The sequence below is a fragment of the Paroedura picta genome, chromosome 6 (genome assembly GCF_049243985.1).
Source record: "Paroedura picta isolate Pp20150507F chromosome 6, Ppicta_v3.0, whole genome shotgun sequence".
Classification (NCBI taxonomy): Eukaryota; Metazoa; Chordata; class Lepidosauria; order Squamata; family Gekkonidae; genus Paroedura; species Paroedura picta.
This window is the reverse complement of record NC_135374.1, coordinates 90900435-90972523: the sequence shown is the minus strand read 5'-3', so window position 1 is coordinate 90972523 and position 72089 is coordinate 90900435. Positions and strand designations below refer to the sequence as shown.

Below are 72089 nucleotides of genomic sequence, written 5' to 3'. Positions count from 1 at the left end.
GATGAATGTAGGAAAGTCTGTTTTTTGTCTGTATGAATAATGAAGAGTACTGCTTGAGTCTGTGTCCTACCAGACCTATCAGTCATGATCAAGGAAATCTTCTAACATGCTGTCAGGCACGCTCATCCAGAAGAATGTCAAACCAAATAACACAGGACAATGTTACCTGCTGCCATGCATGGTAAAATAGTACCTTGGCCAAGCAAACATAGTGATGTACTGTGTAAAACTGTGGATACTAGCCAGATCCATGTTCCTCAATAGTGAACAAACTTTCCATAGCACAAAGAGGATATTTCTATGGTGCCACAATATAAAATCAGGCCATTCAAAATGTAAACCATTGGACATAAGCAGCATAAAAACTGCCCACAAAACAAACTTACCAAAACATCTACTTAAAAACCTGAATACAAAGATATGTTACAGCCTGGCATCGAGAAGAAAGAAAAGTAAGCACCAGGTGAGCTTCAAAGACGAGGATGTTCCGAAGATAAGGTGCCACCACAGGAAATAGCATGTCTTGGATGGCCACCCATGTCACCTCTGAAGGCAGGGGTACAGAAAGCAGGGCTTGAGAGGCAGATCTTAAGTGGTGGGCTAGAGAGCTAGGAAGGAGATTGTCCTTCAAGTCCCCCAGACCTAATCCTTTTGAATTGTGCCCAGAGGCCAATAACTATGAAAACAGTCACGTCCTTCCATCTCTGATGATCTCTGTAACCAACCCAACTGCAGCCTACTGCTGCATTTTGGATACGTTTCTGAACCATCTTCAAAAGCAGCCTCACATATAGAGCACATTACAGTAATCTAACTTGGTTGTAATCAGAGGAGTGGTCAGTTGGATTCCAGATTAATCTTAAGATCTTGATAACTACTTTTAAGGCCATACAGGGTTTGGGTCCAGTGTACCCGAGAGACTGCCCTACCTCCAAAAAGCTGCCGCACGATGGCTGCATTAACCATAAACCCTAGGAGAGGCTCCAGAATCCCTTGCCACACACTGAAGTGTGTTTTCAGCAGACAGAACAACACAGAATGGATTCTCTGAATGCAGAAACTTTGAAAACCACCATCCAAATGAGGGGTAGTCAAACTGCGACCCTCCAGATGTCCATGGACTACCCCTGATCCAAATAGATGTTAATATTGCTTGCAGCTGGATAATCTGCACAGCATGATGACTGGAATGTGTCGAGAAGACAAAAAAGGAGTGTACTGCCAAGCAAGGACAGAGCATTTTGCTACGTCCAACACAGACTTGAAATATGTTCTCTGGGATGGTCCGATTCCATTAGGTATTCCTCTACTTGGCGCGCTAATGTAATTAACATTGCCGGTCTCCTGGCCCTTTTTAAAGAATTAGGCATCATGACTCACTTGGGCATTATCTGAACCAACTCCCCTGACTCAGAATGATTCAATCACTATGATGGGTATCTGGCAGTATCCTGAGATATGCTGAGGACAGAAGAGCCAGCATTTAATCTCATTTAGGGTCATCCTCAATATTTGTCAGCTGGTACAAAAATATATTTGAGAGAGAGAGAGAGAGTGGTTAAAAATAAAAGCCAGACCAAACACAGCAAGCCTTGAGGGGCAGAAAAGGCATAGCTTTTACAATAATAATAATAGTAATAATAATAGCAGAATTAACATAGTGTTATTTATATAGAGACATTTAGAAGGGAAGGATCGTAAAATCACTTATTTGTTCTTTCCCACAATAATAAGAGGCAAATGTAAATATTCATATTTAGTAGATTTCTGAGAGCATCTGTATGATTTGTACCAGTGTGCCCAATGTAGGGAGCAGAGACCTGATCTCTGGCCTCTCAGTCTTAGGCAGACACTAAAACATGAGCCTAATTGCTCTAACACAGTCCTTTTAATCACTTGGAAAGGTTCTGTAGAAAACAAGGAAAACAACATTTCCTTTAAAAATAAACAGGACTGATTTTCAATAAACACTCTAAGACAGTAGTACTCAACTTTCCTAATGCCGCGATCCCCTTTGGGTCGCTGAGGCCACCACTGCGAGGCCATTGCTGAGGCCACAGCATTAGGTGGCGGCAGCAGCCTCGGCAACCCCTGGGAAAAGGGTCAATTGACCCCTAAGGGGGTTGCGACCCCCAGGTTGAGAATCACTGGTCTAAGATAATGCCTAAGAACTCTTCAATCTAGGTGAATTAGGAGAACTGGCAAATAATAGATTTCTTTGACAATATTTGACTAGGAGTCCCAGACTGGGATATTCCACTTTCGTATTCCAGACCATTTTTATCAATGAGAGCTGTGCTACCTCTTGGCCAACCTTTTGGATGTATTTCTGTTTCTCCACTGGGGACCAAAAATGTCTTAAATCAGTCTGCTCACCTCCATTTTATCCTCATAACAATCTCATGCAGTAAGGTAGACTGAGAATGTGATACTGGTCCAAATTTACCCAACAAGCTTCCACGGCAGCATGGGATTCAAACCTTAGTCTCTCCGATCCTAGTCTGAGCCTCTAACCATGACACCACACTGGGTCTCTCATTTGCAAAGTGTACCTCTGTGCAATCTTAAACAGAGCTGCATTTTTCAAAGTCCATTGAAGGCAATAAACTTAGAAGGGCGTGATCCAGGTTATGCTTACACTGTCTGTAAACTGCAACATACTGATGATGATGCCCCCATAATATACACACTTCAGAAAGACAGAAAGACACTATGAACCCGCTGTTTCCAATAGGTTTTCTCCAGTGTCTTGCATGCAGGGACAGGCTTGTGTGGTTTCCCCATCGCAGTTACAACTGCCAATAAAACACAGACGCAATGGTAGGTTTCCTTGCCATAGTCCATGCTGCAATTTCCTCGCCATAGTCCATGTCCTTGGGCTGCCAAGACTTTTCCAGTAAAGTTGCCAGTTTTAGGCTGGGAAATAACTGGATATTTGGGGTGTGGAGCTTGTGGAGACAATCGGTGTCCTGACCTGGTAGGACCAGGCTACCCTGATTTCATCAGATCTCAGAAGCTAAGCCTTGGTGATTATTTGAATGGAAGCCCACCGAGGAATACCAGGGTCACTATGCAGAGGCAGGCAACGGCAAATCCCATTGGAATGTGTCTTGCCTTGAAAACCTACGGGGTCACCATAAGGCAGCTGTGACCTAATGGCAGAACAAAAGGAAAAGACAAGAAAGGCTAAGAACACATACGGTCATCATGGAAGATTCCAATTCAAGCCTCCACCAACCTGTGATTTGCTAAACTGCCCAAGGCAGGAGACTTCCACATCCCCTCCCTATTTGCTTTGTCATGATATTTTTACAGATCTGTTGTAAAGACTTGTGAGATAATGGCCACAGAATTAAGAATTCTTAATCTCATAAAATTATGAGTATATTTTCCTGCCCAACCAAATATATTGGAGTAGGATTCTGAGTAGACACATGTGGGCTTGGGTTTTTCTTCCCTTAAGTAATCTCATATCTTTCTTGGACTGTGGCTGACTGTTGTGTATGAAATTGGTGTTCATGTCATGCTGCAATAATATTGATATCTTATGCCTCGGGCATCTCTTCATTTAGATTTCTGTAAAACACCAGTAAATGCAGAACTAAAAAAGGGTGGAATAACAAACCCATTTAACAGTAATCAGCCAAAATTAAACATCTACATTATTTAAGAGACATTTGTTTGTTTTTTAGAGTTCTATCCCGCTGCTCACAGCCCTGCTGGCTCACAACCGTTAAAAGACATAGAATTCCGATAAAAGCAAAGCAATAAAACATTCTACATTACTCTACATAAAATAGAATTGGGTGCTTATACTAATAAACACATTCCAAACTCCCCAGCATCATTGTCTGATTTTTATAATGGGGGTGCTATTTTGTAAAGGAGAGGGTCATTAGATGGGAACCACCTCCTGGCCTAAACCAAATGCCCGGTGGAAGAGCTCCATTTTACAGGCCCTGCAGAACTGAGATAGTTCAGTCTGGGCCCATACCTCTTCCTGGAGCTCATTCTACCAGGTAGGGACCAGGACCGAAAAGGCCCTGACCCTGGTTGAAGCCAGATAGGCTTCCCTTGGGCTGGACACCACCAACCTGATGGTATTTGATGAGCAAAGAGTTCTCAGGGGGGGGTACAAATAGACATACTGTCCCTCTAAAAAAATATCCAAGTACAACACATAGTTCACCAGCCAGTATAAAACAGAAGGGATGAGACTTCTGTTTATTTTAGATGTTCCCTCCTACATGTGGTTAAAAGCACAGGTGAACAGGAAGGATGGATTTCACATGGCAACTAACAGTACAGTCCTAGATTGGGTTACATCCTTCTAAATCCATAGATTTCAGTTAATTCAGAGGGGTGTTTAGGATTGTACTGTGAAAGGCTTCAAATCTCTATTTGCATTCTCAAACATTTCGATGACTTGGAGACTCCATGGCTTTTTAATTTAATTTCCCCCCCCCCCCCATGTAACTCCAGAAAAGATGACTTTGGTTTATCATACTTCGTGTTAATGAAGCAGCAAAGCATCCTTTATCTGAAAGAAGTACATTTACTTCCTAACAGGACTCCTACTAAATTGATTTATTTAATAGCATTGACTAAAGCTCTAAACATGAATCGTGATGTGAAGGGTCCAATATGTATGTGTTCGTTCCTAGTAGATTAGCAAAGAGGAAAGATAAAGCAGAAAGTTGCATCTCTGTGCAATTTAGAGTGTTCATGACATGACCAAAATCAATACAAGTAGTAGAAAATCTACCGCCTTCATGTAGTGATTTATATACATGCGATAATCAAGCTTGCTTTGCAATGGATTCTTTAAAGCGATGTAATGGGGGGAAAACTGCTATGGGCTATGGGTATAATTACAAACTTTATTCCTCTGAATGGATCTTTATGCAGCAACACACAAGAGAATCAAGCTTTTTTTTTTATCTAGTTCTTCCTACACATTAATCTTTTACATCATAGGAGTAGTTCATCCCGGAGACATCTGCATATGTTCCTAAGATTTCTCTGTACATCCTAATGTTTTAAGAGTCATATCCATACTGTGAAACATTAGGGCTGGATATCAACTTTACCACTTTTATTTACATACATACACACCCAACTTATTTTTACCTATTCCCCCCCCCCCCCTTACACTACCTGCCAATTTTTCCCGGATTAAAAAAAAAAAATTAAAAAATCCAGATCTGAAGCCAACATCCTTTATTATTCACAGAGCTTGAAAGTGAATTGGTTTGTATAGGTTAATATTACTCCACTGATTTTTACACTGCATTCTTCATTGATATTAAAGTTTTGAAAATATTTTGTACAAAGAGGATGTTTTGTGTTTAATGCAAATATGTTTTACATTTCCCCACCTGAAAATGTGTAATAGTGGCTAGAACCAGCAATCATCCTTAGTGAGACCTCAAATAACTTCTCAGCAATGCAAACTGCTTGGGGTTATTTAAGGTCTAATTCTGTGCACCTCCTTTCCCTCCCTTTCCTACTGGAACAAACCCACTACCAATCTTAAAATGTATCACTGAATCTCTCCAGAAATCTGTGACTCTCATATATGATATAAGAGAAAAGTAATGAGACTCTTGCAGCGTATTGAAAAGCTGTCACAAGCCCAGAAAAATCAAACTAAAAGATATTTCTCTTTCAATAAAAAGTGGGATTTACTGCTGAAGAGAAGCTTATGTTAAAGGCAGCAAGAGTTTTTTTCAGAGAGAAGTCCTCCCCTAAAGGATTTAATATTGGGCATCATTTGACCCGTCATGGGATGTTTATAGGTATTCACATAATCTAGTCATTACAGCCCTGACCTGGATGGCTCAGGCTAGTTCAATCTTGTCAGATCTTCTCGCAGTGAAAAACTTCTGAACTCATATCATTTGCAAAAAGATTTTCTGTTTATTGACACAGAGCACAGAAAGAAACAAATATCTACCAATATATTTGTTCCTCATGTTGCATTGACTTGGATGACCCAAACTAGCCCACTCTTGACCGGGATCTCTGAAGCAGAGGTCAACTCTGGTTAGTGTTTGGATAGGAGACCATGAAGGAATCCCAGAGTGGCTATGCAGAGGTGGACAAACTACTTCTGAATATCTTTTGCCTTGAAAAGCCTAGGAGGTCCCCATAAGTCAAGAACCAACTCCTCCTCCTCCTCCGTCTACAGATTGACTTCGATTTACACACACATTACTTCTCTCCCCAGTGGGGATCCACATGGCATACAACATTCTCCTAACAACCCTGTGAGATAGGTAAGGCTGAGAGAGAAATTGTTGGCCTAAGGTCAGCCTGCAAGCTTCATAGCAGAGTAAGGATTTGAACCTGGCACTTTAACTACTATGCTATGCTGGCTCATACATTAGAACTGGGACACTTGTGGCCTCCATAAGTTTCCCCTGTTATGATCAGTGGAGAAAAAGGTGATTTCTTTCCTTGGGTATTTCTTCTATTGGTTATGTATCTTGCTGCCAAATCGATAGCATGCAAAACCTCCAACTCAGTGGAACTTTTATGGCAGGTGATATATTTTACCTTAGATGACCTTGGCATATGTCTTAATCTGAACTTTACTTAAATTACACCACAAGCCTGTAAATTTCTAGAATAATATAGAGAAGATGTTCTGTAGAAGTACATCTAAAATAATGCTTACTTTTTAAGAGTCATATAGGCAGCTGAAATTCAGCAGCTGATCTAACTTTTTAGAAGAAGAGTTGGTTCTTATATGCCTCTTTTCTCTACCTGAAGGAGTCTCAAAATGGCTTCCAATCGCCTTCCCTTTTCTCTCCCCACAACAGACACCCTGTGAGGTAGGTGAGGCTGAGAGAGCCATAATATTACTACTTGGTCAGAACAGCTCCATCAGTGCTGTGGCGAGCCCAAGGTCACCCAGCTGGCTGCATGTGGAGGGGGAGTGGGGAATTAAACCTGGCTAGCCAGATTAGATGTCCTCACTCCTAACCACTACACTAAGCTTTCAGTTTTTGACTGAAAAGATTTATAATACTAGGGGCAAAGCCCATAGCATTAAGGAATACAATGGGTACTAGATTGGGGGTTGGGGTGGAAGAACTCTGTAGATGGCCTCTCCCTCCCCCCAGGACCTGGAAACACTGAAGGCTGGGGGCCCCAGGGAAGGGAACTCACCGACAGAGGCAGCTCTCACATGGCAGGGATCTGAAGCCTCAGAGGGAAGTGGAAGGAGGAGGAGGTGGTCAGGGGTGGGGGACGGAAGGCGATTGGCTGGCTGCTGGGCAGACAGGCAATCTGGTTGGAGGAGGAGGTACTCAGGGGCAGGACAGCCATCCTGAGTGGGTGTTAAGTGCTGAGAGGCACTTAAGCCACGAGACATGCTCCTTCTCCAAGGCCTTACCAGAAATATGTTATGGGGAAGAGATAATTGAAGCCCTTAAAAAGCTGTAGTTATCTATATACCTCCATATAAATACATATAAATACATTCAACTCAAATTCCACTTGCCAAACATCTGTCAAAGGTGCCTTTTCAGATAAAAGTTAGTGATCCCATATGGAAATTCTTGATACCACTCCTGTTCATAATCGAGCATAGAAAAACAAGAATAAAACAAAAAAGTTGGTTTCCATACCTACCTTTTCTCAACCCAGTCTCAAAGCAGTGTACAGCCTTCCCTTCTCTCTCCACAACTGGCATAATAATAGTAAGGGGGATAAGAGAATCTGAGAGAACTGTGACTGGCCCAAGGTTACCCAGCAGACTTCATGTGGAGAAGAGGGGAATCAAACCTGGTTTCCTTGATTAGAGTCCACTGCTCTTAAACTCTCCATCATGCTGGCCCAGTGCATTCTGGAACAGGCATTTTTTTATGTAATTAGCATTGTGCCAAAATAACCATAAAAGTCAAAGTTATAAATATATCTCCTTTGGAAAAAAATTATTATCTTATATCAATGGATGTCAGAAAACTGGGACCCATTAATTATCCTAGCCTATAATGCAGAAGGCAACTTGGTTCTGACATCATGTGTCTCTGGGGACCATTACCTCACTTAGTTCAGTAGCAAAAGATTTTCTATGGGGGACGACTACAGAATATCTTCAGACATCTTGGAAACAGCACAAAAAGTCCAGACATTGATACATAAGAAAACAGCCGCATCTCTGTAATATCTTGAAATCTTTCATTAGAAGAAAGCCTAAATTTGGCACATATGCTGAAACTATTATCCTCAGCAGTGACGGATAACTATTAACTCTTTGATTAAGACGCACCACCAAGGGGTCAGCTGTTGCATTCACCAACAAAGAGTTGCTTGCTACTCCAAGGGTCCTTGGAAGCCATCTTTTAAGCCAGTGGTTCTCAACCTTCCTCATGTCTCGACCCTTTAATACAGTTCTTCATGTTGTCATGACCCCCAACAATAAAATTATGCAAGTGTTCTTTTACAGAAATTAAACCAAATCTGACCAATGGTGTGAAGATCCATTGTTCATGATTGTATATAAATTGTTCCCCCCCCCCAGGATTTCTCACTCTTTTCTGCTGCTCCAGACAGACAAATGCTCTCTCTCGATCTATCCCGCAGGGCTATCGTGTGGATGCCCCCCTGGCCAAGTTGCTTGCCCTATTGCGACCCCTGTAAAAGGGTCATTTGACCCCAAAGGGGTCCTGACCCCCAGATCGAGAACCACTGTTCTAAGCAACATATGGTTGCTTGCTATCCCATTCCTTTCTTACCTTTCGAGTCTTGTGATAGATCGTAGTTCAACAGGTCTATGATTACTTGGCATGGAATTTCAGTGACGCCAATTTTGTCATTGGTTACAATTTTTCTTAAAGTTGCAGGCTCCTTGAAGCCAAGGCAGCATCTTTAATTGGCAACAAGCTCAGTTATATTTCAAAACCTTTCAATAGTCAAGAACATGCGATTAGGCATACACAAATTACTGCTGGCATTTATTTTAATTACACGAGGGAAGGGTTCCGTGTTGGCTAGGCACTAGTGACGAATTACCTGGCGCAAGTTTTATACAGAGTCAACAAGTCAACATTGTAAAGGATTTGTACTTGGGAAACAAAATGGACCAGTGAAATACGCAGTAGCATTTACCGAAGAAGCAAACACTTCTCTCTGCTCAGTAGTCAGTCCAAACACAATTTATGCAGGATGATGCAAGTAGGTTATCATGGCAGAACGTTCCAACAAAAGGACATTAAATGACTTGCTGTGTTATCGAGCAACTAAAATTTTACGGAATGTCTTAATTATATCAGGTTGTGCTCAGCTGATTTTATTAGGCTCTGAGGGAAGACCTCAGAGCGCTGTGTTTCTCTTGCTGCTGGCTTTTACGATGATGAAAGGCCCATAAATTTGTATTGATCCTGCCGCCCCCTCAACACAATACCAGTTATGGTCCAAATGGGAGTCTTCATCTCATTAGCAAAGGGCGATTTAATTTTGACACCCCCCCTCCCCAGCAGTCTGCTCTAGTTGCCCCTTGAGGAGGAAGAGCTGTTAAGGACAATAAATCTGTATGTTTTGGCTTTGAAGACACAGATGCTAGGGATGCAGAAGGAAGCGGGAATACTGGAAAATAGAGGCTTTCTGGATATGGTGCCGAACGCTCATTAGAAAAAGTGTGAATTGATCATGCTAAAGGTTTAAGGCACAACTTAAAAACACATTGGTTGGTATGTCTGACAATGGACTGGGAACCTGGGTCTTCAGCTTAATTGGGCAGAGGCATAGCACAGCCCACCTCTAATCTAATCATCTTGGGACAATTAGACACATTTCATCTTTTCTGCATAAGTGCTCCTCTGAAACAGGAGCATCTGGATAGTCTTAATTACTGTTTTGGCTCAGTGGGGAAAAGAAGATAAAAAGTTGCAGCTCACATGCTTTGGAACCTCTTTCCGTCATTAAAGCGTCTGTTTCTCATCTCATGCAGATACGTTGGGCGTATGCTACTGAAACAGCATTGCGGCAGACGTGTTCGAACCTCCTCTGAAAAGCGCTAAAATGGTATGAAAAGCCTGCGACGCCTGAGCCATGAAACTGTAAGGCAGCCCAGAACTAGGTGGCATCCATTCAAAGAATTGGGGGGGGGGACAACTCAAGAGGAATTATTTTATTCATGTGAGAAGTTGAGGGGAACCTTGGTAATCAGGCCACCATGTTTAATGTAATAAATAAATAAATAATTTAATAACAACAATAATTTAATAAATAATATTAATAATAATAATTATTATTATTATGTGAATGTAGCTAATAGGCAGAATCTGGATACTTTGATCATTTTTCTTACTGAACACTTCAAGCCATTTGAAATGGGTCAGAGAGAAATTGATCCGCAATGTGTAATGTGTGTGGGCAGTGTTCTTTTGCAGAGGCTGGACGTTGAGTTCAACGCAACGAACGTGAAGCTGTCTCGCACTGTCTCAGACCACCGGTTCGTCAAGGCTAGTATTGGCTACTCAGACTGGCAGCAGCTCTCCAGGGTCTCAGGCAGAAGTTTTTCACGACATCTAATTCGTTGTCCTTTTAACTGGAGATGGTGGGGGATTGAAACTTGGGATCTGCTGCATTCCGAGCAGATGCTCTACCACTGAGGCACAACCCCCTACAGTTCGTGAACTGCTGGAATCACTACACTTCTTGCGATTCATTACGAACTGTTAATTCTTCTTCTTCTTCTTCTTCTTCTTCTTCTTCTTCTTCTTCTTCTTCTTCTTCTTCTTCTTCTTCTTCTTCTTATTATTATTATTATTATTATTATTATTATTATTATTATTATTCAATTTATTACCTGCCACTCCCTGATGGCTCGTGGTGGGTTCAATGCAGATGCATAGAACCCCCCGTAAAAACCCCAGTTAAGAACCAGACATAAAATCACAGTCGTATCCAGTCAAAAACAAGTTATGGCGGAAAAAAACTAATTTTAATAGCCCAAGAACCAACTTATAATGGAGTGAGAGGGAGTAGGGTGCAGATGTCAGATTGCAAACCGTCACAGAATACCTGGAAGGAGCTGGAATAGATCTTCCTGGGCTGCACCAGGCTCACCCATAGACCTGGTGGAAGAGCTCCATTTTACAGGCTCTGCGGAATGCTGAAAGCTCCTGCAGGGCCCGCAGCTCCTCTGGGGAGCTCATTCCACCAGGTAGGGGCCAGGACCAAAAAGGCCCTGGCCCTGGTCGAGGCCAGTCGGACTTTCTTGGGACTGGGAATGGCCATAATGGTCCTGTAAATACTGGGAAAGATGTTCAACCAACCTGTTATGGTGGGGTCTCATGGACGCCAGCATAATTCATCATAAGAGTTTGTGGATATATGTAGGGTTATTCCTACTGCTCCTGTTCGTATTGTCACTTTGGGAGGATTTCACATATGTTTCAGTTCATTCTTCTTATTGTTTTCACATCACAGATATATAATGCTACTCAACAGAACTAGTCATGTGAATTCTATGATAGTGTGCTGTGCTAACGAGGGATGTGATGCAGATGGTGTGAGAATCAGCCCGAACGTCTACTACTAAAATCAGATAACCATACAGTACTTTTGGAGGCTGGCTCAGATGAGTTTCCAAGGGCAGGGAGTGCCACAGCTGTGGAATGGCCAATCAGAATGGCCACTGCTGTATAAAGAGATGGAATATGTAAGCTGATGACCTAACCTTAGGGGTTTTTTTCTTGATATTTAAAACTCTTTGATGAAAGACAAACTCCTTGTTAACAACACATTTCATTTTCTCCTGCTGTTTATTTCACAACATGATGAAACAATCATTTTGGTAGCAACACATTAGATGGTTTCTGTGGGAATGATTATTTCCCAGAGAAAAGCAATTAATTCCCTTCAAGTAAGTGGTTATCACCCTGCTCTCCATGCCTCCAAAATACATTATTACTTCTACCAAACAAGACAAGACATTTATTTGCGGTCATTTAGACCAGTATGTTACCTAACAAGAATAAAAAGCATTTCTCAAAATGATGCTTGTGGGCTACAGGAACAGCAAGAGAGCCGAGTTGGAGGCCGGGTTTTATGCACTCTGATAGGAGGGCTGACAGTCCCCAGGTGGGATTGAAGAGAGGCCGTAGATCCAACGAAGATGCAAGCTGAAAGGAGAGTCAACAACGGCTGTCCAATGAAGATGACTTAATCAAAAAACATTAAGACTCTCAATTTTTTTTAGTATTGTGCCAAATATTGTGCTAAAAATTCTTAATATTGTGCACATTCAAAATAATAATAGAGATCACCAAAACTGGCATGAAGGCTTCTACCACATTCCCTCAATGGCTACTTTCTTTCAGCATGCAATCCCCAGGTGGGACCTGGGGATCCCTGGGGATTATAGGTCCTCTCCAGACTGAAAGGATCAGCTTCCCTTTTAAAATGCTGCTTTGGATGGTGGACTCCATAGCATTATACAACACTGAGATCCCTTCCCTGCCCCAAACCCCACCCCAAACCCCACCTCTCAGCTCCATCCCCAAAGTCTCCAGGTCTTTCCTAACAAAGAGCTCTCAACCCTATCTGATAGTAAAGGAGGAGTGGAGGAAGAGCGGCTCAGGAAGCCTGGCCTGTCTGCCTTGTTTGCATTTCATAATTAAGAATGTCTCTTTCACCTTTCAAAGATGTTGAGAACACCACTGTAAATCTAGTCAAACAAAATTACATTGTACATCTAGGATGGTCAGAGACTCTAGCTACTGTATGGCCGATTATGCATGGGAACGGTGGGCCAGGCCAGCGCTCGCACATCAGCGGGGCAAATCCCCACAGACACATGATGTCACTGTCAGCCCAACCCCCTTCCATCCCTGGCCTGCATTAGGGCCTCAGATGCCCCATGGGAAGGGAATGCTCATTTTTTTGGCATTCTCTTCCTTAACGTGGGCACCATCAGCTCCCATGATGAGCAGGGCCCATGCATGCAGGGAAGAAACACCTCCTCCACCTACGGTGTCCCTGAAGGGTTGCAAAATGCCCTGTTCAGCTTAGTGGGTGTCATAGAGCCAAACGGGGCACTCGTTGACCCTCATGATGGTGGGATAGTGTTGCCACACTACTCCATCCTCGTGCAGGGACAGACACCGCCATCATCTGGCATGGGGGAACCTATCTGTCTTAGAGTTGTGTGTGCACATGCAGAATTATGGGGTGGACCATGTGCACCAGAATATTTTGTTCCCCTTGCGTACATGGGAAGCGGCGGTGGTTCGGTGTGCCTGCCGCCGTGCATAATTGACCTATGTGTTTTAAACATGTGAGTTTTCCTGAGCCATTAGGTATCAGTGAGATATAAATACAATAAATAGACAGGGAAGGCTAGGCCCCGGGATAGTTTATAACTGTTTCCATAGGAACCACAATTATGTAATAACCTCCTCAAAGCAAAATCCCGTTACGGAGGATTAATCTTTTTTGAAAAAGGATCACCTTTTTCAATCCCAACTATTTTCCACCTTATATATTTTGGTTCTTTGAGATGAAATGTTTCTATGATTGATTTAGGGTGAGAATGAAATCTTCCTTGCCTAAGATACCAGATAAGCCTACAGGAATGTATGAGTCCTGCCCATAATCTGATTGGCACAAGTGCAAAAAAAAAAAATAATTGCTCTTTCATCCCATTGAAGTATGACAATATAACAGGATGTGAGATCGTGTGGTAATTGATAGTTTAGACTGAGTGAAATTGTAACAGAGGGAAATCCAGGACTGGGTACAAATAGAGGCTGTTTTGAAGGTTCTTTCCATTTTCCTGATGAAGAAGAGAAGGAGGTTTGGGAGTTGAAGCATCTGTATCCTTGAGAAATGACAGGTGGATCTCTAGGACTGGGGAAGCTATGCATGAATTAGAGGAACTATGTTTGAAGATGTAAGAGGGCAGTACATTCATACAACAAATATTAGCTGGACTGTAACCTGACAGTTTGCTTTTCTCACAATGGATACTTTGCGCCACTTGTATATCTGCAGCAGTCGTTTTATTTAATATATATATGCAGTATTTATTTCACTGCATTCATATTAGTTAGTCCCCACACTTCCCCCCGGGGCTTCTGCCGGGCCCAGGAGCAGCCTTGTCACATCGCAGCCGCAGCAAGGGTATCCCTGGGCATGGCAGATGGCCCCTCTCCAGTCGGCTCCCACCTGACCTACCTTCCCTCTCGGCGGCCAGCACGGGAATGGCCGCCATGAGGCACGTGGGGGGGGCGGGTTGTGAGGCGCTTTGCGCCTCCCGATTGGGCCCTCTGCTTTTCAGTCCGGGGCCAGGGGCCAATCGTTGCCCCCCCATCCCGGAAAGCTCCCACCCCACCACCCCTTACTGTTTTATTTATACCGCTCTGCAGAGCGGTTACAGATAATTCTTATGGTAAAGGTTATTCCTTTCAAACTGCAAAGTGCTGTGAGTCTGGATCCTACAACCTATAACTTCAACTGCTCTGTTGCTCAGCAGTTCGTTTTTTCTGGAGGGACTCAGGACCAAGTCGAGTCCAAAAGTCCCAACACTTTGGCCCCATATAATTTTTTGTTGAAAGAATTCAGCCAGCCCCTGTAGACAGAAACAGGGGATAGTTACAATGTCTAATTAACAGCTCAGGATTCCCCCAGACTAACAATTATGTCACTGCACAGTAAAGGCATCAACTATTTGTATAGAACAAGAATCATAATTGTGCCTCCTAAGAAGTTAAAAAAAGGGGGGAGGGTCTTCTAAATTTTGCAGCCTTTGCCTTTGCTATATTTGTTGTGTTCTGCTACTTTTATGTAACACTGGCAAAACGCTAGAAGGATGAAGAAAGATGCGACTAAGTGAATTTCTAGAGCATGTTCATATTAACTTAGAGCTTTTCTGCTACTCTATTAGTTCCCAACCTCGGATGCCTGCTGGCAACATGCTTTTCCTCCCCCATAAGAGTTTAAAACACCTTGTGATTCCAGAAATCCTATTTTTGAAAAATAAATCCTTGGCAGGTGTGACTAATAGGTTCTCGGAATTCATACCTCTAATAATTGCCTGCCCTTTGCAAGTGCTGTGCTGTTTAATAAAATAGCAAAGCAGAATTTCAAGGTGCTTTAGAATATTCACTGGTATTTGTGAGAAGGGTCTCTGACAAGGAATTGATGGTCAGTGGAATTAAAAGCAAGAGCCCCGACTGAGAGACTTGTGTGCACATACGATAGAAATATCCCTTCTCTTGGCAGTTGAAATGCTGCCCCCTATTAGGCATCACCTTTAAGAACTATTTAAAGTTGGGATGTAACCATCCATGCTCTGGAGAAAAGCTCTATGCAAATATTATTTAATTTATATTGTTTATGTAGCAATTTCCCATTAAAATTGTCCCTATAGTGTGAAAAAAGATTTAAAAGAAAATCTTACAATAGAAAGGAGACTGCTGAATGCTTTCTTGTTTAGCTACATGGGTTGGGAACTATACTGAAGAGAAACCAAAGGCCAGGTCTACTCATACAAAAAAAATATTTATTCATCTGGAGTGGGGAATTACCTATCCCCAAACCTCATTTTCCATGGCCAAGTAAATGAGGAGTGGGGGAAAGAAATGATCTAAGATATTACTCAAGTGACATCACATCTTTCACCGATTTGTACTCCTGTGTGCCACTCTCCAAATCGTATGACATTGGTTGAGGCAGTATTGGGAAGCCTAGCAAAGGGAGTTAAGCCAAGGGACAGAGAGTTAGGAAGAAAGTTACTGCTGAGAATAATATCTGAGGTGACATTTGGTTTTTGCTTTCTGTTTCAAGTATACAGGGTTGGCAAATTGTCCTGGTCACCAGCAGGGGTATTGTGGGGTGTGTGTGTGTGTGTGTGTGTAGGATTGCCTGATCCAAGTTGGGAAACTCCTGGAAATTTGGAGATGGAAACAAGAGAGGACAGGGATCTCAGTGGTCTACAATGCCACAGAATCCACCCAAATAAAAGCACTTGTTTTCTCTGTAGACTGAATATGAGCTGTAATTCTGAGGGGTCCTCAGATTCCACCTGAAGGCTGGCATCCCTAGTCTAAAGTGTGGACTTGTCCAGAAGTATGAGGTGAAGGACAAGAGATAAAGAGATTCATTCATTCATTCATTCATTCATTCATTCATTCATTCATTCACTCATTCACTCATTCACTCATTCACTCATTCACTCATTCACTCATTCACCGCCCTCCTTGAAGCTCAGGGTGGTTTACAGGAAACAGGAAAAAGATACAGATAACATATGGAACAGGTGATAACAGCAATAACATTATAACAACAATAACTTTAACATAACAATAACGTTAGAGAATGATGGAACTGCAAAAGAGCCTCAGCTCAACTCTTATTGGGACCCAGTGAGTTCTTGGCTCTTAATATGTGACTGATTGGATCCAGGATTAGCACAAGCTGTAACCATTTATTTTCTTTTGTTTTTATTTAAATAGAATTTCCCCCCTATTGCTGCAAGCCATTATGGGTCCCTTTTGAGGAAAAGTCACAGAATAAATATTTAAGTAGATAAGTAAGGGAGAAGTAGAATGTTGTTTAGCTGATGCCATTTGTGTTAGAGAAGAAGAGAGGGACAAGTAAAAGCCACAATGACTGATGGTGCATGGGGCAGAAAGGCCAGTCTGGCAGCGACAGGGCAGTGGAGCAAATCCCTGCATATGCAAGATGGCATTGCCTTCCCAGTCCCCTTCTGGTCCTGGTCTAAATCAGGACCTTGGATGGCCCATGGCAAGGGAATACAGATTCCTCCACTTTCCCTGTCTTGCTGCAGAGCCAGCAAAGGCCCAGCCGGGGCAGCCTTGTGCATAAGGGACACTTGTGGTGTCCCTGTAGGGATACAAAATGCCCCATTTGGCTCTGTGGTGCTGTGGAGCTGAATGGGGTGTTTATACACCCCCACCATCCTGTGGTGGGATCCCCATGCCCCCCCCCTCTGAGATGTGACGGACCTTCCTCAACAAACTCTGGGGCAGGCCATGTGCGCATGGGGTAATTTCTTCCCTTGTGCATACATGGGACATGGCAGGGTATGCTGCCCCGCTGTTAGAAATCAGTGACAGCCCGGTATGGCCACTGTCATGCATAAACAGTCAATGAGACACAAGGCCCTGGACAGTTTTGAATGTCAACAGAATGACCTTGTGCTGGATTTGGAAGGGTAGAAAAAAACAGCGAATGGATCAGAGGAGCTTTGTCAGATCATCTGAACAATGGTCAAAGTAAATGATATTGGCACCAGTTGTTTTTGACACAGGCATTTACTCTGTGGAGGGAACATACCTTCTTCATAAAGAGCAAATGTCAGTGATTGGAACTTTTATTGGAACACTGAAAGCAACCCATAGAAATGTGAGCTGGTACACACTGGGTTGAATCCAACCAGCTTTTCCACTAGAGAAACAGGAGGAGGGGATCCACTTTGATCAGCCCCAAAAGATCATAGGACCTGCATGGGCAAAAGTCATGTGACACAAGGGCAGTTGCAAGAAGGAGAATCTGACAAGACATAGCTAAGATGCTGGTTAGATCCAGCCCACTGAACAGCTGACAGGCGAACGACAAGGCTGACGTTTAGCTATAAGCTATGCAGCTGGGATTTCTCCAGAGGTAATTGGTTTATCTTTCATTTCTCTATAAATCCAATTTGCCTCCTTGACTTCCTGTATTGATACAAATGGAGTAAATCAGAATATGGCTTAAACAGACATGTCTAGGCTAGCATTTTTCATTCCCGTTTTATCAATTAAATGAGTTGCAATTGCATTATGGACGACTCGGCTCCTCAAGCCCATAAATATTCTTAATGCCGTCTGTCTAGCGAAACTCAGAGTGACGCAGACAAGCTGCACTCATGACCCTTTTCTTTTCATTGCTTGACATATGGCTTGAACACTTACAATTTGTTTTTGCTGCTTGAGTCAGTGATGTATCCAAGGGCCTTTCTTTGTCTTCATTTTCCTGCATACGTGGGAACATACTGCCTGAGGATTTTTTGTAAAATACGCATTGGATGGCAACAGATTTAGCTGGAAGCCAAATTTGATAAAAGCGAGGGCTTGCTTTCAGAAAACCACTTTGGAACAGCTGACATCTGACCCTTGGAATGTATTTTTAAGAGGTGATTAGATGTAAGAAAATGGGAGGGAAAGATGCATCTTTTGTTTTCATAGATATTGAAAAGTAAACTCAAAGGAAAATCTGAAGCAGGCTGGTGAAGACCAGAAGGAATGCCCCAATAATTTTAGGCTCCTTTTGCCATGACTAAGATTGGAAGGCACTGTAAGATATTAAGCCCGTGGACCTAGTTCTCTGCTCATCTTCTGTTAACATTAGCCATGGAAAGATCTTATATATTCTCTACCCCCAATCCATATTGTTGGAGAGACAGCTGGGTGTAGTGGTTAGGAGTGATGACTTCTAAACTGGCGAGCCGGGTTTGATTCTGCCCTCCCCCACATGCAGCCAGTTGGATGACCTTGGGCTTCCCACAGCACTCATAAAGCTGTTCTGACTGAGCAGTGATATCATGGCTTTCTCAGACTCACCTACCTCACAGGGTTCCTGTTGTGGGGAGAGGGAAGGGAAGGTTGCTTTGAGACGCCTTTGGGTAGAGAAAAGTGGCCTATAAGAACCAACTCTTTGGTCCATTCCATACAACTTAAATGTAGCTGAATTGTAACACTTTGTAAACGCTACATTTTTTTACATTATGCATGACAGTGTACACAAACCGCAGGACTCCAGCAACACTCCCACAACATTAACTTTTTTATAGCGCTTTGGGGGGAATCGTAAAAAGTGGATTCCCCATAAAAAAGCGCTTGACTGCTGAGAACAACCTGCAACACATCAGCAAAAGACCCGTGCGTTCTCCCAGTAGCATTAGGAGGAAGGTCCCTCCTCTGCTCCCACCCCTAAGCTTCTTGGAGACAGGAATGCCTTTTCCCCCTACAAACCATATAAAACAACAAACAAGCGAGCATGCTTTTAGTTTGACAGAAGGTTTTAAACTTTAGACTTTCAAATTGAACATCATAACGTCACAGAGTCCCTTGCTCACCGTGTGCCCGAATGTTGCCCTGCCTGCTCTAACATGTATTGTATGTTATTATTCTTTTCTTGGAGACGCATGTCAACAATTACACACATGTCCGCCAGCAGGCTGTATTAATTAGCGTGGATGGAGGAACTGTGAAAGCTCCGTCAGCGGGCTTTTTTCCATCTCCAATGAATACCTCCTCCCTGCTTTAGCCTTGTGGAAAAAGCCATTGGGGGGGGGGATTACATCGAAATACAGTTCCGTGTGAAGCAAAGAAGCAATGAATTAACACATATTCGTTGCCACGTGTGTTTTCGGATTTTTAAAATAATAATACAATGTAAAGGGAAAGGGGCTTTTCGGAGCCACGAGGATGATCCGTTTGATTGGCTCTTCAGTTTGATTGACGGGCTGAGGCAGGCAGAAGTGCCACAAATTTAGAGCACCTTGTTTGTAATTCCTGCAAGACCGGAAACATGTATGTTACCAAAAAAGTGCTACAGGTGCATGAATATTGCGCTACAATTTGCATTGTGTGAAATGTCAAAATTCCACTACAAATTGTAGCGGTTCGGGCTGCCGCAGATATCCAGCAACATTGGCAGATATGCGGAATGGACCTTCTTCATCTTAAAGTTATGACATTAAAATGAGTGCATGTTGTAATAGGCGAAAGTGGGCAAGAAACAGGAGAAGCTATGAGGCTGTCCTTTTCCACAGAAGCCTATATGTTAATCAAAAGTTCTAGTTCCAGTCAGAATTTATTTTATTTATTTTATTTATTTAAAATATTTATTAGCTTCCTTTCTTTCTAACAAAGCTCAAGGCATCTAACAATATCATATCATAGCTTTGTGCTCCTCCCTGTCATCAGTAGACTCAAAGAAAAACATGAGCACATGCTGCATGGCTGGCCAGCTCCCAGACTCAAAAACAAACTACACCCTCTCCTAGGCATTTAGGCAGAAATTTCATAATTCCTGGATTTGTATTCTCATTCACTATAACAACTCAAACTGGTAATTTCTGTGTATATCTTTAGGTGGGAATTTTCTTACACTCACTGCTAGTTAGTTCTACTAACATCAGTGGACCTTATTTCATTAATATGCTTAGAATTGAGGCACACACTTCACCTACAATGGGATAATGACTTTTGAGCTCAGGAAACCCCACCAAGGAGTTCCATAGTATGATACTGGAAATATGCTGAAAATGTATGGCCATTAACCTATACTGGTCATAGAATCATAGAATAATAGAGTTGGAAGAGACCTCATGGGTAATCTGGTCCAACTCCCTGCACTATGCAGGACACTAACAACATTGCTCATCCACTATAACCTGCCACCCCCCTGAACCTTCACAGAATCAGTCTCTCCATCAGATGGCTATCCAGCCTCTGTTTAAAAATTTGCAAAGATGGAGAACCCACCACCTCCCGAGGAGGCCTGTTCTACTGAGAAACTGCTCTAACTGTCAGGAACTTCTTCTGGATGTTTAGACGGAATTTCTTTTGAATTAATTTCATCCCATTCTGGTCCATCCTTCCGTCACAAAGAGAGAACAACTCTGCTCCCTCCTCTATATGGCACCCTTTTAAATACTTGAAGATGGCTATCAGATCCCCTCTCAGTCTCCTCTCCAGGCTAAACAAAGTGGCTTACAAAGAAATCCACACACAAGTTAGATCCTGTGTAGTGCACAAACCTTTAGATTTCTCTAATCAAGTGGAATACTCAGTCATCAACATGCATCTCTTGAGATTGCATTCTGTGAATTTACTTCGAAACTTAAAAAAAAAACCACTTTTGTTGTGGAAAAATAAAACACTTGGGCTGATGAAGCAAGCTGCTTAGCCTCTGAGTGCAAAGCACACTGCTGTGAACCAAAACATAAAAACACTTTTCCTACTCTGCCTCACTGTGAGCAAGAAATGCAGATTAGGAGTAAAACTGTCAAAATAAGCAACTCGCTTTGCTGATCAGTTATGGCCACTGCAGTTGGGGGAAAGACATACTTTATGAAGTGAGTAGAGGGTGTAGGAAGGCTCGCTTACATAGATTAGCACAAAACAGGGCCCCTTGTAGGGCAGAGATCCCTGAATAAATGTATGTGTGGATACAATTTGATATAGTCCAATGCTTATTTTGGGGAACATAATTTTTAAAGTCTCATCCGTATTGGTGGTTGGGCTTACAAATAAGGAACTAGGCAATGTGAATAAGGAACTGGGAACCAAGACTGGAGAGGGTTGGGGTGACCGAACCTGTGGAGGACATGCCCCATTTACCTCAGTGAACTAGAGGTTGGACTAGATGGATCATTGTTCTGAAATGGCATGATTCCTGTCATTTTCCTAGAATCAAATCAAGGTCCTTCTGAGCCAATGAGCCATAAATGTGATTGGTGTAAGACAGACCTACTGCCCTAATTTTGTTTCATGGCAACATCAATCTGTAAATGACAGACCGAGGAAATAAGAAAGACCCTGTTGTCTTGCCGAAGTCTGTCTAGGCTGTCATTTTTCTTCCTCTTCTTTCAGGTACTTAACCTGGGTGGGGACAGGTGCAAACTCTTGGATGAGAGCCAATGGCAAGAGCCAAAACATTCTTGGACCTTATCTTGGGCCTTACAGCCTAAAACTTGTGATGATCAGCAAAAAAAACCCCTGAAGATGGTAAACTAGTTTATGATCTACACATTACTCTTTTGTATTCAGAGGCTCAAAATGAAAAATTGAAAAACAATGAGGTGAAGGCCTTGGTTGTCAATGGGGACTCTTGCAGTTTGTCACCGGCCATACCCATGAGGCAGGCCACACCCTGGACCTCATTTTTTGTTTAGGATAATAACAATAGTCTATCAGATATCAGCTGTGAGGCATTTGTGAGCAACTTCATGGCCAAAATCTCTGCCATGACCTCCCACCAACCTTAGATACAGAAAGCGAACTAGAGGCCTCTTGGCCATCTCTGGAGAGAACACTGAGTAACCTGAGATGATTCACGATGACTGAAGTAGATAGGATGCTAGCTGGAGTGCGGCCAATCACACGCTCATTAGACCCCTGCCCATCGTGACTACTAAAAATAACATAGGATTAGGGGCCCTCCTCTGGGAAATAATCAACCTCTCCCTCTCAATGGGAGAATTCCCAGAAGTGCTAAAAAAGGCAGTGGACCCATGAGAGAATGACAGCTACTGACCAGCATCACACCTAACATTTCTGGGGGAAATGGTAGAAAGGGTAGACCAAATACCAGCATTCCTGGAAGAAGCTTCAGTTCTAGATCCATCCCAGTCAGGCTTCTGACCTGGCCATGAGGTAGAAACAGGGCTATTCATCCTGATGGATGACCTCCGCTGCCACCTGGACCAAGGCGGATCAGTGCTGCCTGTGCTATTACCCCTCTCAGCAGCATTTGACACAATCGATCAGGAGCTTTTAGCTCAATGCCTCACCAGTGTTGAGATACAGGGGACAGCCCTCAAATGGTTGATCTCCTTTCTCCAGGGTTGCGGACAGAGGGTAGCAATAGGAGCAAGACTATCATGCCAACACCAGCTCACACATGGAGTCCCACAGGGAGTGGTTCTCTCTCCAGTCTTATTCAATACCTTCATGCATCCTCTTGCTCAGCAGATGTGGAGGATATGTGGGCTGGCATATATGCAGGTGACACCCAGCTCTTCCTCCTGATGAATGGCTGCCCTGATTCTCCCCCTGAAGCTTTAGCCAGATGTCTGGAAGCATTGACAAGATGGCTCAAGTAGAGTTGTCTGAAGCTCAGCCCTTCAAAGAAGGAGGTCCTATGGCTGGACAAGATGGGGCCAAATGAGGAAGTGCATTTACCCAACCTGGACAGAATGTGGCTATCAGTGGCTGACTTTACCAGGAACCTGGGCATAATCCTTGATATCTACCTCTCTATGGAGACACAGGTCACAAGTGTAGTGCAGCTGGCTTGCTACCATCTATGCCAAGCCAAACTACTAGCACCCTACTTGGCCCTGGATCATCTAGCCACAGTGATCCATGCAACGGTTGCCTCTAGACTGGACTTCTGCAACTTGCTCTATGCAGACCTACTCTTAGCCTTGATCTGGAAACTACAACTGGTCCAGAACACAGCAGCCATGGAGGTCCCATATCCATCCAACTCTCCAACAACTGCACTGGTTGCACTGTGCATTCAAAATTCTTTGACAGTAGGCCTTTGCTTTATTTACAATACAATATTTATTTATACCCTTGGGGTGACGCCCTCTAGCGTTTTCTTGGCAGACTCAATACAGGGCGGTTTGCCATTCCCTTCCCCAGTCATTACCCTTTTACCCTCCAGCAAGGTTAGACATGACTCAGTGCTTGCACAGGAGATACCTTTACCTTTATTTATTTATACAGTCATAGACCAAATTACAGGAATATAAGGAAAAAAAGCTAGTGCTTTACTTTATTTTAATAATTACTTATTCAGTTTTAGCAAAAAGCATTGCTTCTTTGAATTATTACCCCTGTCTAATGGCACAGAGTATATCTTTTATTCTTTGCTGAGGGCAAATATAACTGATTGTTCCTCCTTTGGGAAGAGAAATGTGCTTATGACTAATAGCTAACTTGGACAGTGCTGTACGGCAAGACTGAATACAGAGTTTAGTATGAAATGGCAACTACTTTTTATTGTTCTGTTTAGAAGGCTCTCTTCTATCATTAATAGCGAGTAATTTAATGATGAATACCTTCAGCAAATGACAATAATTTAAGACGTGTGATGCAAGCATCAACTGAGATGCAATTATCCTTCCAAACAAAACCAATCAAAGTGGAATCTGGACCAAAATTTTTCAAGGCTTCTAGAAAAATGCAAATGTCCTGTAGCAACTAAGCACTTTTTCTTGTTTAACATGAAAGGGTGTTAGTCAATATCTTGCATAATGTAATTTCTTTTCGCATGAAGTCAATGGGGTCATTTCAAAATAAAACCCTTCCATTTCCCATTTAGTAGATTAGATTCAGGAAGCCACGGATTCAGCAATCAGTTGCTGGAAATGTAATGGCTGAAATCAAAACTTTAGGACTCATCACAATGAATTCGGCCTACTATCCAGATATGGTGGCCTACTAGGGGCTTGATAAGTATCCTGCTTTGCTACCTACCTAGGGCAGGGAAAATACTACACAGTTTTCAAGTACTTGGTGGGTAAAACAACATTTGGTATCCTAAAATGATATCTAGAAAACAGCCCTCAGACTAGAAGCAGAACATAGAAAGAGCTAAATAACATACAATCTTTCAGTTAAAAGGCGGGGTAAAGAAGACATGTTTTGGTTTGGCATTCAAAAAGATAATAAAGCAGGTGCTATGCTACCATCAAAGGAGGGGAGGATTCCAAAGGCAAGGCGCTACCACTGGACCAGCCATGTCTCTGGTTGTAGGCTGGGGCACAGAGAGCAGAGTTTGGGAAGATGATCTTAATGAGTAGGCTAGAAAGTGCAGGAGATGGTCCTTCAGATCTCCAGTCCCCAAGCCATTTAGGTTCTTTGATTGGGGCCCAGGAACAAATGGGGAGTCAATGCAGAATTTTCTGCAAACAATGATGATCCCTGAATTCAACCCCCAACAGCTGCCCAGTTATCACAGTACTGTAATGTTATAAGGTGATGCTACTAGAACACCTAGTCACAGTAATCTATGCAGTGGTCACCTCTACGCTAGACTACTGTAACTTGCTCTATGTAGGTCTACCCTTGCCCTGAACCAAGAAATTACAACTGGTGCAGAATGTGGCTGCTTGGGCCACCAGTTGAATTCTGGATCAGATTCAATGTGTTGATCTGAACTTTCCAGGCCTTACGCAGTTCAGGTCCTGTGTATCTGAGGAACTGCCTCTTCGAATATGTCCCCTGAAGAGAACTACAATTGGCTAATTTCAACTTGTTGGTGGTTCCTGGCCCCAAATAAAGTGTGTTTGGCCTCAACCAGAGCCAGAGCTTTCTCAGCCCTGGCTCCAGCTTGGTGGAATGAGCTCCCAACAGAGATCTGGGCCCTACCAAAGCTATCAAAGTTCAGAAGGGCCTGCAAAATGGCACTCTTTCGCCAGGCATACGGCTGAGGCCAATGCAGGCACACTGTAGCACTGAAATAGGCCTCCCTCGCCTCTTCTCTACCTCCCTCCCACCATCAGAGTCCAGATATTCAGACCCGAAACTCAGTCCTACAATTATATTTACAGGGATGGTCAGTATTTTTTTGTTTACTGGTTTACAGTTTTAAACTATGTATATAAAGATTTTTGTTACATGTTGTCAGCCTCCCCAAGACTGTTGCAAGAGAGGGATGGCCTACAAATCCAACTAATAAATAAAAATAAACTATAGTGTAAATGGCCCATCCCTAGCTTGGAACAATGGCTTATCTGCAGGCCATGTCCCTAGATGGCTTAGCAACCATAGGCCTAGAGACACATTGTTCACTACTCCCTACATCCTGACAACTTTTATCAGGTAACTGTAATGACAGTGACCCAAATGATACCATGTGCTGCTTCAGCTATGAACATCTGCAGGATGAGGGTGCTGGTCTCCTTTTCTAGGAGATGACCAGAATTTCTCATGTTTGCTGTTAAAAGCACCCATTATGTTCTCAGTGAGTTGGGCAAAAATAGTTCTGTTTATCATGTCTCTCTGAATGGGACAGCTTTTCAATAAATTTCATGTCAGTGCAGAAGACATGGCAAGTACACACATTATGTATACATCTGACTGACTTCTTTCAGTCCCTTTGGAGACATTTTGAGTCCAGAGGAAAACAGCGCACTTGGGTTATTATGATCCAAGTTTCTCTTAGAAAGCAGCACAATACTTTTTGAATGCCTGTATTAGGGTTTTATTTGTGGCTGTAGTCTCATGATGGGGTTTTATTATACCAATATTTGGGGCTTTTCCACACAAAGGAAATATAAGGAAATCCTTACCTAAACACCATATTTTTGGTGTTTTGCACGACGTCATCCTCATCCAGTGACCCAGCAGCAAACCGGCAGCTACATCCTCCATTTTAAAGCGCTAGTGGGGGAATTGCATAAACTAGATTCCCCCAACTATTTAGCACCAGCGTGAGGAGAGCAACCAGCAAGCCACACACCAAGGACATGTGGGGAGCCAAAGTAGCGCTAGCTCTGGCTCCAGCTGGCATAGCACTAATTTTTTTTATGTGCATAATTGCCCTTGGTGTTGAAAACCTGCAGGTTAGAAGGGGATGTTGACAAGAGCAGCACCCTGCTTGGAGGTGATTTGTTTATTGAAAAAGTCAAAGATTTTGATTATTTTCTATCACAAAACATGGTGAGTGATGATGGTAGTGGAGCTTACCGACAATAAATGTGCATAAAATAATTGGTCCCAATGTTTGGGACAGAAAACCCAAAGATCACTCATCAAAAGAGAATACTGTCTGCCCCGAGCACTTGTTTACATTACCCACCATGTACTCTCCAAGGACAAAATAGCGGCAAACCCAGAAATAAATCACAGAGTGTAGCAGTGGCTTGATGAGCAGTCAATAAATCATTTCTGCCCAAGAGTTTGTGATTTTCCTGTGGTGATGGTGGTGGTGGTTGCCATTTTCATCATGAAGGCTGGATCTGAAAGCAAAACAAAAGAACGTATCCCTCCACATCTTTGCAGAGATGCTCTCATGCTTAACCGAAGGGTAGCTAGACAGAGCCACATAATCAGTTTTGATTGCCTTGGATGTTCTCTAAAACTAGGGTGAGTATCAAAATATTCAGGCACAGTGATGCATGAATATTTCTAGTCTTGAGTTGAGGGCTGATTTTACTTTTGTTTTTTTCCATTGTGGATCCTGCTGAATTCAGATCGATTTGAACTTGGGTCTTCCTATATTCCCCCCCCCCCATTGAAACAGAAAGTGTTCTGCATTTAATTGGGGAATCTCAGTGTGGAAAGGGAAGCCAAGTGCAGCAGGAGTCTCTTTCTTTCTTTTCTTGAATGAGCGTGGGGGGAGAGTGGAGACAGCAGAGGAGGGGGAATAAATCCAAGAGGCAACTCTCTGCTGAGAGAAGTTAGGGCTTCTGGAGCACACTCACTTTAAGACAAGCCTTGCAATCAGGAACCAGGAAGTCTTTGAACTGATGCCCTGCCCAATCAGGTAAGACTGCTTTGCTACTAGGCATGGAGAAGGAAGTTAATTTGCAAAAAGCAGAAATCTGCACACTTACTGAGGCTGATTTTTCAAATATTGAGGGCTATATCAATTTCTGGATATTGTGGGGGAAAGGTCACTCTGGATCATTCATGCATATGCAGAGGGAAGATTTAAAGTGCCCCAAATCAAAATGGAAATCAAATTCAGTGTAGACAGGAGGGACTTATTCGAGCTGGGAGTGGGTAAAAAGCCCCATGCCCAGGTTTACATAAGCTCAAGTTCTTGCACCACTGAGATGAATTCCAGTAGCCTGATCTAGGAAAGATGAGGAAAGTGGTATTGAAATAATGGAGAATTCCTCTCAGAAATTACATGATCATAATGATCCATGGCCCCTTTCCTGCAATCCATTGTATCATTCCATTCTATTTGTGTGTATAGGATTACACTGTTGGTTGCCTAAGACAATCAAGGCTGTACAAGGTAAGAATGAAGTGACCAAGAGCTGAGGTGATGGAACGTATTGCTGGGCTGTACCACTTCAAGATGGCAGACCAAGGATTACATTTTCCAAATTTCCCTTAGCAGTAATAATTCTTTGAGAGAGGCAAACTAACACAGTACGTAAAGGGATAAACCTGATGTGGTGCAGTTAACTATGTGCAGGAAATATTTACATTGGCAGCCATTACAAATGCAGAGCCTTTTCTACCACATTCAAAAGGGATGCAGCAGGAGTCCCTAACATTTTTGAGCCTGCAGGAACCTTTGGAATTCTGACATACAGTTGTAGGCACAGCTGCAAAATGGATGTCACAAAATGTCTGCTGTAGAAGATGGAGCCAGCCACAACATGTACATTCTTAATTCAGTTCTTATTTCTGACCCAAACAGATCTTTTATGTAAATATCCTGGAGTGGATCCAGTCCATTATATTGAGGATAGGTGGGTTTACTCAGTGCCACTGGGGACACAAGAATAAAGCTGGACTCTGAGTATTTTGGACCTTGGAATCCATAAGCAATACTCAGCTAGTAACTAATTGTATTGTCTACTTCTTTTCATCTTGCTCTAAATAACTATATAGCATAATTGGTGGAAGACATTTAAAGAGAGGTTATATCTTTTGATGCACTAGGCCATATGATGTCTTATTCACACCATCATTGCTGGGTAGGATGTATGTATCTAGAGTTCGGACTGAAGAATCATAGAGAAAGAGGGAAGCCACAATTACAATTTAAAAGGAGAGAAATTGACTTTTGAAATACAGATTCCTCCAACTTCCTACTACTATGCTGTGAGGTTTTAAGGAGTAGAATAGATGGCCATGATCTGATCTGCCAGATCAAGAGCATTATATACTAACTATTCTGTAGTTTCCACTTCAATATTTAATCTGTGTTTTTGAGGTAGCATTTAGATCGGCACTCTTCTGCACAGTTTTCTAGATGTATCATTTGTGTAAGATCACATGGCTATAAATCTATAGTCGATCACCCAGAATAATGATCACTTCAAGATTCTGGTCTTGGAATGGCTAATCAGGAGAAGAATCTCCACTGTCCTAACAAAGGTGTTGAAAGAATGGAGACTTCCACCCTGGAATATGTATGGCTATAAAATCCAAAGTACCTCACAATCCTGATATTAGAGTTTTCTCGGAAATTTTATGCCCTGAGGCCAAAATTTGCCTTCTGCTTCCAGGAGATTTGCCATATCATATTCCTGTAACTTACACTGGAAGCTGGAATTCCACAAGATGGATGACACTTTACAACAGAAAACAGGAAGGTGCTGGGGGGAGAAAGCATTCTAGAAGGACTTGGCTGAGTCCCATACCCATTAGCTCTAATGAAAATGCACATTTGTTATTGGACCCTAAAAAGCCTGCCACTAGGCAGGTCAACTGCTGTGCAGTGTTTGGCAGCACAAATTGCTAATCAGTCGGTCGAACCTTTAAGACTGCAAATGAGAATTTTCAGCTAAGTAGAAGAGCATTAGGTTGTCGATTCATTATTGACCAAAAAAACAGATATTCTAGAAAATCCATATAATGTGGGTCTTTGCTGAGAATCCATATCACCAATCTTTTCATGAAGACCCTGCAATTTTTTGTTTTCCAGTTTAATCTTGCAACATGTTGTTATACTGCCTTTTTGGATTATTAATAATAACATGGTGTCTTAGATATGAACATACTGGTAGAAAGAAAGATTTTCTGGAGATTCAACTTCAGGGCATAGGTTCTAAAATGCTTACCTATCCTTTGGTATTTTGAGAAGTATCTGTCTGTCCGTCCTTATGCCTCCCAACTCTTCCTTCCCCCATGACATTCCAAATACATAACTACACTTGTATACTTGCATTGGTAAGCTGGCAAAAGGAGAAGCAACTTTGTGGGGCTCTTGCACTCAGAGATAAGGTAAGAAAACGTTCCTTGCATGCATATTTCTGCAGTGTGTCTAGGTGTGCATAAAAACACAAGTTCCTGTAGCATTGTGATGAACAGTACAATTCTGATCACACTTCCCTGGGAGGAAGTGCCACTGAGTAGGGTTTTGACTGCTTCATAAATTAACTTTTTTGTCTTTTAATAGGTGCTGTCGAGTGCACAAGGTTCACTGATTTCTAATTTCTCATTAAAGTTTGTACATCTGTTTAGGAAAGTCATGTTTCTAATGACGATGAATCTTTATTGCAGGCACCTCACTAAATTGCGTCCGAGTTCAGAACAGGGCCTCGGTCTTCTAAAAAGCAGGCGGCGACATCAGAAAATTGCTTCAGCATCTATTTAAACTACTTTGAAAGTGGAAGGTCTAACAAGGATTTGTAAATGGTTGTGCACCATGCATTTTCCCAGATGTTAAAGCCGTTCAGGGAAACCCCTGGAGCTAAAGCAGAGAACCACATAGCCAAGTCCTCCACTTCAGCAGAATCTCTGCCTCAAAGACTGTGAAAGTACCAAGCTGCCAGCATTTAGACTTCCACCCTCCTGTTCTTTGATACAGAAATCAGGAACATTAGCAAACTTTCCTATCATGCAAGCAGCATCCTGTTTACAGATAGCACGAAGCCATAACACATCCCCAAGAGTTTAACCTAATCAATATTAAGAAAAAATGAATTTTTCAGCACATTTTTAATCATCATTTTTAATCATCAACATGATACTGTTTAATAATTAAGCTCCCAATCTGGTGAACTATAAAATGTAGCATTAGAATAATCTAAAATGAGCCCTAAACAATTGAAAACAAGAACAAAGCTGGCCAGGAGCAGTCTTACTGACTCTGGGGCTCTGGGCAAGAGTGAAGGATGGGATCCCTAAATCCGGTTGATTTCTACCTTGCCCGCTCTCCACAAGACTCTAGGCAGTCTTATGATTAACACGTTCAGCCCCAGGCAACATCTCCAGCTAAAGGGCCAGTAATGGCTTCAGAACAGATAAATAGTACTTTGAAATGAATCTGGTTGGGATAACATTAATTTCTGTTTTCCTTTTCTGGTTCAATTGTCCCAATCAAGATCCCATGCCCAATAGGAGGGAGGGGTTTAAAAGTTTTATGCTGCAATCCTAAACAGATATAGATGGGTGTTACTCTGTTTAGGATTGCATACTTGGTTCATTGTCAAGTCAGAATAGTATTTTCAAGTATAAAAGATGCTGTTTTCAAAATGCAGTTATGTAGCTATGTCCAAATATGAGGGTCATTCTGCACCCGTTAAAAATAGTAAAATCCTTACTGTTTGTAAACACCATTTTGGGGGGCATTTTGCATGATGTCATGAACATCCAGCATGACATAGAATTATAGAATCATAGAATCATAGAGTTGGAAGGGGCCATACAGGCCATCTAGTCCAACCCCCTGCTCAACGCAGGATTAGCCCTAAGCATCCTAAAGCATCCAAGAAAAGTGTGTATCCAACCTTTGCTTGAAGACTTCCAGTGAGGGGGCGCTCACCACCTCCTTAGGCAGCCTATTCCACTGCTGAACGACTCTGACTGAGAAAAACTTTTTCCTGATATCTAGCCTATATCGTTGTACTTGAAGTTTAAACCCATTACTGCGTGTCCTTTCCTCTGCAGCCAGCAGAAAAAGCATCCTGCCCTCCTCCAAGTGACAACCTTTCAAATACTTAAAGAGGGCTATCATGTCCCCTCTCAACCTCCTTTTCTCCAGGCTGAACATTCCCAAGTCCCTCAACCTATCTTCATAGGGCTTGGTCCCTTGGCCCCAGATCATCTTCGTCGCTCTCCTCTGTACCCTTTCAATTTTATCGATGTCCTTCTTGAAGTGAGGCCTCCAGAACTGCACACAGTACTCCAGGTGTGGTCTGACCAGTGCCGTATACAATGGGACTATGACATCTTGTGATTTTGATGTGATGCCTCTGTTGATACAGCCCAAAATGGCATTTGCCTTTTTTACCGCTGCATCACACTGCCTGCTCATGTTTAGTTTACAATCCACAAGTACCCCAAGGTCTCGTTCACACACAGTGCTACCTAGAAGCGTATCCCCCATCCAGTAGGCATGCTTTTCATTTTTCTGACCCAGATGCAGAACTTTACACTTATCTTTATTAAATTGCATCTTGTTCTCATTTGCCCATTTTTCCATTGTGTTCAGATCTCGTTGAACTCTGTCTCTATCTTCCGGAGTATTTGCCAGTCCTCCCAATTTGGTGTCATCTGCAAACTTGATGAGTAGTCCCTCCACCCCCTCATCTAGATCATTAATAAATATGTTAAAAAGTACCGGGCCGAGCACCGAACCCTGAGGTACCCCGCTACTCACCTCTCTCCAGTCTGATGAAACACCATTGACAACAACTCTTTGAGTGCGGTTCTCTAACCAATTCCCTATCCACCTAACGATCTGAAAATCCAGATTGCAGTCCTTCAACTTATCCATCAGAACATCATGGGGAACCTTGTCAAAAGCTTTACTAAAATCCAAGTAAATGACATCAACCAAATTTCCCCGATCCAGCAAACCTGTTACTTGGTCAAAAAAGGAAACTAGGTTGGTCTGGCAGGACCTGTTGGAGACAAATCCATGCTGACTTCCTTGGATCACCAAATTGTCCTCCAGATGTTTGCAGATCGCTCCCTTTAATATCTGCTCCATTATCATCCCCACAACAGAGGTCAGACTCACTGGTCTGTAGTTTCCCGGGTCATCCTTCCTCCCTTTTTTGAAGATCGGAATAACGTTTGCTCTTTTCCAGTCCTCCGGGACATCTCCAGTCCTTAAAGAGGTTCCGAAGATGATGGACAAGGGCTGTGCAAGTTCTCTGGAAAGTTCTTTGAGTACTCTCGGGTGCATTTCATCTGGACCAGGGGATTTGAACTCATCCAGTGCAGCTAAATGCCTCTCGACCACCTCTCTATCCATGTTAACCTGCCACCCAGACACTATCCTTTGGCTACAGCCATCTCTAGATGTGCCTAAACACTTTGACCTGTGGGAAAAAACAGATGTAAAATAGGCACTAAGCCTTTCTGCTTTCTCTGCATCTTCCGTTAGAGTTTGTCCATCCGCACCCAACAGCGGGCCTATTGCCTCCTTTACTTTACGTTTGCTCCTCACGTAACTGAAAAATCTTTTCTTGTTACAATGGGCTTCCCTGGCCAATCTTAGCTCACTCTCAGCTTTGGCCTTTCTGATGATCTACACACAGGCTGCAACATCCTCCAGGGAAATCCACAAGACACCCGAACAAGACATGTGCATTACTAAAGTGGCTGAAGTACCGAGATTTCCAGCTCCAATGATTGCCCTCGAGCCTGCCTCCCTCTCTCTTCACACAGAATGGAGCTTTCTTTTTTGTTGTTGTTGAAAAAACAACGAATAGGCGCACAATCGCCCAGGCAGAAATATAAGATAAACTGTTCTCCACCAGTTTGCCCAGTAAGTATGCCTGTTCCCCACAACAAAAACCAAAAATAAATTGCCCCTCCCCCAATTTTTTAACAGCTTCAAGTCTCCAGATTTCAAGAGGGATTACACAGAAAGGAGCCCAATGCATCCATGAATTAAGGCATATGTGTTTAAATGAATAGATGTTTTTAAAAAATAGCGGACATCGTGGTCCATTTAAAAGGAGCGAGGAAGGTGATTGGCTGCCTGTCTTGATTGACAGGCAGAAGAGAGGAGCGTGTCTAGCATGTTCCCCTCGTCCGCCATTTCAAGGAGGCATGCGGAGTAACGACGTGCTAGGGAGGCAGAGGATCCAGCAGGTGGGGAATTCCCAGAATCACGTTCTTCTTCTTTTTTTTGCGTTAAGCCATTGCGCTGGCCTAACACTGCTTTTTTCCCCCCATTCAAAATGGCCTTGAATATTCCTCTGCTTCTCTGATGTAGAATTAGTGGTTTAGACTTTTGTATGCCAATAAAGGTTGTCTGAGTACGAGTCTGGTTTAGAAATGCCAACCAATGTTAATTTTAGTTTTGCTCAGTCACCAGATTGCAGGAGTTCAAATTCACTGAGATCCACAAATCTGATGAGCAAGACTCCTTGATTTGAAAACCATCCCCCCGCCATTGGAAGTCAACAGACCCAAAATAGTTTGTGGATCTCTGCCAGAGCAGAATCTTTAAAAACAGCCCGTTTTCAGGGCTGAGAACAGTATATATGAAAAATGCGTGAACCACATGTGAAAGGAATCTGGTATAGTATGCTGTTTCAAAATGTCTCCATCAGAAGAGTACAAAATCAAAGTGAGATGAAATTTCCATTGACAGCTCTCCAGTCTCTGATTATAATCAGCATAGCTGCAGGATAACCTGGCTCACTCCCACAAAGTTTAAACTCGAAACATTTGAAAACATGGCCTCATCCTGAGCACAATAGAAAGCACAATAGAAAGTGTTTCATATAGGGTACCTTCCAAAGACAGCAGCCAACCCAGGACTGGGCTAGCCACTGAAGGGAGGTAGCAATATCGTCAATTATCGAGGAAACATCTATAAGGCAGGCTTCCTCAGGGAGAATTCCTTTTATGCAATTAGCAAAATAGCAGGCACCTTTCCTCTGGGAACAACCTTACTTTTCGGTGCACTTCCTTTCATTTCATGCATCAGGTTAGAAGCATATGCTAAAGAAAAATGCAGTCAACCCTTGAGATGTGTGCCTTTCAGCTAATATACCCATATTAATTCAATAAAGCCTGGAAAGAAGAATAAATGTGTTTATTCAACGTGAGGAGGTGAGAGAACATGAATATTTAGACAGCATTGCTGAAGCTGTGATTCTCTGTGCTCAGTTCATGAGGGATCCCGGGGAGGCAAACGGAATTGCCAGGTAGCATATACACTGAAAATGCCAAATGGTGGAACATATGAACTAATCTTTTAGACAATGATACTGCTGGTTAGGGATGGATAATATGACATGCCTGGTCACAGTATGTTCTGCATTATTGTGGAAACAGCTGGAGAATGAGATGTCACTCTGAGTTCTTATAATGTTTGTCTCCCTCTGCCTTGCCTTGGTGTACTTCTATTGCATTTGCAGCCACAGAATTAGCCTAGCTAAGTCTTCAAAGGTTACACAATTAAAATGTGGAATTCACTGACAGAGAGGGTAGTGGTGGCTACAAGAATAGCTGGTTTTAAAAGGGGACTAGACAGATTCATGGAGGATATGAATCCTGGCTACTAGTCACGGTGATAGAAGGGAACCTCCACATGCAGACACAGTGAAATGCTGAGTATCACTGTCCGGAGGCAACATTGGGTGATAGCCTTGGCCTCGATGCCCTGTTGTCATCCCCCCCACTTCCAAGGAAATGGTTGACCACTGTGTGGAGATGCTGGATTGGATGGACCACTGGTCTGATCCAGCACGGCTCTTTTTATGTTCTTATGAAGATGAAGATAAATCCAACCGCAAAAAATACCTTTCCACCCCCCTCTTTAAACCAATGGAAAAGGGGACTTGATCCAGCCATGAGCTACCTGCAGGCAACTTTCAAGTGACAGTATAGTCACAATCTCAGAAGTGGGCTTTAGGTCAGCCAGTGCCTCTCATTCTCAGCCCTCTTCTAATCTGAGGATAATAATATTGGATTTCCTTGAAGGCCAGTTCTACTGAGATAATTGATATGAAGTACTTTTAGAAGAAGGAATATAAATGTTTTATTTACTACATTGAGAGAAATCCTAAACAGGTCTACTTAAAATCCCACAGTACTCTATTCAATGGGACTTTCTCCCAGGAAAGTGTTCTTAGGATTGTTATCTTGCATTCCCTCAGAAATGAAATGCAATGTACAAAATTGCATATCATATTTGGGGATATATTTCCCTGCTGTTTTTTCTAGCCAACATAAGTCCACAAGGTAGTGTACAACAGAATGTAATGAATAACATCCTACATAAAAACAAAAGAAAATTAAGCACTTCACAATAAAAAAAAACAGAAACAAAAATATGGAAAGAAAAACCTCTGAATTTAGAACTTGACATCCCTCTGTCAGTATTAATCTCACAACAAGCTTAGTGAACTAAAACTTTTGTAGCCTAAAACCAAGATGCTTGCCAGGTGCCTGTTGGGAGGGTATTTCACCTTACAACTCTGGGCTTACACATCCATCTGACAGTAGATGAGTACAGAGCCCCAGTAGACGGCTTTAGGTTATAGGTTAAGGTGAGACTACATTTTTCAGGCAAGTTTTGAATCTGTACTTAAAGAAAAATTGCTTCTAGAATACGGATCAACTTTGTACCCTGTTTTATTTATTAGTCCCTCTCCTTTCTCATCTTTAAATACCTCCCCATTTCTATAAAAACTTTCCCTAGAACATGCAGCTTTATTTTATCTACCTCTACTGTCCTAGTCTAATAGTTCTTACCCTATCTTTGTCCCTACTTTCTCAAATTTTGTACTGGGATTATCATATAATTCTTTTTTTTTGTGGCAAGTGTTATGGCGGCCCTGTAAAGTTTTCAAGACAAAAGACATTACCAGTTATTTGCCATTGCCTTCCTCTGTGTTGTGATCCTACTATTCTTCAGTGGTCTCCCACACTGACCAGGGATAACCCTACTTAGGTTCCGGGATTTGAGGAAATTGGACTAGCCAGGGTTATATATAAGGATTGGTTTTATACCCCACTTCTCACTGCCTGAAGGAGCCTCAACCCCAGTTATACTCGCCAACCCCAGTTATACAACGGGTTATACAACAAATGCTGGATTTGAAATCTGTCATAACTTTACCCTCAGATTTTCAGTGAAGGAACGGTCTGGAGCTCCATTTCATTGGTCATTATAAAGGCTCTTTGGTATTCAGTCTTCTGGTAGAAGGGCAATTGTGCCTGCAAATAAGTGGATGATGTTGCTAAAACTGGCAAGTGTCAAGAGTTTGCAAAGGGCTGCATAAGTGGCCACAATCTAGTAAATATCATGTTGCATTTGAACAGCTAGATGTGGGCTTTGTGGTCCCTCTTTCATGCACAGGTTAATTTTAGAAATACATTCAACCTGCTTCCAAGATTACATTTAATGGAGCAGAATTTCCCTGCCTTAACCCCCCCCCCCAATTGTGCAGGGCAGGAAGGGGCCAGAGAATCTAAGCTTATTAATTCCATCACCCCAAAATAGAATCCCAGATATAATGTCTCTCTCCTCCCCTGCATTAGTCAGTTTAACGTAACAGCATTTTCTCAGAGTTTTTCAAATGTGCACATTTATAAATTTCCTTAGTGTTCATGACTACGTGGAAATAGAAGGGTAAAGTACATTTATTATATGGGGATGGTAATGATAATGCTGCCTGGAAAACAACCATCAATCTAGCAAATGTTTGTGGAAAATTATAACTAAAGCAAAACCATATAATCGGTGGCAGATAATGGATGGTTGGGTATGAGCTACCAGTAAGTCATTGTTGCACACCTGGGAATTTTCTGCTTTGGGAGAGAGAACTTCAACATGCGCCATTTCCCATGGCCTTCTATCTGGTAGCCTTGCACTTGAAGTTTTGATTACAACTAGATCAGAATTAATGGGCATGATTTACACTTTCTTTTCCTCACTTGGAGTCTCTTGGTATCTAGAGGTAACAGCTAAATTTCAAAACCTTTCCCTGTCACTTGGGTGCTGAAAGAACAACTGTGAATTCATAAGGAGTTTATTCACAGCCCATATGCCCTGCCCCATTTCCACTTCTCCCTCTGTCTTCCCTGCCTAAGGTCACCATCTCTGGGCTGGGAAATTCATGGAAATTTGGGGAGGAAGCCTGGGGATGGTGAGATCTGGGGAGGGGATGAATCTCAGTGGGGTACAATGCCATAGAATCTATCCTCCAAAGGTGCCATTTTCTCTGGGAGAACTGATCTCTGTAGTCTAGAGATCAGTGATAATTTTGAGAGATCTCCAGGTCCCACTTGTAAACTGACAATCCTATCACTGTCCTTTTCTTTCCATATCAGTTCCTGAAAATCCTGCCTGACCTAGAAATTCCTAAACCCTGTGCTAATAGCCTTACTTCTAGATAGTTCTTGGACTCTTTTTCTCAGTAACAGGCTTTATCACTTATGCCCTTTGATTCTCAGACACACTGCTAATAAAATAAAAAAACCCTAAATATACCCGTCTAAATCTTCAAGTCGGTTACATCATCCAAAAGGGAGAGAAAAATAGGTTAAAAGAAAGGAATTATGACTCGGCCACAGTCAATAGGTTTAAAAAGCCATAGTTTCTTCATTAAATGTCATGAATTTTTAAATTTATGCATTATTTAGATTTATAGGCCGCTCCTCCTGTCATCTTTTGGCAGCGTACAGAATTATAGAATAAAACCATTAGAAAACATAAACACTATTCAAACTACTAAAAAGCTAACAATAAATATCCTGTGCTGAGTTATTGCTGTTGATTCCCCAAGAGGGGGGAAGTTGGAGGAGACTCCCGAACCAGTAGGGAAGGCCTCTATAATATTCTGGTCTTCCAGGCATACTGGCCTCAACCATATGCCTAGCAGAAGAGCTCTGTCTTGTAGGTCATGTGGAATTGTGCTAGCTCTGTCAGGGCCCTGATGTTGTCTGGGAGCTCATTCCACCAAGTGGAGCTCATTCCAGGACTGGTCACACTTCTTTGGGGTCAGGGACGACCAGTCGGTTTAGCCATAGCTGACCACAGTATTCTCTAGGACAGGGGTAGTCAACCTGTGATCCTCCAGATGTTCACGGACTACAATTCCCATGAGCCCCTGCCAGCAAACATTGGCAGGGGCTCATGAGAACTGTAGTCCATGGACATCTGGAGGACCACAGGTTGACTACCCCTGCTCTAGGAGACATATTCAGAATCGCAGTTCCTTAGCTATGCAGTTCCATGAATGGCCTTAACATTTAGAACTGGAATCTTTAACCAAATGTGGAACTCAACTGGGAGTCAATGTAGCTGCTGCAGAACTGGTCATATGTGTCTTCCATAGTGTCCTAGTGAGGACTCATGCAGCACTATTTTGGGCCAGTTATAATTTCCAAATTAGGGCCAAGGGCAGACCTGCTTAAATGCGAGTTATCTAGTCTAGAGGTAACCGTCACATGGACCACTGTGGCTAGATCTCCAGGGCCAGGTAGAGTGCTAGTAGTTTAGCTTGGTGAAGATGGAAAAATGCTTACTTTACTACTTTTGTGATTTGAGATGGTGGTAAGGTCTTGTTTTGTATCTTTAAGGCCATTTGCAGTTTGGGCCAGCATACCTGAGGAACCTCCCTTTTCAGGGGCCTGTGCCCCCTGAAAAGCATTACACTCGGCCAATTCCAACCAGATAGTGATCTCTAGCCTCAAGGAAGCATGTCTGGCCTCAACCAGGGTCAGGACATTCTCTGTCATGGCCCCTACTGGTGGAATGAACTCCCAGAGGAGATCCAGAACCTGTTAGAGATGGCAGAGTTTCACAGGATCTGTAAAATGGAGCTCTTCTGCCAGGCTTTTGGTTGGGACCATTGAACTGGTAACATCTACTGGGCTCCCACCAAAATGCCTATAGGAGGGACGGACCAGAACCAATGGGTTGAAAATAATTCAAAATAATTTTCAGCTAAACATCCAGAAGACGTTCCTGACAGGGTGGTTCCTCAGTCGAAAAGGCTTCTACAGGAGGTGATGGGTTGTCCTTCTTTGGAAGCTTTTAAGCAGAGGTTAGATAGCCATCTGATAGAAATGCTGATTGTGAGTGGGTGGGCAGGAAGGGATGTGCCAGCGTTTGTCTCTTGTGGCCCTTCCTAGAGATACCATTGTGGGAGGGCAGGTGAATTTCCTCCAGGTGAGGCTTATACAGGGGGTTGGACTAGATAACCCTGAAGATCCCTTCCAACTCTATGATTCTGTGATTCTGAGTCAAAATCCACCAGGACCAGACAACTGTTGAAACATGGTTTAAAATGTTTTTAATGAGAATAATTTCCTATACTGTTATTTTATTCATGTTGTTCACCACCCTGTGCTGCTTGTGTGAGGGCAGTATATAAATTTAATAAATAATAATAATAAAAATTACCATAATTATTACTACTATTAAACATTCCTATGGTACTTCACAAGAATTCCTCCCAGTAATTTGCAGGCATTATTTTAGTAATCATTAAAATAACCCTGTAAAGTAGGTGAATTTCAAAGCCAGGGGGAGGGACTTGGCTGGAACCGCAACAATGGTCTTTTTTGCTAGTGTTGCAGATTGTTTGCAACAGTGTAGCACTTTTGGAGGGTGAATCCACTTTTCTGGATTTCCCTTTAAGCGCTACAACGAATCGCTTTTTGCGGATCGGTTTCAGGAGTGTGGCAGATTGTGTGCGATGTCGTGCATAACTGCAAATTAGTAACATTTACAATTTGGAAGCCTTTTGCAACATTGAAGTCATGCGGAATGGACCAGTGACTTGCTTAAAGCTGCTAGTGAGTTCCTAACCTCAAAGGACTCTGGGAGATTCATTTGTATCTAGCTTGTTGCCTGCGTACAAGGAAAAAAATTGCTTTCAAGTTCTAAAGTAGTGCAATATGATAGACGGAGTTTCACTTTGTGTGCACCATGCGTTTCCCTTTGAGGGCATCATGCCCATGACTTACCTGCAGTTTTTTACATGTGTCCTGTGGACTGATACGGGGTTTGATGCAGGTTGCCCATGTGGTTTGTTTATATATTTATTACATTTGTACTGTGAGGCTCCTGTTCAACTCAGATATACTAAGAACATGGTGTGGGATTTTGTGTTCTCCGCTAGGCTGAAAAGTGACGATAGCAGTATATTTTGCAGATTCTTTGGCTGTCAGACCTAAACTTGTCCCTCCATCTCTCTGAGCTTCTAACAGTCAAATGTGTTCTCTGTCGGCTGCTGATGCCTCATCTCCTCCAGCAGTTGGAACAATCAGCAATGAGCTCCTGCCCTTCTTCTAGTGTGAGGTTTTCAGCCTTTCGGAATAGCTTCGTACGGGAGCCAGGAAGGGTCCAATCAACCTCACTGTAAAAGAGCTCTGCTGGCTTCATGACGGTGTCAGTGTTTAAGAAGAAAGTGCTCTGTGGTCAGGGCCAGGGGCGATCCTGTTCTCTTTAATCAAAGCCTTGGCACCTCAGATCAATCAGCTTGTATTACTCTCTCCGCAAATGATTTGGGGCATGGGAGTTAAAAGCAAAGAGGAAAGCAAAGCACAATAAAGGATGGTCACACGTTTTAGATAACAGCAGATTTCATTTCTGTTATTCTGTAATTTGGCAAAGTTTCCACATATAAACTCAGATAGCAAAGGGGGGTGGGTGGGGGAGATGCTGCATTTTAGACTAAATGTAAGCCTACTTGCATACAAGCAGTATACCGAAGGAATGAACCATTTCTACAATATGCCACTGTTTTTTTAGTCATATGAAATGACTCAGTGGAAGAGCCTCCTGTCTGTTGAAAGTGCCCAGTTTGATCCTCCGTGAAAGACTTTGGCCTGAGACACTGAAGAGCCCCTGCCAGTATGAATAGGCAATACTCAATGGACCAATGGTTAGATTCAGTATAAGGTGAAGTTGTGTGTTTATGAAATTTTAAAAGATTTTTTTTCTCCCCAACTACGTACAAAATATTTGAATTTCAGCATCATCAATTGTTATGGGCTCTGGTCACTGCCAGTTTTGTTATCCCATGAGGAATTAAGTGTTTTGCCAACGCTGTTCTAAAAATCCTCCTCTCTCTTATTTCTTATTCAATAATGTCCTTTTTAGATCAGTCTAAATGGGCTGCCTTCCCTTCTACGTAGAGTAGAAGTGTCCCCACAAGGGCTACTGCCAAGTGGGAAATCTCCTGATCTAGACTCCTGTCCCCCCTCCCCCCGTGCTGCTCTGTGGAGCACCAGGACCAAAATGATGTGTGTTTGAGGAAACACAACATCACATCAATGCCATGACGTCACTTCCGGCACAAATCCAGAAGTGACATCAGCACATTGGGCAACACTCTAGAATTCACTCAGAATTCTATGATCAACACATAGAGGATCGCCCTGATGTAGTGACTTAACTTCCAGGAGACATTGTACTGCCAATTCAACAGTTTACATTGTCCCCACTCCCTAGGCTCTCCCACCAGTTTCCAGCATTCAGTTGGTGACCCTACTGCATATATTAAATCTGCTGTATGTATTAAATTTGTTCCAAGAAGTACATACATAAAAAGAAAGATATTGTCAAGGGACAATAATTTTCATCTTACTCTTATTCTATGAATGATATATTTCTAAACTGAATTTAATTTTTCAAAACCTGATTACACCTTATATCCTTCTCTATGTTAATTGGCCCCCTACTATTTTACATTATACTATTTCTGGAATTCATTAAGGAGTCAGAGTCACCTGTTTATCTTCATTACATATAGTGCAATCCTAAGAAGAGTTACACCCTTCCAATGCCATCTAAACCAATGGGTTATAAAAGGGTGTAACTTGGTTTAGGATTGCACTGTCAGAAAAGGAAACATTTGCCAGGCTTCTGGTATTGCAGGCTTGACTTCAGCTGTCAGGACTCCTAGAGTCACTTGAGTGTTTTCTAAATATTAGTGTGATGACATCCTCTGTCTTAATTCACTGGCCTTGTTCATTACGCTCAGCTGCTCTGCAGATTTACACGATGTTTACATTGCAGGACATGTAATAAAGAAATGCTAATAAAGAACTGGGGCTGTAGATGAGCTGTTCTTGTGCTGGGTATAGCACACCATTGTCTCTGCTGAGTGTGCGAAAATGGAGAACCTCTGTGGACAATGGCTAGAGTATAGGTACTGGATGTGGGAAATTGCCCACTTAGCTATGAAGCTCACAGGGTTCAACTGGCCTAATGCACTACAAAAGGTTGTTGTAATGCTCTTATGGCTTACCTTGTCCTGTCAGGGCCTATAAGTGGGCAGTACAGTAAAATGGCTTCTTCTTCTTCTTTTTACTGATGCCAACTTGGATCTCTTTCAGTAAAAGTGGGATAAAAATGGCATGGTAAAATTTGAGGGGGGAAATTTACTGGCTTTTCATTCTACATTCTGTGATTTCTGATTGTGAACTCTGTGATGTTCTAGCCAGTATTTGTCCAGGAGAGTCCAAGTCAAAACAAACTTTTCCCATCTTATATGGTTCTGTTCGTGGAAGCCCTATTCCTTCTGATGCCGGTCATCACATTGTGAAAAAAACTGAGGTGTGTCTGATATTCCTGAATTTGAATTATACCAGGTACAGTTTAATAGCAATACAGAGAATTATGTGATCTAGAACTACTTAGTTGCAGTTGAGGCGATGCACCCATTATGTATAGCCAATATGAGATGAGGTATGTGTGTTTGAGTATGAGAGAGATCATTCCACCCACCTAGCATGTCTTCTCTGGTCATTTTGCTTATTTAATTATTATGTTTATGTACCACATCCTTTCTTGTGCAGTCTCCAAGTGGTAGTATTCATGTTCAAGGCCATATTTGTAATAAGCATGTATGTGTAATGTCCATAGGGACAAACTGTCCATTTTTCATTATAAATAGTTACATAACATAACATAACAGTTATGCTCAGAGAGTGGGTGTCAGGTGGACATCATAGCCCTCCTGGATGAGGTCAGTCAAATTCAGCGTCTCGTTTTCCTCAGTAACCAGCCTAATGAGCATGGGTATGAAGACAATAGCCTTCCACTGCCATGCCATAACAACTCAGAGGCATGAGCATGGAGGTTTCATTGATAAGGTTGCCAGTGCCAGCTTGAGAAATACCTGGAGATTCCGGGGATGGGGTTCCTGAGGAGGACATGATTATGGCAGTGATGGACTTCAATGGGATATAGTGCCACCTTCCAAGGCAGCCATTTTCTCCAGGTGAATTGATCTCTGTTGCGTGGATACCAGTGGTAGCATTGGGAGATCTCCAGTCACTGCCATAGCAATGGGTACTCATAGACCTATCCTAAACCCTAAAACACATGGGTTTTTCCCCTCCTTATTAGAAATGGCAAGTCTAGTGGGGATTCCAAATCCTAAGATTTATACAACTTGAACCTTGTAAAGGTAAAGGTATCCCCTGTGGAAGCACCGAGTCATGTCTGACCCTTGGGGTGACGCCCTCTAGCGTTTTCATGGCAGACTCAATACGGGGTGGTTTGCCAGTGCCTTCCCCAGTCGTTACCGCTTACCCCCCAGCAAGCTGGGTACTCATTCTACCGACCTCGGAAGGATGGAAGGCTGAGTCAACCTTGAGCCGGCTGCTGGGATTGAACTCCCAGCCTCATGGGCAAAGTTTTCAGACAGCTGCCTTACCACTCTGCGCCACAAGAGGCTCTTATATGAATCCTGTATTACCTGTTTCTCAGTTTCAGTTATGACATGCACAGCTTCGCAGTTATATCAGACTAGGGTCTCATAGGCTCAGCTTCAAACCACCTCTGTCATGAAAATTCACTAGGCCCATAGAGCCAAAATGTAATTTTTTTTTGGTTTATTTGTTTCTTTTTTTGGCCAGATACTCATTCTCATCCTTCACTAGATTCTTACTGTGATAAAAAGGAGGAAGGAAAACTAATGTTACAAACCTCAGTAGGGAGAACCATGAGGTATAAAGTGAAGTCTAAATATGTATGTCAATGCTGATTGTGAGGGTTTTTTGTTAACAAGCCCTACCACATTCATCTTAACCAGCATTCTGTCTGGATGTATATTCATTTTCCTCTTCACTAAGCAGGAGAGTGGAATCTGAGGTGTAGTCTGCAGGGGGCTTTTTACCCAATCCCAGTTCGAATGAATCCCTCCTGTCTACACAGAATTCAATTTTCATTTTGATTTTGGGCACTTTAAATTTTCCCACTGCAACATGCATGATTGATATAGAATGACACTACCTTTCCCCCATGATATCCAGAAGTAGATATAACCCTTGATATTTGAAAAGCAGGCATTAGGAAATGTGCAAATTTTTTGAATTAACTTCCTTCTTTGTGCCTTGTAGCAAAGCAGCCTTCCCTGATTGGCCAGGTTGTCAGTTCAAAGACTTCCTGGTTCTAGGTTGCAAGGCTTGTCTTAAAGTGACTGCACTTCAGAAGCCCTAACTTCTCTCAGCAGAGATTTGCCTCTTGGATTTATTCCCCCCTCCCCTGCTGTCTCCAATCCTCTTCCCCCACCCTCATTCAAGAAAAGAAAGAGACTCCTGCTGTGCTTCCCCAATCAAGTGCAGAACACTTTCTGTTTCAATTGGGGGGTGGATAGAGGAAAACTCAAGTTCAAATCGAGCTGAATTCAGCAGGATCCACAACAGAAAAAACAAAGTAAGTGCAGAATCAACTCCAGTCAGAAGAGAGTCTGCCCCTAGGGCACATTTGTCTCCACTTTATCAGTTTGGGGAGCAAGTCTCCATGTTGTTTACAGAGAAAATCCTTTACCATTCCTCACAACTGGTCTCTAAGTAGTTATTATCTTGATGCATTCAAGATAATATTTCCAGTTATAAGAACATATAGAACCCTAGTAGTCTTTTCATTATGAAGCTTTCCAGGCCTGGGAGGACACCTAACTGTGTGTATTTTGATCGTCAATGAAAGCAGAGTTAATGGGACAAATAAACCCCCAGCTCAGTTAAATGATTTATCACAGCAAATCCATCTCCACTTAATCTGGCCCTAATTCTAGGTTTAATTCCCTTCCTCCTGCTATATTTTGTAACAACGTATAGGTTCAGCAGAACCCTGGATGCTGCATGGATGAATGGGAGTCATGAGGTGAATCCAGATGATCAGAATGGCTTAGTAAATGTTGTCACCTGCTGTCAGTCTTTCTGCCAGTCAGACCTGATGGTAGCATAAGAGATGATATGATAACTATCTTCAAGTACCTGAAGGGTTGTCATATAGAAGATAGAGCAGAGTTGTTTTCTGTTGCGCCAGAGGGTTGAACCAATGGGTTGAAATTAATTCAAAATAATTTTTGGCTAAACAGCTGGTAGAATTGTTACTTGGTTGTTATGATGTTGTATTGAAACTTGTATGTTATAGATTATTATAATGTACCAAGTAAAATTACATAACGTTCCATGTAAACTGGCCAGAGCTGTAAAGAATGGGCGGTATAAAAATCCAAACATTAAACAAATAAATAAAGTAAGTTACTGTCAGAGTGGTTCCTCAGTGGAACAGGCTTCCTCAGGAGGTAGTTGGTTCTCCTTTGGAAGTTTCTAAGCAGAGGCTAGATAGACACCTCACAGAAATGCTGATTCTGTGAATTTAGGCAGATTGTGAGTGGGTGGGCAGGAAGGGATGTGCCAGTGTTTGTCTCTTGTGGCCCTTCCTTGCATGCCCATGGAATTACTGATCGTCACTGGGATGGTAGGTGAATTTTCTCCAGGCCAGGCTTAATTCTGGAGATTTTTGGTGGGGGGATCACTTGGGCATGAAATGGGGGTCACTGTGGGTGGGGAGGTAGTTATGAGTTCCTGCATTGTGCAGGGGGTTGGGCTAGATGACCCTGGAGGTCCTTTCCAACTTTATGATTCTATGATTGTCAAAATGTTGTCTTCTTTCTTTTCCTGTAATTTTAGATTATGTCAGAATCTTAATTCGCACACACAGTACAACATTCCTTTTACTGCCAGATACTTAAACGCTTCTGACATATTTGACATCCATTAGAGAGGTAATTTATTTAGTTAATAAATGTATATACTGCCTTTCCCTGAGGGCTAACTGGTAGGTATATAGGTACTTTCCTTAAGTGGAGTTAGTTTAGGGTTATTGAATATTTAACGATATCTGAGGGATTTGTAATAGCAGATATCTTGTTACTAAATGTTTTTCAAGATAAACAATTATGTTTTCTAACTTAAGAAGTCTTTGTTTCTTGAAATACCAGACAACAAGACACACAACTTAATAATAAAATAAATTTATATTTTTAATATCTGGACAAAAACAAAGCCCAAACTAGACAATATATGACTATCCCCCCCTTAATTTCCTCAGCACTATTTAATACTTCAAATGCAGAGAAAACATATATATCTAATAGCACGCTTCTTAATTGATTCAACGGTATTCAATAGATTTCTGACACAGACAAAAATATACATCTCTTAACAAATAGCCACAAATTCTACCCTGTTTAAATAGCAGGCTTACATTGATATAGTGATTAGTTGTACAGTTCACTCAGTTGAATTAGCTTGTCGGGTAGACAGGTAACTGATCATTAAAATATTTTTAATATATTTCAAATCTTAAATGACTGCACTCTATGAAAATAAAGAGCTAAATCTGATTGTTGCTGTATTTGATTATTTTAAGTTTACATTCAGTTCATGTACTATTACCATGTTAATAATAATATATATGTACTCATGTATATATATATATTAACCTCTGGACAAGGAGAGAAGGAAAATAATGTTATAGTTTATTTAAACTGAAATCTCTGGGCATGGTGGGTTACAGTATAGGCTTGTGGTCATCATATCCTACTCAGTTGCTGTTCCACAACAATTCCACCAGATTTGTAGTTGTAATAACCATAGTCTGCTAACAGATGTAATAATTTCTCTCTTTAGACAGACAGACAGACACACACACACACACACACAATGAATTGACAAAAGGCTTGAGTCAGTCTCATTGCAGGCACTGGGCCTGTACAGTTCTTGTTGTTTTGGTACATTGTTTTTCTTGCTCCCTTCTCTAATCTGTCTGTATGGGGAATAGGGAGGGAAGAAGCAGAACTGTCTTGCATCAAAGGGAAACACCCTTGCATGTATGTTGCACTTATAGGAGACTGGATTGTGTCCAAACTTTTAACAGTATAAACATATATAAGAGAGTTAGCTTGCTGTAGTGGTTAGGAGCACGGACTTCTAATCTGGCAAACTGGGTTTGATTCCCCACTCATCCACATGCAGCCAGCTGGGTGACCTTGGGCTCACCACAGCACTGATAAAGCTGTTCTGGCTGAGCAGTAATATCAGGGCTCTCTCAGCCTCACCTCCCTCACAGGGTGTCTGTTGTGGGGAGAGGAAAGGGAAGGCGACTGTTAAGCCCCTTTGAGACTCCTTCGGGTAGAGAAAAGTGGCATATAAGAACCAACGTTTCTTCTTTTTCATAAATAATATTTTATGTGTACATACTGCATCAAAAATTTTAATATGTACATATTAAGATGTAAGACGTAAGAAGGCCACAGTTTTCAGTGTAACTTTTGGTAACTTTGGGTAGCTGAAAAAAATGGGAATTATCTTACATAGGAATTATCTTACAGCCTTTGTATGAGTTGAAATTTCCATATCTAGTGGGCATCAAGCAGCATCCACATCCAATTATAATTGACTCATACAGTTCAGTTTGAGCCTTTGGGTCAGACTATAGATTTGCTGTGCTCTGGATATTGCTAAAATACTCTCATTTAATATTTTAAGTGTTAATGATAATTGATAGGATCAGGGAGCCCAATGAACTGTGGAACATCCACTTTTGAAGATCATTTGTGTAAAAGTTTTATTGCAAAAAACTGATACCTTTTTACCCCTGTCTGGTCTGTGCTGTTCTGGACCCATTGGTCTGAAATGTATGGCAGGTTTATCATCTTCCATCCACAATGGCTGAGCTGTGATATCTGGAATGTGTACATATAAATTGAATGAGAATGACAGAATTCCCATGTGTGAAATACATCATGTAAACTTAACTATAGTTCCACAGAGGATGACGTGACTCAGCTTCCCATAGCAATCCCATAACGATTCATAAATAAATTAATATAAAAAGCTTATTGACTAAACTTTTAAACTAGACTTCCTTACACACCTCATTATTCTATTCCGGAATGACTTACTAGTCAACTTTGGGTTGACTCCTTTAGACGTTCTCCTGATGGAAGAAGGAGGGACTAGCTCACTCAACATGCAAAAGGCTTCATCTGGGTTTCCCAATCCACAGCAATGCCTTTGCATGAGTAAAGGAGGTCAGATGGCCCCTGATGGATCAGACCAGTAGTCCATCTTGTCCAATGTACTGTCTCACACAGTGGCCAACTAGTTCTTCTGGATAGCCAACAACTCGCCATAGAGGCAGAGGCATTTTCATTATGCTGCCTTCTGGCACTGGTATTAAGAGGTTTACTGCCTCTGATAGACCTGGAAAATAGCCCCCTTTGAGGCTATGACTGTGGCAATCCCTACCTCCTTCGGCAGCGGAGTTGCCCAGGTAAAGAAAAGGCAGGGAAAGATGTACTCCTGCCTGTGGAATGTCTATATGGTATAGATGATCATCTCCCCCCCCCCAAATATTTTCATTATCTATAAATATACACATGCATATACTCCATCACACTGAACTTGTTCACAGGAAAGAGTGGGCATATGAAAGAGGTAGAATAAATTGCCTTTAGTGTTGTGGTTCATGAATAGAACTGAGCTTCAACAGCTTTTATTGTAAATGGCAACATGAAGAAAATGCACAAACACACACTCACACACACAATATAGGTAAATGTGTAAAAGTTGCATTGGCAGAATGGATGCAAACAAACAAACACACACAAAGCAGCCAGCAAATAAATGGCTTTTTCCTTTACTAGCATGTTGAGTCTTCTCGTTTAGTCGTAACTTTACCAAAGTTAATGGGTTATGCCTCCAGTTTTTGTTTGCATGTTTTCTCATCTAAATTTATTACAGAGGAGAGCAAAATAAAGGATTTGAGATACAATGCTGCAAATCCAGCATTGTATGTTCTGTTGATTTCAGTGATGGCATGTACAGATATGCCTTCTTGAAGTCACTGGGATGTAAAAGTGTTCGTTCTCTTGAACTGACCTACATAATTTAGAAAAGGCATGTGGGGACACCCTCTTTGGATTGTACCATTTCAAAATGCAGGTAGGCCACAGTTGGCTGGGAAACACACACAGAAAACTAGCACAACTGGGACAAGGCTGGGCCAGAACCCTGAGGTGCTTGTATCCTGGAGGTATCCTTGACATGTGAACAAATCTGATGTGGGCCAGTCCTAAAATGGCATCATCACATATCTTTTCATAATGCTTTGATTGGCCACTAGGGAACTGGGGATGAATAGTAGCACTCAGTAGTGTAAATACTATCCTGGGAAAAATAACATTATCTAAAACATAAATGCTGAAACCACATAATCCATTCTTAGCAGTGTAATTTGCTGAATTTGTTTACACAGCAATGCTTAGTCAATCTTCAAGAGATTCTTAAAATTAAGGAAATGTAGCCTCAGAGGAAACTTCCCTTCCAATTATTGCTTTAAAAATTGTTGATACATTTAATTTGTCCTCTACTGGTGATTGCATCTTAGAGGTATGCTAGTCGTAAAGCCCGCTGCATGCAAAAATGCAGCAGGTGCTAGTGGGAGGAAGTTGGGTGGGAGGCAGGGCTGTGGAGGCACAGAGAGGCCTCCCGCCTGCTTGCCCCCCCTCCCAAGGCAGTGGGTTGAGGACGTGTCAGGCATAGCGCTAGTGGGTCCCAGGCTGGCTGTGGGTGGCCCAGCAACAATGTGGCAGGCGGCGCCCCACTGGGCTGCCCCACTGGCCCCACTGCCTCCCCTTGTGTGTTGGCTCCTCTTAGGGGCATCCACCACCGCAGCCTACCATGCTCTGCCAATGGTGCGGCCTCCTCTGCTGGGACCTACTGTTGTCCTCAGATGCAGCTACACCCTCTTGGTGGTCTCCAGTGTAGGGGCTGTTGCAGTGAAGCCGCCTCCTTGGTGATGCTGCTGCCTCTGGCCAGGTGGAGCGGCGGAGTGCTGGAGACGCGTTGGCTCCAGCAGCCAGGTTCGTCTGAGGCCACACTGTTGGAAATATGAGTGGGCAGCTAGGTAGCTTGGTTCGCATAGGGGCTAGAACACACTCTATCCCCTGGCCAGTTTCCCAAATATTAAGAGAGAGAGAGAGAGAGAGAGAGAGAGAGAGAGAGAGAGAGAGAGAGAGAGAGAGAGAGAGAGAGAGAGAGAACCAGAAAATAAGAGAGAAAGTAAGACTATAGCTCAGTTCATAGATCTCGTGGAGGGCATGGAAGGAAGTCCTCTTCTGGGATTTTTTTTTTGGGGGGGGAAGGATATTGATGAAGGCAAGGGCCTTCCTTCTGCCAGCACATAGAACAGTCCATGCATTAAAGAGGATTTAGGAATGATCAAACTACTCTGCAAGTCCATATGCTGTTCATTTCAAGAGATCTTAAATGTACACAAGAGGGTCATGAGCCATTTGTCTCCAAAGACAGCAAAACCACATTTATCCAAAGGCGTTTTAGTCTAGGGTTGACACACAACACATGCTTTGACTCTCATGAATACATAAATGAGAATCATTGACCAAGAACCATACTGCCTCCACCTCTGCGGGGTTACATGAGAAGCACACAATGAATTCATGACATGGACAATGGATTCTGTCCTGTACATTGCAATCAAGCAGTGAAGTATTTGGCAATAATCACCTTGGAAAAACACAGAGGAGCAGTAGCCCAGCATGATGTGGCTGTTGTTGGGCTGTACCATTTCAAGACTACCAGTGGTTACATTAGAAATGTGAATGGTTCCCATCATAAAATATTCCTATACATACAAAGTGACCATTTCAGGCAAAAGGTTCAAAGCTACCCTTCTCCAACATGCTAGTATTGTGTGTCTATAAGGAATATCTCATATTCATTCAAACATTCATTCCTCCTCATAGCCAGAAATGATACATACAGCCTAGCAGCAGATATCACATGAGGTTAGTATGGATAAGCTGCTTTTTAATTCATTCCCATGGAATGTTGGCCATTATTACTGAACAGCTGTAGCTGAATTTCATAGGAATCTGAATACAAGCTTCCACATCCCCAATATGACTTTACATCCCTCATTTCAAACATTCCTTTCCCAAGTAAAACTTTTATTCTCTGTTTCATTCAAAAGCTGGGGGAACAAGTTTTTTTTACAACCCCCTCTGACACACCTTATAATAAGACATAGAGAATTGTGCAGGGATGTTTTGTTCCCCTTCATTTTCCCAACTAAATATCCCGACATTTCTTTGTGGCATACCCTGCTGCATTGTAGGGGATATGAAAGAAATGCTTCCCTTCAGCTGGGTCACTGTCAGTTATCTTCCGCGTTGGATACGTCTGGGCTTGAATCAATGTCACTGAAGGCCTCTCGATTGGTGAACGTGGTGCTCAGAGTCAAACTGTGCCGAGGATTCACAGGGGCCAGCTCATTGAGAATTATATTGTCATTTTTCACAAGTGTCGTCTTGTCCATGTTCTCTTTACTGTATTTTGCAACAACGGCATCCAGGAAGTCAACTTTTGGCGGCAAAGTGCCACTTTCAAACAAGTATTTTGCTAAATAGGATACTCCAATGTTAGTGAAGAACGAAGTGAGCATAGCCAGAGTTTTAAAAGGAAATCTCTGAATGTAAATGTTGTCATCATCTTTGTACCAGCCAGGATAGAAAATCAAGGGCTGCAGGTAGAGATACGGTTCTCCTCCTGTAATTCGGAGTAAAAGACCAAACAAGTATCCTGCAATAGCACCGTAGGTGTTGGTTCCTTTGATAAAAAGGACACACAAGAGCTGGGGGAAGATGATGATGTAAACCAGGTCAGAGCTCAGATACCAGAGTCCATAAACTGACTTAGCAAGCAAGGCCATTGCTGTTGCTGAAGCTCCAAACAAGAAAATGGTGATCCGCATGACCCAAACTATTTCCTTGTCTGTTGCCTGTAAGACAGAGTGTTGCTTTGGTTTGCATTTCTTCTACTAGCTTTCTTTTATCACAAACACAGGACTATATACACATTCAGCTGTAGTCAAAATAGATTTCTAATAAGGCCAATTTAGTTGATCTCTTGAATAATCTATGCTATACACAATCAAATTAATCCGGTAAAATTCTAGCCATTGGTAAAAACCCCTCTCCAAAGTCACCAATACAAAGAAACAGAGAAGCAACACTCATTCTGATATTGGAGCTCATGCATAATACTACTGGACCCTGATAATTCAGTCAAGATGGTTGTTAAGAAACACCACAACCATCATTCTACAAGTACTGTATCACTTCAATCAGCGCTTAATGGATCATTGGTCCATCCAAATTCAGTATTATACACTCAGACTGGCAGCAGCTTTCCAGGGTCTCAGAAAAAGACAACCCTTTTGACTGGAGAAACCAGATACTGAACTTGGGACCTTCTGCAAGCCAGGCAAGTGTTCTACCACAGAGCGATGGTCCTGTTTCATTGTAGATGGGAGAATTTAATATTTGAAATGCATCCTTGTTAATACTCCCTTGCATTGACAAAATTGGCATGTCAAGATCAAGAAGAAAAAATTTCTTCCCTTAAATGCCAGGACATTAGGAAGGTCTGGGGAGTATTCAGTGATTCATCACCTTTTGGAGTAGTGAAAGGCTGTACAGCAAAGTATTTTTGAATGCGTACTGCCATTTTTAAACAATCCTATATGATATGGACTATTTTCAAACTATTATAGATGAATAAAAATGTATGCCTGGGTCTATGCTTGCGTGGAAAAGCCTAGCTTTAGTGGCTGTTCAGCAGCACCAGTCTGTACATTGACTGGCATGAAGCTGCCTTATACTGGCCTAGCAAGAGATTTTTCCACACTAGGTCTTTGATCCAGCTTGGCTTCTTAACTGCATCAGTTTTCCTTCCCCTTTGCACTCAGTGTCATTTGCCAGGTCACTCGTCTCCTATGGTCTTAGATTGTTCACATCACCTTATATTAAATACTCTTAACAAGAGGTGCTGGTGATTGAACCTGGGATCTTCTGCATGCAAAGCAGCTGCTGTGCCACTAAGCGATAGCCTCTCTCCTACTACCAGCAAAGGCAGATCTAACTCCTGGTCTTGTTGGTCTCTAAGGTGCTACTGAATGTAATTCTGCTACTGCAGGCCAATATGGCTGCCCTCTGAAACTATCCCCTGCCATCAGTCACTAAGCTCAGCTTTTGGCAAGCTTTTGACTTGGGGGTTGAGCTACAAGAGTTGCCACATTTTTCAATGGGACACTGCCTGTTAGTTGTTATGGTCTGTGCTTATGTACGCATGATTCAGTCCCAAGGCATGACTGTGGTTCACCACCGTATAGTTCACATTCAATGGAATAAGTTTCTACTGGCATAAAATGATCTATAGATGTTCAGACTAATATACAATACTGAATTTGTTAAGAATGTTTGAGCTTCTCTGTGTATTAATTTAGTTTTAGCTTCAGGTTTCCTTGTATCACCTTTATTCCTCATGGGTTTGTCATACTTCGTATGCAGTAACACTGTGTTCACATCCTAGACTTTGGGCTGCCACTAAATATTGCTGTGTACAGAATTCTTCCACTTGAAATGCCTTTCAAGACATAAAATGGATTAAGTACCCTTTTCCTTCTATACCTGATAAATATTTCATCAGCAACTAACTACAATAGACACCTGTGACATAATGAAAAGTTGGTTGTAATTTAACCTTACACTTTGCCGAAATGAAAGTTGATAAATATTCCGCGCGAACATGGAACTTGCTGATAAGATGGAAGAATCGGCTGATGACATTACAGCAGCTGACACTGCCCCAAGGCCAAAGAAGGAGATATACACTGGACAAAGATACTGGAGGACAATTGGTAAAATCATATCAGCTTCATCTTTTGACTTGGGATCTATCATACCATATTCAGTCTGGTTCCAATCTGTAACACAAAAATGCATATATTTCCATGTCTATAGGTACCATGTACTAAAAAAAATATCAAAATTTTGCACTCTGATTTGTGAAATCTAGATGCTATTAATGAACAATAGAAAACTGCATGTCATTTCTAATTTCGGGGAAGGGCGAAGACCAGTGGAAAGGCTCTGGATATCTTGTTCCAGTCTCCACCCTTGGGTTTTGTGACTTTAGCTGGCAATTGATAGACATTTTCAAGCTTGTTGCTGCAGTATTAATGGCTCGAAGCTTACTACGTATGAAGCCAAGTTACATAAAGGTAAAGGTAAAGATATCCCCTGTGCAAGCACCGAGTCATGTCTGACCCTTGGGGTGACGCCCTCTAGCGTTTTCATGGCAGACTCAATACGGGGTGGTTTGCCAGTGCCTTCCCCAGTCATTACCGTTTACCCCCCAGCAAGCAAGCTGGGTACTCATTTTACCGACCTCGGAAGGATGGAAGGCTGAGTCAACCTTGAGCCGGCTGCTGGGATTGAACTCCCAGCCTTATGGGCAAAGCTATCAGACAGCTGCCTTACCACTCTGCGCCACAAGAGGCTCCCAAGTTACATATTCAATACCAAATCCACAGTTGCATGATGTAACTGCAATATTGACAGAATACATACAGCCATGGTTATTATTCAACCCTGGTACACAGCATGCTGTATAGTATGCAGACATTTTTTTCAAAACATTTTAACAAATATTTTGCCATGAAGAATAAAGTCTGGTGCAAAAAAAGGCTAAAGTTAACCCAATTATTGGGCAAAGAATAAACACAGGCTTTTGCAAAGAGCCAAGCTAGGCATATATTAGAGATCTATAGCTGAATGTTCTCTTTAAATTTCTGTTAATAGTGGTTTCATCCTGAATTGAATCAGGATGAAGGCAGTTGCTTCCCCTTGAGCTGTTTCCCTCGAAAATCATTCTCATCCACCAGGGCTGCTACATGCCTCAGTAATGGAAACTTGTTTTCCCTGTTATTTAAATAGAAGCTTAATGAGCAGGATTTACACCAGGAAAACAGAAAGGGATGAATTGACTCACCACTTCCTAAAATTCTGTTTTCTACTCCATCTCCCCACTAACTGCTAATATTTGTGGTAATGAGATGGAATATTCAGTCTCAAATAGACATTTTATCTGTTTGGAGTCACAGCTGCTGGGGCTCACCACAAGACCTCAGTCAGAGAGTGTCTCTGCCTCTCCTTATTCTGAGACAAGATGCTCATAGTGGTGTGCATTCAGATCTCCCTGAGATGAAATTATACCTAAAATTAAACTTATAGGCATTTTGGGGTATATTTTCGGTTCCTGAAAATATCTGCATTTTCTCGGGGGAGTGGGTAATACTGAGAAAATCCTGGATACATTTGAGAATTACTGCAGAGATCGCTCCCACCTCTTAGCTGTTTGTTAGGCTTCTACTGCAGTCTCTTTAAAGTTTAAGGGACTGTGGAAGACAGCCTGAGGATCAGTTGTGCTGGGTGGGGGGAGCAGTTTGTTCCCATTGGCTCATTTTGGGGCTGGCTTCTCGTACAGCTTGGTTTAAACTGGATTGCAAGAGAAACCCGTCCCAGGAACTGCTGTACCATGGAGAACAATCTGACCCCAGCATCTCCTGCAGCACAGTTTAAAGAGAGCTGCAGAAGAGCCAGTATTCTTCCCCCTCAAATCTATTTGGCCTGAAAAATGTAGGGATTTCTATAAAATCTCACAACTGAATACCCTTGCTGAATTTTTTCCAGGTCCAATAGACTCAAACCAAAGAAATACAGGATAAAAAGGATTACATACCCCTAGATGTTCAATCAGAATGGATATACTGCTGCTTTCCTTTACTAGTGTCTTCTCACATTACCTTCCTGGGTATCCAGGGCGACCTGGGCCCCAGAATGTTGTACCCCTCACCCCTCTCTCTCAGCAGCCCTGCATCCTCAGTATCCTCTTTGACAAGCCACTGAGGCATCCTTGTTATATAGGCAGATTCTATATAAAACACACCAGTATGTGAAACTTGCTTGAAAAATTACTTTTAGGATCGCCAAATGTTGCACACAATGACATAGATTTTATATCATAAAAAATAGACAGTATATAATCCTTAAGTGCAATGCTTAAAAGATCTTATCTCTCCAATGTTCTAAACAAAAGAACTTTTAAAATATGGTGTATAGTGAAGAAAAGAGAAGGTATAACAACTTGGTTGACATCACTCTTGCTCTAGAATAATTCTAATGATAGCAGCTGCTTTGGAGATCAGTGATTTTGACAACAACATACCTGTTGAGGCTCCAATTGCACCAATGAGTATTGCAGGGAGTGCCATCACAAGACATCCGAAAGCTGCCAGAAACGATAGCACTTGAGCATACATAGCAGATGAAGAGGAAAGGACTCGCTGAAAATACGCCTGCCATGGGATTCCCCCTAACATCTGTGGATACAACAAGCACGCCCTTTCATCATTTCTGGCTACTAGACATCCTTTTTGAGATCACTTGCTTAGCTGCTGCTATTCAATATATTTTACGACATCCAATAAAAGCATGCAATAATTGCACAGATGCACCTACAGCATGCAAGGGAATTTCATATTACAATTTGTACAGAATTCATGAGGGTGACATGAGAAAAGCTTTGTTCTAGATTAACTAGCATTGTTTTAGAATTGTTGGGAAAGAAATGTTTGTATAATTAAATACAATAAATTCATCTAATGTGTCCTATTCATTCTACCTCTCTACACTCTATTCCCCTATCTATGCTGTCAAGAGTGAGTCACCTGTCACAGTCACTCAGCACTCTGTAGATGTCACTATGACCGTTTACGCACTTGGAACTTCACTGCCCCAGCTTCCATGCAGGAGCACAAATCGGGGGCGGGTGAGGTGCACCAGGCCAAATGCTCCCCAATGTGGGTACAGAAAGAAATCTGCTACGACTAAAACTCCAGCCTGCAGCCCGGCATGAAACCCCCAGTGCATAAACGGTCTATGTCAAATAACTGTTGTGTCAAACTTCAACAAATGTCACCAACTTCGTGCAGTTCATTGAGCATGTTTTAATTAGTCATTTTTGCAATCGCAGAATTCACCATGTAAAACTGCAAGCAGTTACTTGCTGGTGGTAGAAAGTGCTCTCAAGTTGCTGCTGACCCCGCAGGATTTTCAACACAACAGAGATGAACAGAGGTGGTTTGCCCTTGCCTGTCTCTGGGTTGCAACCCTAGACTTCCTTGGCCATCTCCCATCCAAGGGCTAACTAGGGCTAGCCCTGCCTGGATTTCGGGATCCAATGCGACTGGGCTAGTTTGGGCCACACTGGTCAGGGCCCAGGGCCTAACGTCCCATTTTTCTAGACTTGATAGGCAGTCATCACTTACCAGTAAGAAGAAATTGTCAAGCCATGTGAAGATGTCAGGGGCTATAATGAAACCAAGCCAAGGCTTTTGGTATATTTCATGGACTGCGGTAATTCCAATGTCTGTCACTGCAGGATGGGACATTGCAAATGGGACACTGATCCACTATAATGAAAAAGCAGCAGTTGTTTAAAAAAGGGGGGTGGAGACTTAAGAGATCATGACAAATAGCATCAAACTTTTATTGAGTGGTCATATAGAGATTTTCCAACTCCAAACACAAATGTATGCAGTCAAGGAAACAATAGGCCGGAGCCTGCCATTTTTTTGTTGGTTAGGATTGCTAAAACTGCCTCAGCAAATGATGGGAGATGTTGATGGTGGAACCTGGGAGGATGTGACATCACTTCTGTGTGATTTCCCCCTAATCTCTATGGTAAAGGCCATAAAACATGTCAACATTCCTAGAGTATCACTATGGGGATCAATTTGTCTCCCACTCAGTTTTCTGAAGGTGGGGCATTGAGGCCCAAGGTGGGGATTAACCTGCTGTGGGAGTGTAAATGGCAAGCCTAATTTCAGTGCTTGTAATAAGCCTTCCACTGACGTAAGATTATTTTGCAATGCAAGAGTATCTCACATTAGTGGAAGGGTCTTTGCACCAGAGAAACACGGGCAGAGCCAGAATGAAATTGTAGGATCTGCTCCAAGGAGACTATTCTTGCACATGATAGAGCATACCCTAATCAGCATAGAACTATTGTGGTTTTTTTTTAAAAGTATGGTAATATAATATTTAGAAACTCACAAGTCCTAGGAAAATGCAGAACAGCTGGACAACATCAGTATAGGCTACTGAGTAAAGTCCCCCCACCAGCGTGTACAGAATGGCAATCAGGGCAGAAATGATAACTGAAATATTGATGTTGACATCAATGATCACACTTATGGTAGCACCTGCAGGAGAAGGTTTTAGGAGAAAACCAAAAGCAAGATAAGATTACTTTAGCCATTCATGCTTTTCAACTTTTACCCCCAAATGGCTGGCTGGTTCTCTGTTACACAGTTAGTGTCAGACTTTAGGAGAAGATCACTGGTTTCCCAAAGATCCTTTAATGATCTAATGTATGTATCTTCTGAAAATGAAACTAGTTGATTTCTTTATAATTTTGGAGCCTCTTGGAAAGCCTCCTCTGTCTCCTGTGAACCATTAATATAACATACGGTGCATGTCATTCTTGTATGTCACACAGAGTATTTCCAAGCTAGTACTAGCAGTGGTATAAGAAAAAGAAGAGTTGGTTTTTATACCCCGTTTTTCACTGCCTGAAGAAGTCTCAAAGAGGCTTACAATCTCCTTCCCTTTTTCTCCCCACAACAGACACCTTGTGACAGCTTAGTCAGAACAGTCTAACACACTAATACGGGCTGTGATGAGCCCAAGGTCACCTAGTTGGCTACATGTGGAAGAAAGGGGAATCAAACCTGGCTCACCGGATTAGAAGCCACCGCTCTTAACCCCTACACTAAGCTGGCTCTTGGCATCACTGGTGTAAAAATTCTGGGTGGAATCACTACTATGATATATGACTGTTATGAACTTTGTGAAGGAAGTACCATGCAGAAAGAAGGGAAGGAAAGTGTCTCTAAGACCCATTATGCACGGGGGTTTTAGCGCACATTCGGGGTGGAATGGCGGCGACTAAAATCACGGATAACGCATGGAGCCGGCTGCAACCGGCTGCAGCTTCGGTGCATGCCGCCAAAAAAGCCGCGTCAGTGAAACGCGGAAGAAAGCGCAGCTTCCGGGTGAGCGGGGCGCAACCAGAAGCAGCGCCCGGATCGGCGCGTGCATAGGGCCCATTATGCACGGCCGCCGAAACGGCGATTTCGGGTCACATGGAAAACGCGGAGGGGGAAGACGCGACGCATACCGGTTATACACGGGGCGGGGCGCGACGGCGGCAAAACCCAGAGTAACCGATTATGCACGCGCCGATCCGGGCGCCGCTTCTGGTTGCGCCCCGCTCACCCGGAAGCTGCGCTTTCTTCCGCGTTTCACTGACGCGGCTTTTTTGGCGGCATGCACCGAAGCTGCAGCCGGTTGCAGCCGGCTCCGTGCGTTATCCGTGATTTTAGTCGCCGCCATTCCACCCCGAATGTGCGCTAAAACCCCCGTGCATAATGGGTCTTATCGGTTACTCTGGGTTTTGCCGCCGTCGCGCCCCGCCCCGTGTATAACCGGTATGCGTCGCGTCTTCCCCCTCCGCGTTTTCCATGTGACCCGAAATCGCCGTTTCGGCGGCCGTGCATAATGGGCCCTAGTCTGTTAACAAAACAAATCAGATTGTGGCAACAGAACTTTCCAAACTGATTGACTAAACATGTGGACTGAATACATTGAAAAAGCCTTGTTTCTGAAATGGCAGATACATTTGATCTTGGGTGGTGGACTGGTGATGGCCCATTCTCTCATGCAAGCCATCAGTAGTGGAGAGGCATGCATGAACCAGCGAGGACAAATGGCTGTGGGCAGGTGCTTGGATCTACAGCTCTCTGTGGTCCAGACTCAGAGAGAACCTCACCTGGTTCCTTGACTTCAAGTTGCCCTTTTGTGAACGGAACATGCTTCAAAGGTCATCGCAGTCCTTGCTTCTGCATTGAGAAAGACCACAGAATGCCTTCTCCTAAATTGGCCTTCTCTTTTTGAGCACAGCCCAATAAGAATGAATCTTTTTAAATGCCCTGAAAATTGTTTAAGCCACTCAGCTCCCATCACCTCAGCATGCGTTTTATTCTCAGACTCTTGAGGCTTTGCAATAAAATTATGGTTAAAAGCTCCCCATTGCTTTCCAGCTAATCAGAGCACAGCTGGAAAGAAGTGTGATTATTTCTTTATTTTAAAAAGATTGTACTACCGAACAGCTTAATATACGCTATCAAGTATGTGTGTGCCTGTGTGTGTTTTCCTCCAACTTAAACTAGCACCAGTTGCAAAGACCACTCGCGGTTATTCACCCGTGGCGTCCCCCACCGTGCTAGAAGCTCTACCAGACATCCTGATTACACCAGAATTAAGTCACAGTTCCATTAAGGAATGAAGTTTAGAGACTTTTAAATGAAGTCCTTGTGTAATTCTTTTGTATGTGTATTTTTACCAGGGCCACATCCCAAGAATGCGAACGCATTAGGCTGCCTTATACTGAATCAAACTAATGGTGGATCAAGGTCAGTACTGTCTACTCAGACCAGCAGGGGCTTCCAGGGTCTCTGCTAGAGGTCAATCTTATCACCTACTAACCTGGCCCTTTCAACTGGACATGCTGGGGATTGAACCTGGGACCTTCTCCACGCAAAGCTGGTGCTCTACCACTAAGCCATGCCTGCTCTCTGAGACACAGGAGACTTGCCATTATAGTAAGTTTGACTTTCTCGGTGATGCCCCATCCAACTACTAACCAGGGCTGACATGGCTTAGCTTCCTGGAATTAACAAGATGGGTCCAGTCTGCGCCATTTGGGTCCAACATTTTAGATCTTGTGATTCAGCCTGGAGTTTCACTAATGTCAATATATGCTCTCACTTGGTTGAAATCCAGCCTGTCTGGTGGACAATCCTAATACTTTGCAAGCATGCATACATAGGGATTTGCAGATAGATCACACAAATACATCTGTATACACATATAGACCTGATTTTTGAGGGCCCTGTATGTGTGTGCATGCCCAAATCACATGTTACTTTTTAAATTAGTGAAAACACTGCCACATACATATCTACTGTACATATTGGGCCACCAGCCAAATTCCTGGGCTAGTGAGTTGGTCTTTAATCCTGAAATCAGTGTCTGCAACTAAAATCCACAAAGCAACATTTTTCTTAGTACAAATATATATTGAAATCTTTTATACGGTGTGTTATTTGACTGAAATAAGCAGTGTAATGATGAAAAACAATTGCAACAAGGTCTTCTATGAAAACAGAGCAATATTCAAGAACTAAGATATTATTGTTTGGTTTTAAGATCTTGAGGGCATTTACTATAAAGACTGAATGGCTTAACAGATACAAGTACATTTTAATCTGCAACACACTCCAATCTCTTTCAGTTAAAACAAGTTTCATAGATAAATCCTTTCATCATTAATCTTTTCAAATGTTATTAGAAATAAAAGAACACCCGATATTTCTATGCAGCATTTTAGAGCTAGGTTGTTCCAACAAACAAGTATCACTCCATTGTTATTTGGGGTCTTTGAGCAAGCCAACTAGTTTTAAATTAGGTTTTTGATTTCCTGACTATCTGTAGGCACATGATAGATATGTTTCCTATTTACACCTGGAAAGGTCAGTATCTCTATTCATCAAGATCATTGTCTTCTCTAAAGGGTCATTAGTCCAGCTGATAACCCCCTCCAAACAACAGAATCATCATCAGTATTCCTTACCTAATGCAGAGAAGATGGCTGCAGCCCAGAACATCTCCCCCATTAATGCAGGTATGAAGATAAGCCCTCCCATTCGTTTCCCATAAATTTGCTGAAATGGATCCAACATTGTCACATAACCTTTGGAACGCATTGGCTTTGCGAAGAATAGGCCACCTGAAACAGCAGAAGGACCACAGTGATCTCGGGGTCCATGACACCTTCCTTCTCCAGCATTCAATGTACAGCACCACATTAATGCTTTTCCCTGATGAAGTATATTTTCATTCCATGTAAGTTGCAAATTTTCATTGGGGTATAACATTTTAAAATTTAATTGTACACCCTGAACATTCAGAATACATGTCAGAGCCGTACACAAGTAGGAGCTTCCTTGGAATGGACGGACAAGGCTGAAGCAGAAATGCTAAACATGGTTAATATGGCTGTTTCCCTCCTCTGCTAAGTCGAGGGCTAGGAACACATTGCACTTAAATTGCTTTGAATTCCAAATGTGTTTTACTGTTCTTGGGATAATCTTAAAACACCAAAGCAAGTCAATATCAGAACCTGGCTCAGAATTAGCCCATTACAGCAGATCATATCCTAATTGCAGGCTGTGGGCTGCCAGGAGCTGTTCTCCTTCCTAGTGCTGATCCCTTCCCATTTCCTAGTTTCTTCCGTGCAGAAATTCATCTACACCAGCCTTGCTCAGTATTTTTACCACTAAGAAACTTCAAGCTTTGAGAAACCCCATTAGTGGCATGATTGTGCACAGTGTGGTCAGGCAGCATAGCTGTGTACATGCCCACCTGGGGCTCCTCCCCTTCCCACTCCCTCCGGGCACATCATTGGGTATGGGAGGGGGGGCACGCAGGTTGACATACAAATATATGGTCATATCACCCAACAAATGCTTTAAAAAATTTTTTATTTATATTCCGATTTATTGATCGCCACTCTCAGACCATGCCAGCTCGTGGTGGTTTACAAAACACAATAAAACAAGAATAAAACACTTTTTCCCATTGACCTAAACCAATCACAACCCTCCCTGATCTCCCCAACCAGTCCCAATATGCATTGCCCACCAACCTCGGGAGATTTCCCAAGATGGTTGGGGGCATTTAAGGCCATTAGGGCCATTGGAGGAGGGACTCAATGGATGGAAGAGCTCCATTAAACAAATTAAAAAAAAACATATTAAAAATTAAATCCCACCCATTCAGGAAATGCTTCCGGGGCCATCAAGAAACCTCAGGGTTTCATGAAACTCTGGTTGTGCCATTTCAAATTTTAACTCTTGGCTTCATTCACGGCTCTCACTCACCTACTACCAGGCTGAGGGCATATCCAATGGGGGCCTGCGCCCAAGCCAGTCCATAGCCTGGCACATAGACAGCCTCAGCTGTCCCGTTGATGTAACCTCCTCCAACCCAGGTGGCTGAGGAAGAAGCAGAAGAACTTTAACACGTTCAGCAGAGGGGAAGAGAAAGAACAGAACATTTTTTTTTGCAGCTAATACGTTACCAATAGAGAGGGATACACATCACTGGCCACAGTGTGTGTGTGGAGGGGGCTTGTGGTTTGACTACCCTTTCTCCATGACCAGCTTGTTCTCCTCTGGGTCCCTTTACAATTGTGCTCTCATGCCTGAACTGCTATGCCTCATGCAAAAGAGAGAGTGAGAAGGCAGGAGAGATACCCAAGGGCTGGCTAAAGTTCATAGCTGGTGGGGAGAGACCACCTTACGCTGCAGCTCTATTGCATATTAATACTTATATCTCACATTGCTGTATGCATATGGTGGTGTGGTGCACAGGACACACAATAGTCCTGTAGCTCTTTTGGTTGATGTTAACTGTGCATATGTCTCTGTGTGGGTCATGGGGTAAGGGCCACTGATCTAGATGCAGAAAGAATTTGCACCACCAAGGATGAGAATTTTAAAATAAGAAATTCAAGATTTCTTGGGAAGCTAGTGTGGTACAGGGCTGGTGGGCCCACTCCTCCATATGCAGCCAGCTAGATGATCTTGGGCTAGTTACAGTCCTGTTAGAGCTGTTCTCTCAGAGCAGTTCTGTCAGAGTACTTGCAGCCCAACCTGCCTCACAGGGTGTCTATTGTGGGGACAGTAAGGGAAGATTACAATTTGGGAGTCTTCCTGTCTGTTTGTCAGCACTCTGTGGTCGAATAACTCCTGGTTGCAGCATGGAGCAGAGAGGCAATGTGGCAAAGTAATTAGACTAGTGTAAGACAAGAAAAACCAGGTTCAAATCCCTGCTCTGACCAGGAAGCTCACTGGGGCCATCAGAATCTTACATCCTACCCTACTTCACAAGGTAATTGTCATGGGGAATAATGTGCAAGCAGGAAGAGTGATGGGATGCCCATGGGGGGGGGCGCGGAATCATAGAATCACAGAGTTGGAGGGCACCTCCAGGGTCATCTAGTACAACCCCCTCCAGGATGCAGGAAATTCACCACTATCTGCCCACCCACAGTGATCCCAATTCCATGCCAAGATGATGACCTCCCCAAACCACAATCCTTGGCCAGTCTGGGATATAACAAAAAAATAAGTGTATCTGTGAAGAAACCAATTTCATAGGTTTCAACAGAGTTCAACTCTCTCTATTAGTTTTCCTAGCTAAACTATAGGTCATTTCCAGTCAACATGGATATTTCTATAAGTGACGTCTAGTTCTGGGCTTTGTCTAACTCACTCCCTTTCCATGTGTCTTTCTTCCTGTCCTTCCCTGAATCATGCATCCAGCAAACTCTATGGATCTATAATTTCGATCTCACACAGTACTCAGGCATGCTGGATCACCCTTTAAGGTTCATTCCTGACAAAATCTACCTAGCCCCACTCTTAAATCAAATTAGCAATTATTAATATGTTTATATATCCTGCCTTTCTTCTGTCATGGAAGTCAAGGCTGCAGACAGTAGATTTAAAAAGCTCAGGTCAGACCTAGAAATGCTTAGTTTTGGCAACTTTCCAGGCTCACATACTCTCCAACTGCTTTCTGGATCCATGCTCTGTCCACACTGGAACTCAAATCAGATTATGCTGCCCACTACTCACTGTTGAGGGAACATTGGACCATTTGTCTGACATAAGTATCACATGGTTGTTTGTATCCTTAATGAGGAAGGCCTTGATTTAGGTATTCATAAAAACCTAGCTGACACATGCACACACACATATATTAAAGCAAATAGAAGACAACAGATAAAAGGGCTGCTCAGCGAGAAAGAAGACAGAAAGGTAAATCCGGCATGAGATGAAGGGAAGAGGGTAAGATTGTCATAGTATATTAGAATAGACCACATTCAAATTAACTGATTACATATCTCATGTATGTAATTAACTAATTACATATCTCTTTGTATCCACAAATGGAGTTTTGGCAGCTTTAAGTTAAATTTAATATATAAAGGTTCTCATACGCCCTTCTCAACATAACTCTGTTAAATTGTATTAACAATAGTGATTGTCCAACATTAACAGGGCCACTCAAAGCAAAGTTATGTCTTTCTATGTCAATGACATCTGTGGGCTTAAAAGGACATAGGTATGTTTAGGACTGCACAGCAAATTGTATTCTGGGAGATTTCCTCCAGAAGATCTCAGTTTTAAATTCCCTCCCCCATAATCTTAACTGAGAATTTTAACTCATTCTGAATATGAAATCTTAGCATAGTTTTTTGTGTGGGTTCTGTTAAAGAAAACTGGTTGCTTACAGATTCACAGTTAAAATGCATGTTGTTGCTTTGTAAATGTGCTGAAGTTAAATCTGTTTCTTCCTAATTTTGTTATCAGGATATGATAGTATTTTGAGAGCAGCAGATGCACTTAACTGTTATTTAGGTTTTTTAAAAAATCTTATTTTTCTTCCTTCATGAGTGTTAGTGCTCAAGAGCACATTTTACCATTTTCTGAATCATTAACATAGCTATTCATAAAAAAAAAAATGATAATCCGAATGAACTTGTCTGTGATATTTTCATAATATTTAGAAACAGCAATGGATTCTGACATAATTAAATACATTTTATCTTCCAAATGTCAGAACTTCTCCTGTAGTCTGACAAAACACAGATTTTTTTTTTACATTTAACTGTTGCACACCAAAAATCAACATGTGATTAAAAGGAAGCTAACTGACATCTGGATCTGGAAGAGTATTGACAATCTAACATTTGATAAACACAGGCATTATGTATTTGGGTTATGGATGGTGACAAACCAATAGGGAAGAGTCCTATCCTGAAGTAAAAGCAGAATATTTTTTTTACGCTTGAATCAAAATGTGGTTTAATGAGATACGTTTCTTGATTTAATCCATGTCTCAAACTATAAGTGAATGAACATTGTCTTTAAAGCCAATAGAATCCATTTAATTTGTATCCTTACTACATAATTTTAATAACAATGCCAAAAAATACTACAACAAAAGGGAAATAGAATACGTAAAAAAAATAGTCATATGTGAGAACCATTTTAATTTAAATTGTACAAACTTTACAGTAAAAAAGGTGGAGTCTGTTTTGGTCTAATATCATTTTGCATTAATCTAAATGTTATTTTAGTAACAACTATAATTGAAGGCCTGGCCATTAAACTTTCTGGTGCATTATGACTCACTCTTTGGCCCCACTGCCCTCTCTGATGTCATTACTCAGTGAAAGAGATCTGCCATCTTACAAAGAAAGGCAGATTTTTAGATTCAACAGAATTTCCTCTCCTGATATCAGTACTCTCAATGAACTTAAGAACTAGTAGATTATGCTATCTTGCTTGCATACATTGCTTTATAGATCACCACATGATATGCTGAAACATTTGATTAAATGAGGAAAAAGCAGGGATGGTGAATTTGTGATGTAGCCCTACTGAAATTGTTAGCTGTACTTGGCTCATATATATATATGACTGCGCCTAAAAGGGGCTTTGTTGCATGGTGTTTTGTATTTTCCTTTCTTATAAACACTTTAGGTTCTTTCAATAGAATACCACACAGCCAATTTTAAAATAATACAAAGAAAAAGAAATGTGCCATAGGACTCTGTATTGTATGAGTGGTTAATTGCCCTTTATTTATTAGCTCAACAGAGGAACAGTGATATTAATCCATTTTCCCTCAGATATCAGAAAACGCGTTGAAAGAAGAAGAAATGTATTTCATTTGTTAAAAACATTCGCTAATGAACACTAAGGGACTATATTAGGGAAGTTATGGTTGTGTATCGACATTGGCTTGTTCATACTGCATTATTCAGTATGACCGGTGGGGTGTATTTTTCAAAGGCAATAACAAAACACACAAGTATGTGATCCCTGGTGGAAATACTCAGATGCTACCGGCTGAAGGTTTTCTGCCAGGACTATTTTTATACTATACAATTTGGATGAAAGCCATTTATGAAGTTTTACGCCTCAAAAAGGGCTGCATTCGCATTCCCACACACAATAAAGGCACAATAAGCAATAGGCAAAAGGAGAGAAGAACATACCGGTCATGGTAAATCCACCAACCAGCAAGCCAATGTCTCTTCCACCAACTATAATAGCTTCACTACGATCTCCATCGCTGCCGGTATTTTTGGTTCTCCAAGCAGCCCATATCCCGACAAACAGAATTGCCAAGTAGAAGACAATGATGGCTACCAGACCCTCCACATGGAAAGGCATCTTGAAATCCCGATGGTTGTTCAAAATGCAATTTCACTACTGTGAGTGCTAGGGAAAAGGACATTATACATTGAGGGTGCATTAATTGTCCACAGAAAAAGGAAAAAGAACCCGTTCCCTCAGCGGTATTTACATGAGACCAAATAAACCTAGAATATTACATGAACTAACAAACCAATTAGCACAGATTCTGTTTTCATTTTACCCCAATATCATTCCTTTATGTCTGATACAGACTCACTTCAGTCCAAACGTGTAAAGCACACTGTTGACTAGGAATTTGTCATTTTCTATCTTAATGGTTTAAATAGAGTACGTTTATGAAAAGCTATAGTTTTGCAATAAATGTGGCTTATCCCACCAAAGTTTAAGTACAATCAAGAAATTATTTCCAATATCACACAAACGGGAAATTAGGCATACTAGCTTTAATCTTCAACAACGTGAATATTTGTCTACTCTCCAGTCTCGTAAAAAATATTTTTAGTCAATCAAGTCATACTGAAGGCCATTAAAATGCGAGTAAAAGAATAATGATCAGAAATATCTCCCCCTACCCCCGTCACTTCTGTGCTGGTAGTTTTCATTTGATACAAATGACGTTTCAATCCATGAAGAGGAAATGCCTCAAGTCTGACAGGTTCACGAGAATATTTAAAGTGTGGCTAGAATTCAGCACAATCAACAACCCACCTACCCGAACAATGAGAACTGTGACACCCGTTTAGCAGCCTGCTTTTCATGGTCCCCTCGAAATAGGCAATCATTTTGTAACTGATGAAAAGTGTGTTTCCAATCAAAACAATCAGAGACCAGAAAGCTTTAAGTTGCCTCAAAAAACCTTCCAGGTGCTCTGAACACTGGCATCCCAGGGAAGGCTGGGAATTTCCCTCCTTTAAGAATCAGCCCTTAAAGTTCAAGCGACAGCAAGGGCTTGTTAGAAATAACCATGGAGTTTAAGACAAGCAATTCCTAAACTCCAGGATTAGCCTCAGTAACAAGTTGGATTTGTTCCTTCCTTCCCAGCCTAGGAGATCAGGACTTGTTCCCAGCACTGAAAAGCAAAAGCTTGTCCCTCCCCCAGGGCCCCCAACCCTCCTGCATTCAGCCCGTGCCCAAATTTACCTCTTTTGCAGCAGGTTTCCTCTTCTCCAGTTTCCCTTGATCTGGCATCAAGCAGCTCAGTCCCAGCGCCTTGTGTTCACCCACAGAGGCAGAGAGTGAGAAGCAGCCTTCCCCTGCTTTAAAGGGACAGGCACGTTGTACCGAGCTCCAGCCAGGCAAGGGCATCACACATTGGTCTGTTCACTGGCCAGCTCCTGTACGGCACACGAGGGAAGCCTCACGCATCCCACCAGCTAAGAAACAGAATTGCCTTCCTTCCTGGGAGCTGCTGCCTTCCTTCCCCCTTCCCATTATTCCAGGTGCTCCGTGAGGCCGTCACTGTGGAGGCAGCCAGCCGGCCCTCCAATGGGAAAATTATCTAGGGCTTGTTTCTCTCAAGAGAGCAGAAAACCCTTCTGGAGGCTGTCAGGAACAGCAAAGCAGCAGATCCTTGGCTTGAATCCCTCAGTTTCTCTAGCCCTCTGCCACAGGTATGGAAAAGAGGCAGCTTCCTTCCCTTCCTGCTGTCGAGCTTCGGCTTCCTTTGGGGCCTATTGGACTCAGTTATTGGATTAAAAGAGGAGATTCCATTATAAAGGAGTGCCCTGAGGAGGCTGTGTCCGTCAGAGATTGGGGGGGGGGATGACACAAGCGAATGGGGGCTGTGGGGCAGAGATGACTCAAACAAAGCATGACCGTCTGCCGGTCCTAACGGGTGGGAGGGACTGAGAGGAGGTGAAATGAAAGAGACACAGAAGTTGAACAGGAGTCAGAGAGCTGCAGACCCAGGGACGTTTGCTGGGCAATAGCAAAAGGGATGGGAAGCAGAGTAATGCTTCCAGGTTCAGGCTTACCGAGTGGAGGAATGGCTTAAAGCTATAACTTTCTTATGCATGTTAACTAGAACATCTTATCCAGCAGTCTCCAGAGTAAGAGATGGTCATGCTTATAGGATCTTGGGCCAAGTCCAGCACCTTAACACTGGACATTTCCAAATGGCCAGACCTATTTCCCCAGGGATCAAATTGGGTTGCATTCTACCATTCTATTAATTGGACTATTGTTTCAAAAAAGGATGCCTTTGGTGAATCTACTAATTCAGGAGGATGTGTGCATTTTTAAAACACCAGAATGAATCTTCTCAGCTGTATACTGATGGAATTTAAACCATTCACAGCGAAGTGCCACGTGTAATATTCTTTTAGTCTCATGAATCATTTTCTCATGTCAAGAAGACCGTTTCGAACAGTTGCTTATTTTCTAAACTATTTATTTTCCAGTAACCTAGACAGCAGCTCTGCTCCTGTTCACATGCTGTACATGAGGTAAGAGCCCTGTCAATTTGACATGGAATATTGACATGAGTAAGTGGCACTTTCTGGTAGCTGCTACATGAATGGATGGGGGGGAAAGTCCTTCTAAATGGGAAGATATTTTATTGGCGCAGTTTACTTTGCGAGGCAGGAGGGCAGTCCTTGGTGCACAAAGAATATCAACACATGGGTTTTTACTTTTGGTATAAACTGGCCACAACTTTAATTTAATAAACATGAGCGAAGGCACATCAAAGGTGAGGCGAGCGGATCCTGATCATTCCTCCCCTGCTGCTGCCAGCAGACAGCAGCCCCACAGAGAGGGAAAACCCCTCAGCAGGCCCACCTACCAGGCCTGAGTGACCAGCTGGTCAAGCTCCCTCTACTCATCAGGCCTGCTGGAACCTGGGAAGGTAAACATAGGAAAGCCCCACGGGCATCAACTTCTATTGGAGCTCTCCCAACCACCCCGCCAAGTGACACAGGCAACTCCCCAGATGGGAAGTGGCCCCCCGATCACATGTGCAGCGTCTTAAGGAAGCTCCCACCCATGGGGAGCCCACCTACCACGCAGGAACAGGTTGCGCCCCACTAAGGATCCGCCCCCATACAAACTGCCACCGAGCAGGGAAGTTAAACCTGCATCCGCTCCTGCCAACGCTCATGCCCACGTGAGCCCCAACAAGGCAGCTCCCGTATCACCCAGCCAAAAGCCGGCAGGAACAGTGACAGCAAGGAGACTGCATGGGTATGCCAGCCTCCTTTTAAATCTGCTGCTCATTGCCCCCCTCCCCTTCTCTCACGAGAATCTGCAAGAGCAGGCTGCACACCTGTGCAGGAGCCCACTTGGTTCTTTGTTTGTCAGGCTCCTCTGCTTGTCGCAATGGCAGCCGCTTGCTGATGGCATTTGTCATCAGCACCAAACCCCACATGAGTGCTGTAATGCAGTGGTCCCCAACCTTTTTATCACCAGGGACCACTCAACGCCGGGGACCACTCACCGGGGACCACTCAACGCCTTTTACTGAGGCCCGGTGGGGGGGGGAGTAGTTTACTCCTCTACTCTCAACCACTTCCCTAGCACTCTCTGATCGCTATGGTAATGTTTAAACATCCCTTCAAAATAAGATACAGACACGCCACAACAATGAAGTGTGTTGTAAAGGGCTGGGGGGGGGGATGAAGTAAAGGGCCGGGGGGGGAGAAGGTGTCCTTTGGGGCCCACCTCCAATTAGTCGAAGGACCACATGTGGTCCGCGGCCCACAGGTTGGGGATTGCTACTGTAATGTACCAACTATGGACTGACCACCTAGGACAGCTCATTTGTGCTCAAAGTTGTTCAAGCGATCAGTCCATTTTCATGAGGAAAGTCATGTCTGAGTGAAAAAGTCAATCTGTACTTCTACAACAAGTCTTTTTAGGGCTTCCAAGGGTCAGACATGACTTGGTGCTTGCACAGGGGATACCTTTACTTTTACCTTTTACTTAGAGAGAATGCTTAGTATTAGAGAGCTCTAGTAGTTCTAGAGAGCAGGACATCAGTTCCAAATGAGTACTCAGGACCAACCTTAGCCTCTTATGAAAGCCTTCAGCGGGAAAGCAGAAACTGGTTATTATTTCATCATTTATTTATTTAAAAGTTTTCTATGCTACCTTTCCATACAAACAGTGTGCCCAAGGTGGCAAACATTACCCTT

At 42.5% G+C, this 72089-nt stretch overlaps 1 protein-coding gene across 3 annotated transcripts; it reads right to left on the bottom strand.

Annotated features, from left to right (window-relative positions):
- Positions 1-47309: 47309 nt before the first annotated feature.
- SLC5A7 (solute carrier family 5 member 7) lies at positions 47310-69621 on the bottom strand. Of its 3 annotated transcripts, XR_013232110.1 has the most exons (9): positions 67797-68019; positions 63604-63717; positions 62295-62450; positions 58655-58803; positions 57868-58011; positions 56766-56919; positions 54245-54462; positions 51799-52476; positions 47310-48358 (listed from the first exon to the last, which is right to left on the bottom strand). XR_013232110.1 is itself a non-coding variant. In XM_077343612.1 (8 exons), the coding sequence occupies exons 3-8, from the start codon at positions 62425-62427 to the stop codon at positions 51853-51855; spliced, it is 1422 nt and encodes a 473-aa protein (XP_077199727.1). In that variant the 5' UTR covers positions 62428-62450; positions 63604-63717; positions 69100-69621; the 3' UTR covers positions 47310-51852. The 3 variants fall into 3 exon arrangements, 2 of the variants coding, with proteins under 2 accessions (XP_077199727.1, XP_077199726.1); XM_077343612.1 differs by lacking the exon at positions 67797-68019 and adding an exon at positions 69100-69621 and having other exon boundaries at positions 47310-52476; XM_077343611.1 differs by having other exon boundaries at positions 47310-52476.
- Between the last annotated feature and the right edge of the window lie 2468 nt (positions 69622-72089).

Bases quoted from the DNA above. Each gene is read 5' to 3' on its own strand.
- SLC5A7 (XM_077343611.1), bottom strand. From the start codon at position 67,974: ATGCCTTTCCATGTGGAGGGTCTGGTAGCCATCATTGTCTTCTACTTG. The intron at 58,012-58,654 runs GTGAGTTTCTAA...TTTTCATTATAG, and splicing joins TCTGCATTTTCCTAGGACTT to TGGATCAGTGTCCCATTTGC. The intron at 54,463-56,765 runs GTATGTTGTTGT...TTTGTGTTACAG, and splicing joins TGCAATTGGAGCCTCAACAG to ATTGGAACCAGACTGAATAT.